This window comes from Spea bombifrons, chromosome 2, assembly GCF_027358695.1.
Source record: "Spea bombifrons isolate aSpeBom1 chromosome 2, aSpeBom1.2.pri, whole genome shotgun sequence".
NCBI lineage: Eukaryota > Metazoa > Chordata > Amphibia > Anura > Pelobatidae > Spea > Spea bombifrons.
In genome coordinates, this window is record NC_071088.1 from 89,987,207 (window position 1) to 90,059,295 (window position 72,089).

Here is a 72,089-nt window from a genome sequence, read left to right on the forward strand (position 1 = left end):
AGGTCTGAGCTGGCCCCATATATAATGCATAGTTAAACCAGTGAAGGACATCTTGTAAAGTACATGAGGTGACTTTCAAGTAAAGTGAAGTCAAGTCAGTGAGATGAAACTGCAACTATACTGAGAACTTCCTATTTATTGAATAAACCCCTCTGACATCATTGAGGATGTGCTTTGTAGATTTTTCCTCCAAGCTACGACCTAATTTCTCATCTAATACGTGTATTAAATCCTTAAAAATAATGGAATTTATACCAACGTGTATTTACTTTGTTGTTGTGGAAAGGACAACACTGACAAAAAAAATTTACTATCAAAATGTGAGTGAAAAAAATTAATTCATTATGCTTGTTTAGCAGCCAAACACATTTGGCAAGTATCTTTACTTCAAAATCCGCAGCAGCAGAGTTGACAGGAGGACAGCCAGTCCAAAGGACACAACCTCGTTCCCCTGCAGCGTTGAAACACTATGTAAAATATGTTGTATAGCTTATTTAAGAAAAATATTAAAAAGCTAAAAATAAAATATATAAATAAATAGGGTGTAAACAGAGATGACAATACATGTTTAAAATATTGTATTTTTGTCTTTGTATTTGACATCAAGCCCCTCATAAAAGAAAATAATTGGCCTTTCATGGAATAAAAGTTGTGGCAAATTGTTATATACAGTATATTTGGTCAAAACCTGCACATATGCAGAAATACAGAAAAAAGAATGCACATCTTAAAAAGTATACACACTCAGATTTCTTTTAATGATGTTCCCTGGGTATGGGCTCTGTTTTGTGTACATTATAATTTCAGCAGCAACTCGGGAATCTGAATGTGCATGGCTTTTATGCTCTTTATTATGTGTTCCCATTTCTGTGTATATATATATATATATATATATATATATATATATATATATATAGTGCTACAGAATTTGATGGCGCTATATAAAACAATAAATAATAATAATATATATATATATTTTTTTTTTTAATTAAAAGCTCAAGTTTAGTGAGCAGACCTCTCAGCACTTTGTCAGGACTTTTTTCAGAATACACACACACATAGATGTTAATAACTACCAATTAATCTCAAAATGTATCCTAATGACTACTCGTGTTTATTGGTTGCATTATTTGTTCAGCTTATGTCTCTGAGTTTATAGTAAGTGTTCACTAATGATATTTAAATGGCCATGAACCAATTATTATTCAAGGCAGTGATTTCAATGTGTGATTTGGCTGAAATGGTTATTTGGTGCTTTGTTCAAATACAGAATTGTTAAAACCAGAATTGTGCTCCAAACTTACAATGAAGTAAAATCAGTAAAGTACTAAATATGCCCCTGAGTTTTAGGATATCCTTAAATCAGCCCAGATGGGTCAATAAAAATGATTGATATACTTATTGACTCACAGAGGGGCCAGCAGAGATTTTTACAGTTCCTTGAAACTACAGCTTTTGATAAAAGATTTTATTCGGTGCCACATGATTGTGTATCACATTTAAAGAAAATGTTGTTTTAACATTATAAAAAGTACATATTTCAGCTGTTCCCCCCTAAAAAAAAAATATAAGTATATTTGGTACATTAATTATTGTAATCCTAAACCTTGCAATATAGAACATTGAAAAAAAAACACCAATAAGACCTACTAGGATGTACTATCAGGTTCCACATCCTGAGTTAATCATATAAAATCATATAATCATATAAAATATATTTTATTTATAATTTTTCAGGTGGCTTTACTGTCAGGTGGCACAAAACATTGATAGGTTTTTAAAGAGATAAATGGAAAAAGCTCTTGAAACATCCCTTTGTCTTTTTCATCTTTGAGCTCAATGTTTTGCTCAAGTGGGACAGCACCTTAGCAGTTGTTTTTCTTAACTTAAACATATATGGAATGAATATTTTTAATATGATTATTTTTTTATTCAACTGGCTTTAACAGCAAGAAGTTAATCTCCTTTATTGTAATATGCGGGATTATTTTTCAGTGCTTGCATATTTATATGTGTCATGTTTTAAATGTTTCCCTATACCTGAATTTCATTTAACACGATCCCCTGTCACTTTTTTGGCTATGGTCCAAAGCAAATTACGTGCTGTGTAATCAAATGTAAATCATTTTAGGACACAGGTCAGAGATAAAAGAACCTAAGCACACTGTACTTTTTGTGTTCACTACCAACATCTGTGCTAGATGGATGTTTTATAGACAAAAGTGGTCTTGCAATGCTGGTCACAATGCAAACAGTAATTAATTAAGCAATTATTTTAATTTATGTTCATATTTTTCTAGTGAACAGATGGCAAATTCAAAAATCATCACTGCGCATGTGTCATGTTATGCATACCCCATTAACAAGGACTGCCAGCTGACAAATGACACTGAATTTATGGTAGATGTTTCAAATTTTACCAAATTTTCTGTACGGTTTTTCACTGTATATACAATGCATCTGCTGTTGAAGGCTTTCAGGAATAAGCATTAAGTAGTTTTGTATGACCTCATAGACATACTAATCCACTAAATCAGGCCTATTACATTAGCAAAGGAAACAGCAGAGGACTTGCGAATTGCCACGGGGCAATTGTTCCTGGTCTGCTCTGATTTAAAGACTTAGCTGGTCGAAGGAATTTTTTGTGTGTTTTACTTACAATTTCAAATATTGCCACTAGGGTGTCAACAGTACAAGCATATTATGCAGAAAGTACACAACGACTGGATGCCTTCTGTTCTCCTTTTATGTCTTGTCTATGTATTCTTTCAGTACACTGTAGGTTTTTTTGGCAGGACTGGACACATTGACTATATTGTCTGTAAAATGTGTTTTGGACTGTTTTCTTAACAGACCAGGTTTCTTTGCCCACCCCAGGAAAAATGTTGATGGCTGTACCAATTCACAAAATGTCCCCATTAAACACAGTAGTAGCTGTGTATTGCATACATCCACTCAATTGTATGGAATCCTTAGATATGTGTTAAGGCTTCTTGTGAGTTGACATTTCGGTGCCCCAGTCCCAAATCTAGAAACAATTTAAAACTGTTTACCTCCCCTTGTAACTTATCCATGGTGCAGGAATGAAATAGGGGTACTTACATTTGCTGTGCGTCTTTACTAGCATCTCTATAATTTGCACTCTCCGAATTTCACCCAGAGTCTCAGGTAGAAGTACTGCTTCTCCCCTTCTCTGTGCTTTGTCTGTGCGTACTGCGAGTGGTGTTTAGACATGGTTAGTGGGTAGGCAAGTCAATCTCCTAACTATTTATAACGGATTGTAAATCGTCCATTTATAACCTTCTGGATAGGAAATCATGGAAACTACCCATCTATCCGTCATTTATGCTGATTTTATTTTACGAACAGGTGCCCAGACCTGCACTGCAAATTCAAGGTGAAGTCTTACCATTGACTTGTAAAAATTAAATTTTCCTCCTGTGAGTCAACACCTCTTTTTATACATGACAATATCATACTGGCCATTGGAGCAGCTCTTGGCATTAAACGTTGTCCTTTTCATGCATTGATTTCTCTAACATAACCCAATTTAAGGTATCATTTACACGTTTATTTATTTTCCCAAAAAGCATCGTTTTGCATTTGTTAATCTTATGTAAATCTCATCTGCTACTTGGTCGCCGAGTTATCCAATCTCTAAAACTGTATTCTGGTGCTTCACCTATTTTTGTGTCATCTGCAAACACTTACACATGGCTTTCGATACCCACTGAAAGATCATTAACAAAGACATTAAATAACAGTGGGCCCAGGACAGAACTTTTGCCCAGTTGGAGACTGTTCCTTTAACAACAACTTTCTGAACTCTACCTTTAAGCCAGTTTTCAATCCAGTTGCAAAAATGTTGCCTAAGCCAGTCTCTTTTAACAATTTATAGCAACCTTTTATGCAACTATATCAATAGCTTTAGCAACAGCCAACTAAGTCACATCTAGTGGTCTATAGTTTTGTTCACTTCTTCACAGAATCCGATAAAGTTTGTCTGACACAATCCGTCCTTCATAAAACCACATTGACTCTTACAAAAAAATGTTATTAAAAAGGTGCATTCCTGAATATGACTAATTTTAGGATTTAAAGGGGCCATCGGTCCCCTTCCTTGAGTTTTTGTCATTCATGTAATAAGTTTTTGTCTTGCTGGATCAAAAGTAGGACAGGTAGAAGGGTTGGACTTGATGGACTTGGGTTTTCTTTCAAACAAAATTACTATGTTACTATATCATTGGCTATCAATTTCACATTATCCACTTCAGCCATTCTAACGTTAAAACATATCCCCAAGGATATCACGCATTCTTCCAACCACACTATATCTATTTAGTCACACGGTAAGAACTACAACACCAGACGGTAAAGGGTCTAATCAAACAGCACCTCCTGCACTATGATTGGATGATGTATTTAAGCCCCACCCAGTATGATCACAAATCCTCATGTGACAAAACAAGAGAAATAGAAAGTAGGGAGTCTCACATTATTGCTGTATAAAGCAATTGCTGTGTAACAGCTCTATAGTTGAATAAAAAGAGTTTTCAAGAGCCTTATGGCTAATAAAGTGTACTACAGTTTGTGATTTTACACTTAAGATCCTTATACTCTCCTTGTACCCTAGTTAAGATCTTGTTGTGTCTGTTAAACTGTAAGCTTGAATGAGTCACATCAGATGGCAAGGAATTCTATTGGAGATTTGAGGATGTAATTAGAAGTGATTTATTCAATTTAACGTTCAAAATTCTTAATTGTTGAACAAAATATGTCTAGCGCATTTGCACAGTGTTAACAGAGAGGCAACTGCACATCATTTGACTTTTTAACATTATATTACGTTAATATGTCTTCCTGAGCTTAATAAGCTGATTTTCACACTTAATTTAATATTGAGCACATTTTTATTCATTGACTCAAGATGACATTCTCCACTAAACCAGCTCCATAAAAATCTAAGCTTTAACCACATACGTAGACAATTTAATTATTCTTGCGTACGTTAGGACTTCAGTCATTGTATTATAAGAATTGCATGGTATGACGTACTTATGCTACAATGTCATGAAATCTTTGTAATCATTTAAGGGAAAATGAGCACTTTGATAATGTTTATCACAACAAGCTAAAGGCATTTAATTCATATGTAATAGGAAGGGCTTTCGGGAGATTCCACAAGAAGATTTGTTACCCCGCTGTGGCTCAGCACTGACAGATGGACAGGACCAAAGTCTTGAACTGTGGCAATTATGATAGAGCCCTTTTAATACGAGGTATAGCAGCCCTGGCTAACTAGCACACATTTATACTTTAAATATAAGACTTCTCTCAGCTCCTAGGCCACATTGTTCCTACCACCACTCTACAGCCGGTCTCTGAAGAAGTTCTGCCTTCTTTTTCTGAAGTACCGTTAGTGAGGGCTTTCCCTGACATGTTCCCTGATTTTCTAAACCAGCTTCGTGGAATTGTCTCCTCCCCTTTGTGGCCACAATGCCTTCTATACCTTCCTTGGCACTTGTTGCATGCCACTTGGTACTGGTTACATTCTGGTTCAATCTACAACCTGTCTTTTAGCGCCTCTGTTTGCTCCTATGTTTGCTGGTTTCCCTTCTTGCAGCCTCCTTAATGGGATTTTAATAGGAGAGGTTAGCTACTCCTACAGCAGTATAATTAGCAAAACACCGAGCACTGCAGGTGTTTGCAGTCATATTTAGCAGTGATAGAAAAGTGTTTAACCCCAGATCTGCCACAGCTCAGATTAAAAATACATTTCCAAGTTTGCATCAAACAATATTCAGGCAGCTGCATTATTAGCTCTGTTATCTTAGACAATCTACTAGACAAACACCCTGATTTTTTTTATTCTGCCTATGGTAAACTGTGGAATTCTCATTGTTAATTCCCCAGCTGGACATTTTCTGACTTATGAAAGTCTATCAAACAAACGGATTCCATTAACATTGCCATAAAGAATAAGCTCAGTGTGGTGTTTGAGCAGGGAAAGTCACTCAAAATATCACATGACTGACAACAATGGCAGCCTCCGGGTCTGAAGGTAAACACCTTCAGGTTTATTTTCATTTACAGCACTGCATTTTATGCTCAAGGAATAAGTAATTTTGGGGGGGGGGCTTCCCCTTTTGGAAAATGATTACTGTGAGGAGCAGAGCTCACTTTTGGACACAGTTGGCTGAATAACAGACTTGTGCACTCAAAGGCAGGTGCACTGCTATCCTACTAGACCCTTTATATATATATATATATATATATATATATATATATATATATATATATATATATATATATATATATATACTTATAGATATATTTATATAAAATTGATGCTTTTAAAATAAATATAAATTGGACCTAAGTAACTCAAGTGAGGAAAACGTTTAAACTCACCTAACATTACCCAAAGGAAGAAGCCAAGTGACACCTTAATGGATGTTAAAATGGGAACTTTTTATATAAATTTTTCATACTATATTTCTTTTTTTTTATTAGCTAACATTTACTGCTCATCAGTCTCATAGTAAAGGCTGCGTTTTGGTCTAAGAGAAGAGAGTATAAAGGCTCTGAGGCCATTAGGGACTGCCTGTGCCTGACCCTGAGGGCCTTTCTGTCAATCACTGCTTTCCCATCTCTACTCCCTTTCACACCAGGCAGCTGTACTCATCGCTGTCAACCAGGTAACAACCAGCAAACAATAGAGGCTTGAATGCCTGGTCTAGACACTCTTTAGCCACTTATTTGCTGCTCTTGGCAGCTGTTGAAGCATAAATAAGCAGTTTGTAATCAGAAAGCTGACATCATCGCAGCTCAGCTGAGGGTGAGAATTGTTCCTGTGCACTGAGCTGCTTTTTTATGACTTTTTTGTGTCACATTGGATTCTGTATTGGGAGGGGGGGCCAGATCTGTGCCACGCTAAGCTGGTCTTTCTTTCAATGTACAATAAGGGGTAGGGATTGTCAGTCTCCTACAAGAACACAGAAAGATAAGAAAGTGCTCGTTCCTACGTTTTTTTTTTTGTTTTTTGTGGAGATCATCTAAAAATCAACGTAATATTCTATAAGACAATTCTGGGACATAGCCATCTGTGATATAGTTTTTTGAAAAAAAAAAAAAAAGGAATGCATTAAAATTTGCTGTGTCGGTTAATGAAACTCTGAAAAAGTTGAGCTGTCTAAGCCTAGTTCTTCAGGGCCTCCTGCACAATGTGTACACTTATTACAACAAAATCAAATTAATATAAAAACTAAGTTGTTAATTAAACGTGCTGAATTGCTGAATACATTGTTGGTTCTACATAAATAGTATATATTATATGTATATACATTTTTTATTAAGACATTGTTTAAAGGCAATGCAAATCAAAATGTATACTATGTGATATAATACAATATTAACCCCTTGAATACCACTCTGGCATGCATGCCTTCCATTGTCTACTATTTATCCCACAAGTTCTTTCCCCCATCACTTCCTCTTTAATTTATTCATTGTACCTATGACTACTCTTCTTGTCAAAGCAATAATTAAGAGGATAATCCATCTCCAATGCACCATACGGGCGTTTTGGGAATGGTTGTTGGAGGCTTAAGGTATGTGTGAAGTGACCTAATTAGCAGGGAGAGTGAAGTGTTAAGATTTAACAATTGTTTGTATTGTGTGTCTTTTACACAGAATGTGATAAAAAGAAAATGTGTACCTATATAATCCATATGAATATTTGATTCCATTATGTAGTAATGGAACATCCAATATATGTGTGACTTGAGTATGTATCTAATGGATTATAAGAACAGAGACCTCTTTGCCTTCTGTACCAATATGTCTTAACATGTGTTATTGGCAATTTAAAATTATCTGTTAAATATTATCACCGTGCCATATAACAACCGTACTTCAGAATCTGCTGCCGCTACAGAAGTAAATGTATGTAATGTAATTGATTAGGTAGGAACCTGTGCTAGGTTCAGGTCAAGTTCTGGCAATGATTCCCATGATATTCCAGAACCCATTTTGAACAGCTCCTATTTTGAGGTAGGCAAAGATGTTTGTTTTCTTTTCGCTTCCCCGTGGCCTTTACAAGATTATCACACCGTAGTGCAAATCGATTGGGATTTACAATACAAGACAACAGTTTCAGAGGCCATGTTTAACAAAATGGCTTCGCAGATAATTGAAATTTATTTGCAATTTTCAAACTACAATAAACACAATTCTCCTTTCCTTTCATTAATAACCACACGACTAATGCATAACAATCCCTCTGCTGCTTTTACAAGCAAACTTGAGCTGCTGTGTTGTAATAGCTGAAAAAGTTAATGTAGCTTGAACAAGGTTCCTAATTGTCCCTGTCTCTGTCATATTTGTCTACTTGAGTGGTCCTAAATACCACAGCGATTAATTACCACAGAGCAGGTATTACAAGATGTTATCATACTTCCCTGGCTGTCTGGGTGAATGAAGAGAAGCAGGAGATTGTTTCAGTGTTTCATCTTTGCACTTCCTGTAAGGCAGTTTAACCAGAAGATTTAATGTGTCAAAGTGAACTGTGTTCTCTAGTAGATTCACGTTCTAATTAAAGACTAAGCAACACAATGCATTATAACATGATTTGTCATACATGGCTTGCTAACTAGAAAGCCTATTGGGATTCTTCAACATCTCATAAACATTTTTCATGGCTTTATATTGTGTCATAAACGAAAGAATCACTGTACTTAATATATTATAATTGGCTACTGACCTATAACCTTCCTTCCAACACACAGAATTAGCTTATTAGAATATGCATTTTCAGAAGTTAAAACATAATTTGGATTGTATATATATAAAATTCAATGACCTTATATGTTTAGGCGCACAAGGGCAAAAGTAGAGGATGCTAGAATGCATACAGTCAATAAATTGATATGTGAAAAGATATTTGTATTCTAAAAAGTTCAAGTATTTTCCTATAGAGCCATGCTTGACGGTCCAGTGGTGGTTGACATGTCCACTCTCAAATTAGGCTACCAGGAAGTGATGTCATTTTCAAACTTATACTACCTCATACAGCCCCAACAGTGGTATCTTAATGGCATTCAAATGTCACTGACATGCAACTATGTATAAATACGTACCTATAGTAAACAAACAAAAAAAAAATTCAAGCTTTATGAATAATATAATAATATTTTAGGCTGAGGAGAGGTTCTTATTTTCAGGTAATTAGGCAGTATGATATCATCAGCTCTCAGGCTACCACAGGGAATTTAGGGGAAATTGTTCTTTCAAAGAGCTGTGTGTACTAACCCAAAGCTGACCAGAATACGTTTAACAGTTTAGACATCAGATTTGTACGAGTGACTTTTTTTGGGGGGGGTCATATTTTATGCCCTACTGTTTCTACATTGATGCAATGTTTGTGATTCAGAAGTGTCAATGAACGTCGCACAAAAGGCATGCATTAAAGTCTCTTTTTAATATGCTGGGATCCATATCTGTATAATGAACTCTACAAATGTTCTCTGATATACCTATCCCTTGCTGTGAGCCTAACAATAATTATAATTATTATTATTATCTTTTCTTTATATAGCGCCAACAATTTACGCAGCGCTTAATTATAATAAACTAAATATAATGCATCGCGCCACGCTTTGTACATATATTTATTATAATATCTCCTATTACAATTAACAATACTTATATATACTGCTACTAGACTGCTTTTTCTAAAGGTATCTTACCAAATGTTATGATGTAATGTTTAACAACGTCTGCATATTAGTAGCTTTGAATAATGTATTGCTAATAAGTAGATTTATTATCTAATTATTTAGGATAAATAGATTGTATCCTCATGCTTAATCTATATGTATATTAGTTTCATCTCTGCTCACTATACAGTAAAGCCTATTTGCCTGTCTCATAGTAACATATACACTCACACTGTTTCCAGCTCAGACGTTTTATGTATAGTTTTTTTTTTTTTTTTTTTTGTCACTGGCATTTCATATGCAAAGCATGCATCAGCCACAACGAGGCTATCTACAAGCGCAGTCATTCCGAAACCTGATCTAGGAGAAAGTGCAGACTAAATACAATTTCATTTTGACTTGGCCTCCCGCTGAGAATGGGACTGCTTTGTTTCAGCCAACAGAGGCAGCAAGCCATAAAGGTATGTCCTGTTTTGCATGGCCGATGTGTGACACTTAAGGATCACAATCATGCTGTTCTTGCTTTTCAGGACTCAGCATCAAATCCATATCCTGTGCTTTCATTTTCCTATCCTTTCCATTTGCTCGCCTTCTGTGCTGACTGCGGTCTACCTGCAGGGCAGATCTGTGACAGGCTCTAGCACAATTGTTTGCTTTGGCATATGTCTAATAACTGCATAATTGCTTGGGACGTTGTTTTTTTCTGCTACGGTACTCTCATTCCTTCTATTTACTCTGTTCTAGTCATCTCTTAATGTTTGACGAAATCAACTACTGACAATAATGAACACACCATACAGGGTCCAAAATACCCCTTTTTTAAACAATTATTATAGGTTTAGGCTTCATTATTATAAGACCTACATTATTTTTGGTCTAAGTTTCATTATCATGTAGGTCTCATTACTGCGCCCTTCCTAATTTTAGTTCTGAATCATGCGGAGCACACTATTATGAGAGGGACATGTCTACATTTGAAGAAATAGGAAAAAGATATACTACAGAGAAAGTATATACATTTTTAAATAGGATTTAAAGCAAAAAACATAATTATATTATTACTAATGAAATTTAAAAGGAAAACATAAAATGTATTAATATTTTCTTATTTTTTTCAGAGAAAATAAAGAAAATAGTTTAATATACAATATGGGATATCTATTGAAATCTGGTTTTTTGCATTCATTTAAAATAATTTATATATCTAAAAGAACAAACTATGCATTTCAAGAATAAAATAGAAAAGATGCGGTAAACACAAAAAAATAAAACAATAAAATATATTTTGCTAACAAAATAATGAAAACCTTGTACAAGTATAAAAATATGTAAATGTCTTTCTTTTGTGTTTGTTTTTTTTTGCCTGCAAATTCTACCTATACATTGTACTATGTCAACTTCATGAAAGGCTAGAAGCCGTTTAGTAACGAGGTTCTAAGCAAAACTGAGAAGTTTGACGCAGGTTTTCAATGTACAGGGATTTGATTCAACATGCAATAAATATAAATCAACTACATTAACCCTTTCATATCTCTGTATATTTATATTTTATAAAAGATATCAACACATTCATAGACATTTAAATGATATATATAATTTGTGTATGTATGTGTATGTATGTTTGAATATGCTTAAACTTCTTCCCCAGCACTCTGTAAGAAATACATTTCACTGATAAATCGAGGCTAAAAGCCATATCCCACTGTGTTTAGTATTTGTAGCTGACAGAATATGTTAAGGGATCCTAAATCCTAATATACCTATCAGTGCCAGAGATGTGCACAGACCAAGAAAATGAAAATGTTCTTCTTAATATTTTGAATTACTATATAATGGTCTAGATTAGCTTTTTATAAGCATTATAATAATAAACATAATACAACAGAAACGGTTTATGCAGGAACCTCAATATGAAACGCAAATTATGTTTTCAAACATATACAACAGAGAGGTTTAAGAGAGATATTTTTATCGAATAATGTGAACTAAAAGGAGAATAAACAAAAACAATTTAAAAATAACAATCGTAGTTCATTGTTTTGATAATTAACTTTTTTGAGCAAAATCCTGTGGCACCCAGAGGCTTTGTGGCTGTATAAAGACAAATTCAGAGATGTAGAAAAAAAAAGTTTGCTGGGAGGCCCAATAGAGAGAGTGTGAGTTTAATATTTAATTAAAAATGTTATTCTCTCTCTCAGTTTCCTTAAATCTTTACAGGTGCTGGGACGGCTGCACAGCAATACCATGTTGTTCTTTATGCATGCTGCATTTTTATAATAAATTGCTTTATTCATCACAAAAAAGAAAGTATGGGTGGAAAAGAACTGCATCTTGTAACTCATAAGTGCTTGACGCAAGTTAGATGTTCTACTTAGCTAGTCTTTATTTTGGTACTGATTAATCTGATTGCCACCTACTGCTATTGAATATCCATAAACAGGATTTACCTGTTTTTTTTTGCTCAGCAACGTCTTTGAAAATATTGGCAGTGGCCACCACATTTGGGGTCCTATAACAGCAGTAAACTCTGCAATCCCTTTACTGCCGGAGTTACCAGGAATAGTTTCATTCCAGCGAAACGTTAATGTTGAAAAAGGTTTCAAGTATATATATATATTTAGGTTAATTAAAGTTCAAAAGTTAACTCTATAATTTAATATTAAGGGTCAAAATAAAGTTGCATATATTTGGAATTATTGCAGAATATTAGTTGCTCATTATTCTCAGATCGTTCTCCTGTAAAGGGCATCTACTTAAGCATTCAAAATTATGTTAATTAGAATAGCATCAGTATATTCACAAACTGTAAGTTCCTTTGTCAAAATACCAACACAATCAGACTGGACTGGCCATATGGCAAACTGATGACACACCACACTTACCGTACCTTTATTGTATCTCAAGCGTCAGATGTGGTCCTTCTGTGGGGACTCACCAGCAGGATACATAACAGGTTCTTGCTCTACTCTTGCAATGTGCGGCCACAAATATGTTATTTAGCGACCACTTTTCATCAGCTGTCCAGAATACAATAAAGCTGAAACTCATTTGTGCGTTTGGTATACCTGTTTAAATTTCAGATGTGTTATGACATTCAGAGGTGTTTCAGACCAGACCCAAACTACAGTGAAAAAAAGTTGAAAGAAAGCTATCAATCATTTTATATTTTACCTGTACATTATTAAACATTTTCATGACATTTGCAAACCTTTTTTTTTGCTCAGATATACATATCTGTACGTATATATAATACATCTAAATAGATGTTTTAAATGAAAACTTCAGCCAAGTAAAAACTGCAGGGGAATACAATGGTATTTACTGTCTATATGAAACTCTTAATACTTACAAAACGTAATTCTTACTTATCTAAAGCAGATCTATTGCTATTGCTATACCCTCACCAACATGTCAGGTGTCCAAGTCAGGACACCTGTGTTGGGGACATGGAAAGAAGTAGGAGAGGACAGGATCAAAGGTTGTATTGAGGGGCCACAGCCAGGAGGGACAGGTTGGGACCACCCTCATCCATTACAAAGAGTCGCCTTGTCGGGCTCAGCTGCAGGGCATCACAAGGAGGCCACATGGGTGCTGCGAAGGAGATCTGTGCTACAACAACACAGACCTCCATTGACTTTACAAAGTACTAGGAGCCCGCTATGGTATATCAGAGGATTTCTCTAACCAGCCCAAAATGCCTTGTGCCCACAAAAGCAAGACACATGGGTGGTATGCATCACAGCTTTTAGCATAACTATCATAATCTACTATGCATAAACCTGAATTGATTGTTTGAACCATTAATCTAATTAATTTATTTGAATTCTGAATTTCTCTCTTTCGTTGCTCCCTATGCTTACAATGGCTACCAGTATTTAGTAGGTACATAGAAATTAAAGGCAAATAAGAATAACCTGGCCCGTCTAGTCTGTAAAAACGAAATCCCTTATCAATCCTTGGTCTAACCTTAGATTCAGGATAGCAACACACGTTTAAATTCCCTTACTGTATTAACTGTTAGAACTTCTGTTGGGAGACTGTTCCACTTATCTACCATTCTATTAGTAAAGTAAAACTTCCTTACATTACATCTAAGCCTCTGACCCTCTAGGTTTAGATTATGACCTTTTGTTCTAACACGTCTCCCTCTTTAACCCCTTCAATCCCAGGGGTTTTTGGTACCTCAAGTCCCGGAGCAATTTTGCCATTTTTGTGCTATTTTCCTGTGAATAGTGTACCCTATAATGTAAACTATATATTGTTTTTTCAGGGAGATATAGAGCTTTCTTTTGATACCATAGTTGGACGATTAGCTGAAAATTTTAAATGAGAAATTTAGTAAAAGCTTGCGAAAATTAGAAAAAAACCACCTATTTTTTATAAATTTTCCCTCTGAATCCTCACAAAATTAGGTAAAGTGATGGAAAATCCCCTCCAAGTTCTGATTTCAGAAATACCTAACTTATATAGATTTTCAATACTTTTCCAGCACATAGGAACATACTATAAGGTGTACATTATTCGTCTAATTTTTATGCTTATGGCTTAATGGGTTTGGGGGTTGTGAACGGGGGCAGGAGGGTTATACTGGGTAGATGTTTTGTTAGGGCAACGGGATGTAAGGGTGTTTTTCTTTTTTATTATTATTATTATTATTATCTTTTTTTATATATTTTTTTTACTTTATGTTTTGTATTTTTTAATATATATATATTTTTTTAAATGGTTAGAGGTCCTCTTAGGGACCTCTTGAACATGTTATTAATGCCAGTGATGTCACAATTTTCAGCATGGAAGGAAGGTGAGAAACATGGTTTCTTACTCTCCTCCCTGCGACCCCCCTGCACCAATTACACTGTGATCTCTATGCAAGTCCCCACAGACTTGCAGAGATCACAGCGTCTGTGCCTCATAGGAGGACAGGATATCCCCTGCAGAGGATATCCTGTCCTCTGATGACCTTCCGGGTGACGTCAGCAGTGATCGCGCGATCAGCATTTAAAAATGTAACATTTTTCCGGCTTTCGTGGTGGAAGCTGTTACATCAGATCGGACAGCAGAAAGCCGGCGATGCTGGCTTCTGCTGTCGGGGAGTCCAGGCTGTCAAACTGCCGCTGCAAGAAGGGCAGGACGTACCGGTACGTCCATAGGGGATTATTGGGATGCTTTTTTTTCGACGTACTGGTACGTCCATAGGGGACTGAAAGGGTTAATAGGAAAAAAAACCCTACCTCTTGTTAAGTCCTTTTATATATTGAACTATTTATATCATATCTCAACTTTCTCTTCTGTCCTCCAAACTATACATATTGAGATTTGATTCTCTAGTTTTATCCTAAAAACCATTCATCATTTAGTAGTCCTCTTCAAATAAATTAACATCCTTCTGGATATGTGGTCTTCAGAGCTGTAGACAAAACTGTACAGAGATCTGCAACCTGGCACAACCACCTCCCTCGTTCTGCTAATAAGGCCCCCAGCCATACAACCAACAATAGGGGGCTGATACAGAAAATATAGAATTATTGACATATAACGTAAGGAAACTCGATACATGTGTGTGTTAATGTAAATACATTTTGGTGGCGAAGTGTAATAATCAGTGTTACACTTGCATAGGTCCTTTTCCCTCACCCTTTTAGATTTTTTTAGAAGATTTATCTTAAGAATAATAAAAGTATGAGGCAAACAATATCTATCATTACAAAATTATTTTAAATAAAAATACTGTGCAGTTATATGAACTATATAAAACTATATAAAATACTGGTCTCCAAATACGGTTGTTCAAATAGGTACAACAGAAGAATACAAAAAGACCATTAAGTATTGCTGTGGCTAAGTAGTGGTGAAAAATTGATGAATGTTAGCAATCGATTGATAAGATTGCCTGCCAAATTCCATTGTAAAACAAATTAAATCACACATTATTGTAAATGGCGGTCAAGTGGAATGTTAAGTTGAATAAAATCAGATGATGAATTAAGTACATATGCTAGCTATCAGATGAAGTCACTCATTTTCTTTGTAGCAGAGTGATATCTTCAGAACACATAATGATAGTTCTCGGATGAATTTATTTTTTTATATTTTAATAGCACTGCAAAATTGTTGCAGTTTGCCATCCTATTCTTTTAAATAGTAGTTTATACCGAGGCTCAGAAATTTTAGTGGTATATAATCATAACTTGTCATGAAGATTCTGCGTGGTCATTATTCTGAAATTGTTGGGACCAGGCAGACTCACGATAGCCTGAAGTAGTCTTTCTCAGCATGGAGCTAGTATCACTGGCTCCATGTTAACAGATACATTGTAATATGTCTCACCCTTCTGTGGAATTCGCACAGGGCATTTTAGGACTTAAAACCCTATTACCAGTCTGAACTTACTAAGACGTCACCTCCAAACTATGTTGACTGTTGGGGCTGTAAGGTAAGCTTGGGCCGAGGAGCAGCATTCCTTTTTAGTTCTGACTTAAAGACTGCCCTTAAATTAGAGCTCCAGGATATGGCAACATTACGGTATGTCTGGCAGGGTGCAGAACATGTATGTTATCACATAAGGTGCATTTAAATGAATCAATGGTTAATAGCCCCATAATCATTTCAAAAAGTTTGGCAGGTGGGAGGGCACCTAAAAGTACATTTTACAAAAAACAAGGCAAAATATATATTTTTTATAAATAAATCCTCAGGGTCGCAATCCACTTCTGCGTAGTAGTAACCTAGAAAAATATTCATGAAATGGCCCACATGTGTGAACCAGCTGCCTGACTACACAAAAACAGCATTGGCTTTAATACTCAGTCTGTGAGTCTTGCATTTAGTCCTTATTTTTCCATTTTTGAAGTCTGCCCTGTAAGTAGTATTTTTGAAACTCGTCACTTTGTAAATTACATCCATTATGCTCATAGGGAAGTAGTATCCTTCCCTTTATCTATGTAGATGATAACGGAAGTCTTAATTTATGTACAATTTGACTTATACCTATCAAGAATAAACAGATGTTAAGTAGTATTCTGGATTAGCCTTATGCCTTATTGTGAGATGTTTAAATCCTTGTAAAGATAGTGGATGTTTGGTCCAAAAGGTTTATATAAAAAACAATATTTATAGTCAACATGTAAGTGTAGTTTAGTATCGTTTTAAAGATTATTCCAAATATAATTTCTACAATTCCACCCCATATGTTGTTTTTCTTCTGTTTAAGTACATTTCTTGGGCGTACATATTCTATGTATTTAAAGAAAACAATGCATTGTTTTTGCATTACTAATTTTCATTATGTCCTTATGTTGATTCTGGGTTTCTAAAAATGTAATAAAACCTGTATAGGCAAAAATAATTCTAAAATATGCATCCCTTTATAAAATCAAACATATTTATGCTCATTATATAATTAATGATAAAAAAGATTGCACTAAAAAGGAAATCTTTTTTTAGATTTCTTAACTTGGCGCAACCCTTAAATGTCTATAGTGGGAGATTTCCTGTTCCAGTGTGATCAGTGGTGGAGCAGAAGCCTCTGGAATCGGTTGCGCTTCTCCATATCCAGGATTTTCACACCTCATAATCACACTAGTTTAGCAGGCTATATGTGTACTTTGTGAAGGATTTATGGGACGCTACCATCACAATAAATTCTAGGTTTGTATTAATTTTGTAAACTCTTGGATTGCAGGAGATTTTTTCCTTCTCTTAGCAGAAGATGAACAGCCCGTCTTTATGGCATGTTTCTGGTGATTTTATATGGGGAATGATCTATTTGCAGAGCAATAGATTAATGTGGCTATTGTATAAATGCACTAGAGTCATAGATAGAAACAGGTTGAGACAAACACTCATGCTCTGTTGAATTGCTTTCTGTTTATCATAGGCTTGGATCTTAGTTGATTAGTAATTAGGAAAACAGCTCATTTTGTCATTTTAACTTACTAAGCAGAACTTAATATATTAATTGTGTTATTTCTGTTACTGATGTTATCAAACCATCAGCCTACACTGGGTTACTATACCAAACTCTACCTTGAACTGTATATGGCTCACATATGTCTACAACTTAAAAACCAAAAACATTTAATGGTGGATCAACAATATGTTTATTGTAAATTAATAGCTGATGTGTTATATGTGATTTTTTTCGGTTTCCATGAAATCTCCAGTTCATAACATGGATCATATAATATAATTCAAACCTATATTAACCCCTTAATGACAAAGCCCGTACATGTACAGGCTCAAAATGCATTGTTTTCAATGGGTTTAGGGACCGCCCATTGTCCTTAAGGGGTTAATAAACAATCATAGAATGTTTTGATAATATATCTTCTATTTTGTGTTGCAAATTCGACAAAAAAAGTTTATACCTTCTGAGTTTGTAGTCTTTTTTACTGATAGTTAGTGGGGCCAATGCTTAAAAGCAACTTTACTTCCTGAGGGGTTTGAAGCCGCTCTCTCCACTGGGGGCCTTGAAACAACTATACCTAAAATCTTTTTTTCTTAAGGGGTTACTTTAAATAGAATAAAGTGTCAGGTAAGTTTACTGTATTTTAACAAAGCTTACTTTGTTTTATTAAACAATTAGGGTCTGTAACAGCCCATGCTTTAAATTGTGCCCTTTTGATAATGGCTGTTTGTATCATGGGTGCTATCATTTTTTTCCCATTTTAGTACTTACAGTTTTCACTACGTCTTTTTCAATCCCTTGAAAGCTATAACCCTAAAGATTTTGAAACCACTATCTGTGTTTATATCCTATGAGATCCTATCTGTGTTTATATTATACCCAAGCATGGACTGAGTAGCAGGCACCCAATGCACTTCTACATCTAGGCTGGTTTAAAAATGAAGCATGTGGCTGATTGTGACCTGCAGGTAACTGGCCAGTATCTTTTTAACTGGGATTTTTATTTCAGCCTTGCTGGTAATTTGTCCACTTTGTTGCTTTTCTGATCTTTGAGATTCCATTTGACTCACTCAAATGTTCAGTTCTTTTATATCATATAATATGAAATGTTTCTACCTGCAACTCATGTTTCTGCTTTATGCAATGAATATGTCCTCTACTATAGTCAAAACTACTTGTCCTGAAAATGTTTGCTTGTTCTTACAAGCAAATGCGCAATGTACGTAAACAACCTCCACTGTCGGCACTTCCGCCAGGGCTTCTATAACGGAGCACTGGCGTGACATCCGGTGCTCCATCACAGAAGCCCCGGCGGAAGTGCCGGCAGCAGTGGTTGTCTATGCGCATCGCGCAGATGTTCACCAGCTGCCAGAGAGGAGGATTGCCCACAGCTCTGCAGGGGATCTGTATCCTCCTCTCTGACGGACGGTGAACGCCTGTGCGATGCGGGCAGACAACCCCCCCTGCTGTCGGCACTTCGGAAGTGGCGAGCAGCGGCAGAGGTTGTCTAGACGCATTGCGCAGATGTCCACCGGCTGGCCCCGCTAGACACCAGAGAGTCTGGGGATGCATTGGTAAGTCGGGGGGGGGCAGAGTGGCATTTCTAGGGGGCAGAGGGGCATAAAATGTATCTGGGGGGCAGAGTGGCAAATCTGTGGGGGGCAGAGATGCATATCAGGGGAGCAGAGTGGTGTATCTATAAGTAAGGTGCATTATGAATTAAGGGGGGACCTTAAAATGGCTATTGATTTTCCAAGTTTATGTTTGTATATAACCTATGCTGACTAACTGCATAATAGATACCAATTTTTTAAAAATACATGTATTCCTGTTTATTAGGTAAAGTACTGTTTTACCATTCCACTAATGTTTATTTTTTCTTAGCACCAAACTTTAAGGGTGCGGCCTATATTCGAGTCAATACGGTACAATACATAGAAAATACTCTTCCTTTTGAGCTACATTAGCAACAAGAACAGCACGTTTCAATGGATCCTGAGAAATGTAGGCCCATGCATTTTGAAGCTTATTGTGAAAGAGCTCCTTTAAGCTGGGAGTAATATAAATGGAAACTGTATAGATCAGAAAAAAAAGAATAAAAAGAGCATGTGTGTTTTGCAGATCTGTGTTGTGTGATTTGAACACAGACACTAACGCAAACCAGATGCACTTCTATGTTTTAACCTAAATTTGCATTAAGCCAACCATGCAAATGTCAGATTTACTCGAGTTTCTAATAACCAGAACAAAGTAGAAAGAGACCTTGTATAGCATATTGATATAAGCTTTCTTGTAACCATGATATTAGTTACAATGTTTTTACTAACAAACATATAAGCAAAGTTAATTGAAAAGAAAATAAAGTTAAATGCAATGTTCGGGACCATCTGTATAGTGCAATGCGTGTTACAATCTTGGATGCTTACAAATTGGCTTGAATTCCAATCGGATCAAATGAGCTCTTATTATTAAAATATTCACATTACAGTGTAAGACATAATTCACTAATGAATTCTAAATCGTAAATTTACTACATCTAATTTTCATTCATTTTTAAATTATATTGTCTGTCCTTTTGGGCATGTAAAGATTACGTTAGGAAAAAAGAAGAACACAAGCTGGGTTTATGAATATGCTCATAGAGGTTCACGTATTTTCTAAACGTATACAAGAAAGAACTTTCAAGTACTGTTCGGAATACATAAGTCAACTGCAGTGTGTCACTTATCAGATGCTAAAAAGGTAAACAGAAATTGATGTTGAGTACTCGAGGAATCCACTTTGAACTAGGACTAGAAGGGCTGAAAGAGCCCAGCAGGCATATCCACTGCTCATGACTGAGGCAGATCCAAACAGCTCAGGCTCCCCTAGCAGCTGCTTTTGAAATGTAATATTTCCGAAGCCGGAAGGAAAGAAGGAAGTTAGGAATCAGCAGAGGGAAGGTGGCAAGAAACAGTGACTAGTGATGGAGAAATCACTTTTTGTTTAACAGTACGCAACTGTGCATAATAAATAAAGAAGAACATAATACATCTAAGTTTAAAAAAGTGACATTTTCTGTGTGTTTTTATAAGAATTCCTCTTAGTTAAATATTTGCACTGTAGAAACATTTTAAAGTCTTCCAGGTTGGGTTTTTTACTTAATCATTTGTTTTTCTTTCTCCAGCAATGGTCGTGTAGGACCAGAGGATTCATGTAGTTAGGATCGTTTATATAATCAATTTCTGAAATAGTTAACTGCTTTTTGTAGTTTAGACAGTGGTGTAATCTAAACTCTGTAACCCTTTAGTATGCTGATTTGGTAAGGAACGCTTTTGGCAGTCAAATGTTTAAAGGAATTCTCCAGTGCTCCTTATAGCCCCAACGAAGACTATATATTAAAATAATTTCTAAACTTTCTACTTTAGCTAACAGGAAAGTGTTCCGGTTGAAATCAATGGGAACACTTTCTGTGAGTGTACACTGGGTTTCGTTAGACCCTCTGGAACTTGCAAACATGCCAGTGGCAAAATGCAGGGAGCTGGGGTGGGTCGGTGGGAAAAGAGAGCAAATGCATGGATCAGATTCTGATGAATCAGGAGGGGCTTTAATTTAAAGCAGATATTGAGCTACCATATGCATTAAGGTTCAAATGATGGCTGAGGTGCTCCTGTTATGCTTTCAATGTTATAAAAATCTTGATCTCCTTAAGATTTAAAATAAAAACACATTTTAGACTTTTAGAATGGAAAGCAATGGGGTAGAACCATTTATGGTGTGCAGGAATTATCATACATATCTACTTTTTTAAACAACATTCCTGTAAAACGTTCCGCTCACAGCAATGATAATTCCTGCAAACCATAAACTGTTCTACCAAAACTGATTCAAAAAGCTCTGGAGTTGCAGCTTCTACTAAATGAAAGTGTTTAATTTATTTTATTGTTAATATATATATATATATATATATATATATATATATATATATATTATGGACATGTTGTGCTAAAATGTGTAACCGTATCGTGGCTGGGTGCTGCACTCGGTCTAATCGAGGGCAGCGTCCCAGGCCACCCTTCACCACTTACCTTTACAGCTGTTGTCTACCATGTTGAGCGGCAGGTCTGAGGTCATATCCTGGCGCAATGCAAGTATGGTATAGAGAAGGTCACTATGGAAGATAGGCACAGTGAGGAGATCTGACCTTCTTTCTTATCGGCTGAATAAACCAAACAGGCCAAGCATAAGTGGCATGTCAGGAGCCTAATTGTCCAAGAAGACAACCAGGCACCTGGATATGCAGAATAGGAGCTGCACTGGAATTTCAGCCTTATGCCTAGGGAAGATTATACCACTGTAGAGATGCACAAATAAATATGCAAACATTTCCCTTGCTTACTAATAAAACTGTGTTAAATTAACATTGTGAGAACTTGGAGGCTCTCATTCACAAAAGAGTGTTCTGACTGCCAAAAATGCTTATCTAAAAATACTCAGTGAATAGTGAATGTGTAGCCCAGATTAACAAAATAATGTGTAGACCAATAAAAAGAATCAAATGTTTTAAAACGGACTGCCTTTCTTATTAATTAACTACATATTCCAAAAACGTTAATGTAACAGTCTTATATATAAAGATACAGAGGCAACCAGTGTTCTATACATTAGTAATCTAATCAAGTGTATGTACAGTTCAGACCTATATAGTAACCTATATGTCATTTCTACAGTGTAAATATTTTCATCATCTTCTTGCAGATACCTCCCTTATGCATCTTTACATCAATTAAGCGTAACCACAAGAATATACAGAAATTTAACCTTTTCAAGATGTGGCAATGTACAGGACTAAACTAGGGCACTGTGTTTGAGCCTCTTATTTATGGAAGTGAGATGCTGAGGAATTCCAAGGCTGCTGATGGGTACCTCTGGACATTAACTGGATCACCCTGCAGAACAGACTCACTCCTCGGACTGGAAGGGATAGTACCTACTTTCTGAGGTTAAGGTTGAGTTTCATAAAGGTACTGTTAGATTATGTGAAGTCAGCTGTGTATTATGCCTCATTAGGTCAGTTGAGGCCTCGATGTCCTTCATAGGATCTCTTCCCTGATATGACCTTCTGAGGTCATGTCCTGGAACTTTGCTCAGAGGAAACAAAGCACTAGGAAGGGAGCCATCTAAAAATATTTAGCTGTTTTCTTTTTTTTTGTTTTTTTCATAGTTCCAATATTTGCATAATATAATGTTTGTATAGTCCAACAATCTACTAGACAAACACGCGGACTTCTTACCATACTGCCTGTGGTAAACAATATAATCGCTCATTGTTTATCACCTAGTCAGATATTTTGACTAATGAAAGTCCAAGGAAGAACAGACTTCATTAGCATTGCCATAAAGAATCAGCTCAGTGTAGTGATTATGCAAAGTCACCCAAAATGTCGCTGACAGTAATCTCAGCCTTCAGATAAAAGTTTATTGGAACAAAAGGATAAAACAGCACAGGATGTTGTCAGTGCTTACCTACAATACTGTATACACAACTGCATTTTATGCTCAAATTAAAACACACCTTTCACAGGAATTCCCTTTACAGGTTGCTGCTCATTGTCTAGCAGGGTATTGATAACCAAGGCTGATCCTTGTGGATGCCAGTACTCCAAACAATGTTTTACTTACCTACATTGCAGATGTTTTAATATACAGGATATTGTGTGAGCAGGTTTGGACCTCACAGACATCCTGAAAACTGTGATTTTCTCTATATATCTTGAACATGAAAATTTAACATAATAAAAATGGAGGACTATTAACTATCCCCTTAACTAAAAATATTCCAAATTCCACGCACTCATTTTATTTCTTCATCCAACCTAGCAAATAATTATCATTTGCACTTTTTGCTTCTTCAACAGCTAAAGACAAAGAAAGTATTCTTAGAGCTACTGCCATGAAAACGGAATTCAATGGCCTGCTCAAAAGCAGCCTGTAATGGTCTCCAAAATTATCTTGACAAAATATTTGTCAAGATAAAAAAGTAGGAAAGGTTTCTTTATACCTATAGCACAATTACTTTTGAAGTGTAGGTTCTTAGATATGGGGCATAGTTGGTTGAAATAGAATTCAAAAGTTAAGCTTTTCCCAGATATCCTTAATTCAGATAAGGTAATTTTGTCAAGAAAGGGGGAAAATTACTTCAAGGACAGGCAGAACTACTTTTTAATTAAATACAATGTGCAGTAATAAATATCCTTACCTGCCAAAAATGAAACCATTCTGGTTTTAAAAGCATCCATGGGACCTGTGGTCACCACCTTCATTGGTAGTAAATACCAGATTCTTAAAGTCCTTACTTCGAAGGTTACTCTCTTTAAATTGGAACTCAAGGTCCCCTAATCCTAATGCGCTATAAATTAGGATTTTAGCACCTGGAGCAAGATTAGATGCTGGTCCCGGGATGATGTTTTATCGGCTTCCAGAAGCAGAGAGAAGTACAAGAAGGCCTGGGGATTGCCACTGGGCAGCACAAGTGCACCCCTCACATTGCAGTGACTGGGTAAATTGCAGCTCTTGTCCCAATTAAGTACGACCTTGGATCTGTTAGTTACACATAAAAGTGATGTGTCCCCATATACTAAATCACTCATCAGCAGGTGGACTACGACATTCTGAGTGTACACAAGAAGCAAGTATAACCAAAATACACAGTAATATGGCGTCTTTTAGTTCTTTTTTCCCCCAATACATATATACTGTAAATACACACATACATGTGTACTTGTGTATATACCGTATTGGCCTGAATATAGGCCGCAGTTTACACCCCCCCCCCGACTTACCAGAGCAGACTTCCGGGTGTCTTGCAGGGCCGGCGGAAGACATCTACGCAATACGCGTATACAACTTCCGGTGCCGGCACTTCCGCTTCTTTAAAAAAGCACCAAACTTTTAGGGTGCGGCCTATATACAGGGGCGGCCTATATCCGAGCCAATACGGTATATTGTACTGGCCATCTGACTGACATCATCGCATAAGTACCCAATCTGCACCCCTAAGCTAGATGTCTAGCGGCTGTGCATATCCAGCTGTCGACTGCATTGACATCATCATGCACCTGCCTTCCTTGAAATGCCAGGGCCGCCTTGCCACCGACAGCCTGGCCCTGACTGTAAATTTACCTTTGCACTTCAATTTGTGGATTCTTTTTGCATTACTAAGATTAGAGTATATTATTATATTACGTCTAATGAATAGGGTTAATTTTTGGCAGCTTGTGTCCATCCCGCACAATTATATTCGTTTTTAACAAGCAATTCGCTTCACGTGCACCACCAAGCTCAATTTGGGGAAAAAACTTGCCTCAGTATCGAAGGCTGTACCTTTTAACCCTGAAAGAGCCAAACAGATAGGCAATACACTTCCTGGGGTTACTTAGCCCCTCACTTTCACAGCTCTCGTTCAAAGAGTTAATACTTTGTCACATCCCCTTATGTTCTATATGTTAGCATGAATGTGTTCTGCTAAAAACATCAGTCTTAAAATATCAAAGCATATGGTTGTATTATCCCCAAACTGTCTTTTTTGATACAAATCTATTTTGTACAATTCCTGGCATCTTTTGGATAAGTGGAATCTATCAAGTTAGTACCACAGAAGCACAGGCTTATGAATAAAAATGCCAACTTTTGACTGTTTATTCTGGAAATATATTGCTGGCACCGGGAACTGTATCCTGGCAGGCCTTGGTTATGTGAAGAGCTTATGCAGCCACCTTATCCCCAGCCAATTCCAAATGCACTATTGAAAGTGGGAGCTTGAGAACATCTTGTTAGGGTTTCAGTGAGTAAAGAGTAAAAATATCTGTGCATCTTCAATCATCCAAATATTAAGCTAATTTGCATTTGCAAATTAAGAATTTCTTCTTCCTAAATGAGACCAGATTTTGCTTTACTGCAGGTTTTAGCAGATTGAACAGTGGTTGGAATGGTAATTTAACAGATGCTTGTGTATATCCTTCCGTTACCATTACAAGAAGCACTGTGCATATTAACTTACTGTTATCGACTAGAATGGCAGAAAGAGAAAACTGGTGTGTGATAGAGAACTTTTCATTATAGTATATTAACGTATTATCAAATATTTATATTTAAGTATCCCTCAATAAAATGTTTGTTTATGTAACACAAATTGCCCCAACAATTAAAGGAAAGGTGTAAAGGAGATTTATTTTTACATGGCTGATCCAAACTATTGCACTAACCAACAGAGCACTCTAAGCCTCTGTCTCTGGTTCATTAAATTTGTTATTGCCTGCATAACTATGCGTTGGTGCTATATAGAAAATATATATAATAATAATCAAGTCAATAAAATAATGAATCAATCATCATCACATATAAAATAAAAAATAAAAAAATAACATACTTTTTAATAGTTACATTTAAAAATAGTTATTTAATCAATGATATCAACTGATAAATCCATATACCCACATAATTGTTCATAATCTTGTTTGGTTCATTGGATTTAGGAACAGTTTCTCACTTTTCATTTCAGATGAATCACTGCTATTTCTGAATCTGAACCGGTAAACATGTTTTGCTTTATTTTTATATGCCTTCTTAATCATAAAATATAAAAGAATACAACAAATAGCCTCTAGCCATGAAAAATATACACTTCTGCACTGTGGTATTTACTACTAATACTGATTGAACTCCATCTTATGTCTGTGTCCTTCCACCATTCCAGCCTTTGGGATGGATGTGATAGTGAAAAAACCCCATGAAATATATTTAAAAATATAAAAAAGGTAGGAAGCTTGAGGTCTACTTTTGCAATTCATGGTTTAATGAATCTATGAGTTTCTTCCTTTTTTAACTTTCATCAACTTGATCCTCCTACAGTCGAGTGTATGTGAGACTGATTTTCTGAATTGGCTTTAGTGAATTTTCAAGCAAACTCACCTTTTTAGCTAACATGCATGCACTAGCGTCTTTGTAAATAAAAGCCTGTGTCTTTCTGATATCAATAACACTGTAATGTTCAGTTTCGTATACTTTCTTAAACTTTTATGCCTTTAACAAAGACAAAATTAAAATGAAACAATCCCAATTGGCCAAAAATTACCACACAGATACGATTCTCAGCTAATGCTGTTTTTTTTCATTATCCTTTACTTAATTATTTTATATACAGAACACAAACTAAATTCAATATTTGCCATATATTAGAAAAAAAACATCCATAAACATTGAATATGTCATTATTTGCCTGTGTTCAATATACCTTACACAAGTGTCTGTGGTTCCAGAAGACATACAAAACAAAAATGAAGTAGTTGTATTGCATATTATGATATTGTGGAATATTATGATAAAAGCCCTAAAGGATGGAGCATAAAGTCTAGAGTCATTTAGAGTTACACAGTTCTGAGTTGAAACCCTCACACCTTGGAAATAGGCAGCAAGGTACAAAGAAGAATGTGAATGTCTGCCATCTCTTAAATATATTGAATTGGGGAAATCACTGAAGAAGAAGCATTTGTTGCATGATTTTTCTATTAAAAAAGCAGCTATGCTAAAAAAAGACAGATTTTGTTAGATATATAGATAGATAGATAGATAGATAGATAGATAGATAGATAGATAGATAGATAAACATATATCGAAATGCCATAATCAGGTCCATTGCAGTACCTTGTGCTACTTTTTTCTTGAATTTGTTATACTTTGCATTATCTGTATTTCACTTTAAAAACTTAGAGAAAGGTAGAATTAATTGGATCAAATATACATATTTACATTTAAAGGAGCACTACAGACCTATTTTCCTGCTGGAAGTAGCTCAGTGTTATTCATCCAGCCAGATACTCAGACTGATGAAAATCTACACAAGAAAGAATTATGCAGGACTTCACTAGTTTTACCATTTTACTATGTGGAAAGTTACCTAAAATATCACAACTGACAACAAAAGTTCAAAGAAAAATATGTATTTTTTTTCCATGGATTTTACCTTTATGTGACACATAAGTCTAATTTTCTAATTCCAATAAATACCTAATGTAAGGTGTTTAAAAATAAAAAAGAACATAAAATTTAAGACTATAGCAAAAGTAATAAAATAATAAATCTAAATATATAATGTATCCTCTGAATAATAATACTATATATTTTTTACATTCATTTGAAAAGCGTTGGTAATTAGACATTATATTTATTAGTCAATGCAGAATCATATATATGCGTATGATGTGTGATAAAATGAATGCATATACTGTGCTTAGTTTGAAAAACCGGACACATGAATTTCCACATTAGATATTTCTTTTCAGTTTTTACCAACTGTGGGTATTCAGAACAATTGAATGATTTGGTCATCCAAGCCTGTAAAAAGATGTTCATTGTCATCTAGTTTCAATAGCTTTACGGTCTCTCTTAATTAGCAATTAACACCAGGGGATTTTGAGATTCTTACATCCAATAATCCAATTGTGAAGTCTTTTCAAATGAGAGTTTCTCCTCCAATGACCATTTCCTAGATTTCTTTAGACATAAACATCTCTAAAGCAGGAAAGATCCTATTTACTACTACCCTCCACTGGCTAAGAGCTAAGGCTCTTTCATACAAATAAAAAACACCACACCATCAATTCATTTAATACATATTTTATTCAGCTAAGAATGATGAATATGGCCACAATGCACTTACATATTCTATACATCGTGCCACTGATATTTTATTTATTTTATACTACACATAACACATTCTTCATCATACAATTTTAAAAACATAAACAAACTCAAATAACTTGTTGTTAGTTTACGAATAATAAAATCACCAAAGATCAACATGTAGAACCACTTGGCTGGCACAGGCATAAAGGACCCTCAATTTCTAGGGCCCTGGCGTTCCATGCCCAGTGGCGGGATGAAATGTCACCAACGGGTATCTTGCGCTTCAGCCCCCAGGCCTGCACACCGCAAGCCACCATACCACAAGATGATCAGCTTTACAGTACTGAAAATATAAAACCATAAACAAAGCATCAAATATATCACCTGCTACAGCGGCCAATTAATCCAAATAATCAAAATTGGGTAGAGCAGGAGGATATTTCTCTTCACCTTGTGGAAAATGGACCCTGATACCTGCCTATGCCACTTCTTTTATGTTTTCCCCTATCACTAACTTTAAGAAACCAATCAAACTATAACCTGGGAAATTTAGGGTGAAACTAGGTTCATGGCTTTTCAACCTTAGTCATGGGTGGCCTTGTGTCAAATTCTCTCTCCCAAGGCCTTATCTGTTTACTATTTAAAATGCATTTAAAAAACACCACAAGGTGTTACCTCATTAACAAATTACTCTTTGGCACTTTATTATTTAAAATGCTGTATGATTTATTTCATCATATCATTTATTCTTTTTTTCCACTGCTCATCAGTATGCATACCCTGTAATATATTTATATATTTATTATAATATATATATATATATGTATATATTTATATATATATTATTTGAGTTTGATTAAGGGTTAATGTTTGTGTCCCCTGCAGCGCTGCGGGGGATCTGTATCCTAACCCTGCTGCCTGCCCGGCGCCCGGAACTGCATGTCCTGGGCGTCGGGCGATACGAATTGCGCATTCCTGCGCTAAACCCCAAATATAGGCTGCACCTAACAGTTTGCTCATATAGTATGCATTTTTAGTGCCATTTTCCTTACATGTAGGGTGATTCTGAGATTGACATAGACCACAAACCAAAAACTTCTTGTCCACCAAGACCAAAGACAAGTAAATTGTTGATTTTTTGTTTCATTTTTTTATTTCTATTTTACAATGCCAATGTAGACATAAATACATGTTATAGGTGATTTGTCTTTGAGAGCATTTTATGCTGCTGTAAGAATAGCGCAATTATTACAAGTAACAATAGTAGATGTTAAGAGATCTAAACAATATTATACTACACTTTGCAAGTATCATTATGAGCTACTGTACTAGATAATAGCACTCAAGGTTGCTAAAGACAAAGTATTTTAAGAAGAAAAGAGGTTCATGTGAACAGCTTGTTTAAGTAACTTGGATACAAATATCATAAAAATGCATTTGAAAACAACCATTGTTGCCCTATTAACTGATACATGCTCCAGGTTTATAGAAAAACACATTTTGATTTCACAGTGAACAATGGCTTTGGTCTGTATTCGATCTGTATTGTTGTCTCTGCTACCTATTTAACAAACCAAGCCCCTTGATGTACTGTAGATGTTATATTATTATATACAGTACTATGCAAACATTTTAAGTAGGTTTGAAAAAATACTGTAAAGTAAGAATGCTTTCAAAATAGACATTAGTTTATTTTTATCATTTAACAAAATGCAAAGTGCACGAACAGAAGAAAAATCTAAATCAAATCAATATTTTGTGAGACCTCCCTTTGCCTTCAAGACAACATCAATTCTTCAAGGTACACTTGGATTTTATAGTTATACAGTTAGGTGCATATAATGAATTCCCTGGCTGTGCCCTAAAATTCTGGGTATAACAGCTTATTACCAGGCCCATGGGGCAGACCTGATCTCTAGGTTGGGGAGTGGAGTTTGACTCTACCCCATTTCTGCCTACTCAATGCCTCTTTCTCAGATATTGTAGCTGACTTTGCCAAGCTTGTGACCTATAGCCGCATTTCCCTTCCTACCTCCTCTACCGAGCATGAGGGATAGCGCTCTAGGGGACAAACTCCAGGAAATTCCTAGGCATGAAATGAAAGTGGTACTTAATTTATAATGTTTTCAAAGTTTTGATGTAAAAATATATTAAAGTTCATCTCATAAAATAATAAATATTTTAGCTATAAAGCCAAGGTATTTACTCTATATTGTCCAAAAGAAATATCAACAAAAGTATGGATACATTATATCATTAATATTAGTTATAAAATTTCAAAATCTTCTTTTTAGATTGCTGTTGGAATTTTCCGAAAGATGGGATGAATTGGAATGCTGATTGGAAGCCAGGTCTTCTCGACCAACATCAGTGCCTGAACAAATGCTCTTTCGGGTGAATGGGCATACATTTACACAGACACACAGAAGACTGGAGGTTTTTGCCACATAGGGAGAGGAAGGCAACTCCATAGTAATGCCCATGGATTTAGAATATGATGTCCAACAAGCTCATATAGGTGTGATGTTCAGATGTACAAATACTTTTGATAATATAGTGTATCTATAAATGTATTACCCTTTTTTGTTAACCTGGCAATTTTCTCCTGGCACATCAAATAATGTGTTTTGCCTTCATTAGCTTATTTTTATATTTGCTCATTTTAAGTCTGCTTATAGTTCCTAAAAGGTCCCTTCTTCTACTTCAGTATTTTTGTCACATCTCAGAGTAGAACAGTGTTTCCCTTTCTTTTATTCTTACTAAAAAGTTTAAAGCATTGTTTTGCTGCCTTTAGCAGAACGTCTCTTAAATAATTCAGTTTCTCCTGGACTCCATCTAGAGATGTCCAGACCATCAAAGGCTCACCTACATATCTTTCCATCTTAGAAAAAACAGCCTTCCTAAAACCTTAAAACCTAGCCTATTTAAAACCTTAGTTTTAGTGTGATGCAGCACAACCTCAGTCCTTATACTGTACTTGAAATTAAAAAAAGAAAGTTACTCTTGAACAAAGTTATATGAGAATGATCATTCTTAAAGTACCAATGGAGATGGATAATGAGACAGATCTCAAACAGGAAGTTGAAGTGGATAATCATATGAAATAAATACAAAGCTGGTTTCTAATACATGTAACACATTGCTTAATTTAATCTGTAAACATAATTATATAGGTTTACCATGTTCATTTAAGTGTAAAATTAGAGATTTTACTTTTCTACGTTTTACTTTAAATGTAAATATGAGTATTTCACATGGCAACAATATATTTTTCCTCTAAATAAAATCATAAACATCTGCTATCTATGTTTTGTTTTGAAACCTCAAAATGATGTACTCTAATAAGGTACCAAAATTATAATCGAGATTTTTTTTTCCTATGTGTGTATCTTATATATGAATGTAGATCAATGGAAAACCTTAAGTTAACTGCTATAAACTGTTCTAAGAAAAATGTGTCCAAAACATTTTTGTTTTGTTGCTTGCAGTCTAGGGTCACAAAAGGTTTTTTTATTCAGACTGGATTTCAGGAAATGGTGGTCTGGCTAAACATCACTGTGGTTTTGGGTCGTGCATAAAGAGTATGCACAGTGGCAATTGGTGCCCTGCGTAACCTCAACAATTAAAGCTTTTAAACCAAGATGATACGTCAGTATTTAGAAGCATTTGCATACTATATTCAGAATTTTGAGTCAGCATATTCAAAAGTGTGTATATATTTATATGTTTGAATCTGTTTGTTTTTTTTTTTTAGAAAAATACATTTTTTAATTTTACCATAAAAGAAATGTATTTTTTCCACCATAAATGCTGCTTTTAAAAAATTGGTGCATCTTAGTATATATTATACTTGAAACTCAGAAAGGAATGTGGAATTTTTCTATTAGGTTGGTTATTTTTGTACAATGGTAATACATGTTTTATTTATGCTTTATATTTAGTTTGAAAATTCATATTTTAAATTTTAGCTTTGCTTTCCCCAATACCCATCTTAGTGTTGGTATCCAGCCTTTAACTGAATTGCATAGGTATCCTTAACCATTAACTCATTCCATTATGTGAAACTGCAAAGCTGAAACGGCCTGGTCATCTTGAGCCTTGGTGAACCTTCTAAGTGCAGACTTCCAAGTGAAACTGGTAAGTGAGGAGTAATTGACAGGAAGAAGTTAATAGGCAGGAAGGAGGGGAAATAACCTTGTTTAAACGTATTACACTGGTGGTAGCATGTTGGGGAATGCCAATTGTATGCACTTCTGGAGCAGGTGCTTCAGGGGCTCTATTGCTGTAACAACTGTGAGCTGGTTGCCTACTTGTACTTGTGTGCTGCTTATGGTGGATACGGGGCGAAGCAGTTATCTAGGAAACAGAGCTTGGTTAGCCACAACAGGGAATGTAGTGAGAATAGGTTTAGGGAGGCTAGCTCTGGGCTTGCTAAACCCAACAGGAATGTGCTGTGCTCAATAAAACAAACAGGCACCCCAGACAATATATAGGGTGTTTCTCTTTTCCATTTTTTCAGTGTTTTTTTTTTGTTCTGTAAACACATGGGATTTTGGTACTTTCAGTTACGGGAGAGCAAATGTACTATTTTATATTAAACACGTCATTATTTGTAAGGAAATAATATCGATGGGTGATGACGCTTGAGATAGTGCTCACAAGTAGACTGACAGCATCTACTTCAAATTCTTTCCCACATCTGCCATTTAAAATTTCTCTTGTTCACAGAGCCTTACAGGGCTATTTGCATAAAATAGGTTCATATGTGTGCAGTAAGATGCAAAAACAGTTTTGAGCACCACTGGCTTCTATTGTAAACGCTGAACAGTCTGAAGATATGGTAACTTGATGAGAACATTTCTGAAAAGTTGATGCTGGGCTTTTTAACAAAAAGGACTTTATATATACATATATAATAAACATGTCTAAGACTACTTGTAAAATGTAGTTGTGTTTCAATAATAAAGCCTACCAGAACATGTGTCACTTTTGTCTATTTGTTTTCTCTTCTATCACAGAATGTGCCCAAAATTCTTAGTGTTTGTTTTTTTTTGGGGGGGGGGGCAAGTTTCTTCTTCCCACCATAATAAATACCTGGGAACTTCTGGGCTCTGAGCCTACTCTTGCGGGATGCGCACAGTACTGCCCACTGACGTCAATGGGCGGCCCTGCTGATGTTACCCCCATTTTAATGGGGAAATGGGTGAGAAGTGGGCATTTCAAGACCCCTCTCCCATGACCCAGAGGATTTGGGAGACGCGGTCAAACCTGGAGAGTTCGCAGGTATGACCATAATGTACAGACTGGTTCTATTTTAAAAATCCTTAGCATCATTGGTAGAATTATATACCAGTGCCTTATTCTGTGAAGCTTCTCAAGGATCTCCCAATGATAGACACTGGCTCCAGAAAAGCACTGACCTTTGTATTCTTTTCAAAGGAAAAGAGAGAAGGATTACAGGTGGAGATCAGAATGGTTGGAAAGGGCACTAGAGAAACTATAGACCATACATAGCCTAGAAAAAAACTTATGTCAAGACTGTGTCCACCTTCATGAGTATGGGAGTTAATAGACTATGTGTGACCAAAGGATAAGTTAATAGAGAGGATTTTTGAGCAATCAGGGTGTCATTGGGGATATTGAAGGCACCAGGGATGAGAAGTGTGGAAGCCATGCCTAGAGGTGATAAAAAAAAGATATTTGGAGGGCCGGGTGAATTGTATATGTCACCAATGTGTCGAGATAATGGATTCAATAACCAGGGGGCATGAGCCTCAAAGCAGGGAGAGAGGAAACAAAGCAGGAGAATTTGGTGGAAAATTGCAATTTGGGGAGTAGGAGTCCTTTATCAGGCACGAAAGTGTGAGTGAGATGTGAGCCACCATAAATGAGAGTAGAAGGAAAAACAGTGTCAAGGGAGGATAACCAAGTTTCAGTCTGGAGCCTAGACAAGCAGGGAACTAGAGAGCAGTATATCATTATATAATTAGTTAATTATAGGTAAATAATAAGTGGCATGTCTATTAAAATGCTTAGTTACAGATATGTAATTCTGCTTGAGCAACCATAGTTATTGTGCAAACAGGTTTGTAGTGGTATATTTTAAATGACTTTATTAATAGTATTAGCCAGTTTTACAATGACCTGAATGGTGATTTTAGAACTAAAACGATAAACAGAAAATAAATGGATATAGTCAAATGTCTCTGAAATAGCATGTCTCCGAAACTCATTTTTTGTTTCTCTATAGTTTAAAAAAACACTATTTTAAAATAAATTAAGAGTAAATCTGTATTAAGATGAAATGCTTATATTGATAACACTTAGTTATGTGTGCATGTTACCAAAGCTACCCCGAACAACTCCAAAGCATATTAAGTTATTCAACAAGGCATTACAAAACCATGTAAGGCTTAGAGAATCCAAGTATGAGGGTTGCATTTAAAGTAGATCTATATATTTCCCCTACAAAACATTCTGACATTACTTTTTCATTTTTCTATAATATTAGAATTTCTTTTTTTTGGGGGGGGGGTCAGTGCCATAAATTGAAATTGTGTCCTATATTCCAAATAATTGCAAATATTTAATGAATTAGTTGTGTTAACATGCTTAACATAAAAAGGCAAGCAGAAGAGATTTTATCTGCAGACTGGCTCTGCTATTTGTTGTTGTTAGTGTTGTCAGCCGATACCAGGTGAACATGTCAAAAGCATTTAAAATGTTTTATTGAATGTAAGCATTACCAACAGGGTGGAAGGGTTAAAGAGCTGCGTGTTGGTTAATCTCTGATCTGTCTTTTGTATGTAGGCCCTGTACCGAACCTTTAACAGCTGCTCCGCACAATACGGCAGAGGCATGCTGTGCAATTTCGTGTAGCGTGTAGATGGAGCTATGACCTCAAGTTGAGCTTATAAAATACAAATCGTGTGAAAGGACTGCATATTGTGTTTGTACATATGATCATCTGGCTCATAGTCAGGATAGATAGATAGATAGATAGATAGATAGATAGATAGATAGATAGATAGATGAGACAATGAGTGATGAGACCCGCCTATATATTGTACAATGTACAAAACATTTAAATGTACTTTTATACTATATTGTATTGTGTTGTGTTTTTTTATTGATTTAATGCTTTCAAGACTTTAAAGCTTGAGCATTTTTCTTGCATTAGTTTCACTTTTACTGTATGTCTTACAGCAGTAACCAAACCAGTTGAGGCCGAACATTGCATTGTGCACACAGGGCTTGCGCGTCCAATTAACCAACACTTTCTTTAAGCACGTGACCGCCTGCAGCTTACACATGTGCACACGGCAAAAGTGTTTACGTGTGATATAAAAGTGTAGTGTGTATTCAGCAGGTGATTTTAAATCCCACTCTAGTACTGTGTAAGTTCAGATAATGTATGCTATGTCTGATAAGTTTGAACACAGAAATATTCTTTAAATATTCAATAATAAAAATCCAAGTAGTGTTAAAAAGTTTTGGGGCATCATAGAAACATAGTATCTGACAGCAGATAAGAACCATTCGGCCCGTCTAGTCTGCCAATTGTTCCTGTCTTAAAGACTCAGCCCTACATGTTACCTTAGATTAAGGATAGCATTATGCCTGCCCCATACATGTTTAAATTCCCTCACTGTATTAGCCTCTATAGCTTCTGATGGGAGGCAATTTAAAGTATATACCACTTTCTCGGTATAGTAAAACTTTCTGTATATGTAACATATTACATCTAAATTTTTATCCTGCTATTTTGATAGCCCTCCTGTGAACTTTCTCCATTGCGTCAATATTCTTCTGGAGATGGGGTTTCTAGAACTGTGCACATTTCTCTAGGTGAGGTCTAGTCAAAGAGATCTGTAAAGTGGCAAACCCACCTCTCTGTTTCTGCTTGTTATTGCCCCATTCAACTGGACTTGCCCTGGAGATGCTTAGCAATAGTCTTCTATGCATTTAAGCTGGTATATGCAGGAAGTTAATATTGATATTATTATCTTGGGTTTTCTTCTACATCTTGAAGAACTTGAGCCAAAAAAACCCCTAAAAACTTGTCTTCTTACAAATCTTATTGAACAATGGAGGGGAAAGAACATGTCATTAAATTTCATTTACCACTATGTTGTATTAGAATGCCCACTCTTTTTACTACATATATTATACTATGAGTATATATACTGTATATGTAAAGGAAGCTATAGGGAGGGAATGTATAAACCAAACCACAGGGAGGCTTTTACATTACAAATTAGTAGCATATTTGACTGGCCACATAGAATCCAGTGTTATTTTTATTACTTTTTTTGTACTTTCCCCTTAGCTAAGCCATATGGTTTTTTCTGTGGAAAATTGCGTACCTAGGTTTCCTCAAAACCCAAGCTAATTTTAAATAGAGTTTACTCCTAATTATTATTTTTCCTGCCAGGCTGATTTTTTTTAAGGCCATAAATAACAACCTAATTAACATCATATTATAAACTAAACATTTACTATCACATTGACTCTCTCTTCAACAGTTACCTTGATGTATAAGAAATAAAAAATAAAAAAACTGATTAGACATAGTAGGATGGGGGGTGCAGCCTATTACAATGCCACCAAGCATTTTTTAATAGTTTACATGTGATACACGCTTTTTTTTTGGAAGGCCTCCTAATCACAAAAAAATCTGCACAAATACGCTGCTTGAACTACATGTTTAGTACTGAAAATTCTATTCCATACAAATGAAATCAGTCCTGAGGTTAAAAAATGTATAGCTACAATATTCTCTTCAATGCCTGGACAAGTTCTAAATAGGTTGTTTATCAAAGCGCATTTAAAAATGACTAGCAGGTAGGGGGTCTTAAAAACTGTTTGCTTTTTTTTTTTTACTTGCCATCATCTTACTGGTTTATTATTACTAATGGTTTAATATTATTATTATTATCAACAATAGGCAAAATAAATATATAAATAAATCATAAATATGCTATTTATGTAGAGATGGAAGAACCATTCTAAAGCTTTCCCTTGCAAGTTTTAACTATCTATAGTGTATTTATACAACTCTTTGAATAGCTCTTTGCACAAGGGATACATTATTTCAGATTCTCACAAGTTTTAGAATAGATGTTATGTCCCTATAACCTAATAAGTCACAGACATTTCAAGAGGCATTAGTGAACAAAGATGTCAGATTTAGTCACGCTTTGGCTGATATCATTTTGCTCGGTTTCAAAAGAGTTAGCACAGTAATTATTAATGTACAGTTTAGAAATGTTTCAATTGTAAAGTTCCACAAATTAAATGATTTTCAAAGAGGAAGTTAACTTTTTCTTTGATTAGAACACATTAATGCTCTATGTTACTGAGAAGATCTGGTTGGCTTTTGTGTTATTTCCAATCAATGCAAAAATGAATAAAAAGAACAAAGCTTTTTTTTTGCAAACCTAACCACCTGTATTTTAATTAGCAGAAATATGTGATAGCTACAATGAATATTCCATTTACTTTTTCTCTGTAGTCCAAAATGTTACAGAGAAGATAAAAATTGACATATAATTGAAAACAATTATGAGTGATTTTGTACCTGACCTTTAGAGTGCATGTTTATACAACCAAAAATATAACTCGCACTTTCATCTCAAATCATGCTGGTAAATGCACCATTAGTCAATTAGACAAATATCAGAACAGTGGAGCCCTGCTACAAGAGATGTCTTCTGAAATATATATATATATATATATATATATATATTGCAATATGCTTAGCCCATCAACCAATAATACAGTGGCATTATGAATCTGAATGAAAGGTCCATGCAAACAATCAGTGGAGAGGGCAGCTACATTTGTAATTGGTTAGATACAGTGGCATGTTTTGGACAGAATGTCCAAGGAACTTCACAAAACTTGCCCTGCACGATCCATAATAGATGGAGCACATGATATGACTGGAGATCAACAGATAGGATGATAGCACAGAGGTGAGTTATGGGGATGACTGGGATAGTATAAATCAGCCTAAATACACTACCGGTTATATTTTTTGTCAACTGTCATAGCAGTGACATCATCCATCTAAATGGGTGATTCATGATTGGTCAATTATGCTATCAATCAGTTATTATCAAGAATACCCGGCTCTGGCTCAGAGAGGGAACAATCAGCATTTGTTAATATCCAAGCAAACTCCACACATTTTTAGCTAAGACAGGTAGTGTATGTCATAAGCACTCACTGCTGGAGTACTTTGATGATACAGTAAGGTACTCTATTGTATAGTTGCCATTGAGTTGCCAGATACCTATATAGGTAAATGTCAAAACAAGTTCCACAGGATGCCAGGTGTGCAGAGCAGGTAGTTAGCCAGTGCTGGGTTCGGTACACTAAACGGGTATTTGGACAAAGCCAAGATCAGTACACAGAGCGAGTAGTCAGGCTAGCCAGGTATGGTCAGCAAGGTTACAAAATCATAAGGCAGAGAGTAGTCAGATAAGCCAGGCATCAAATCAAAACTTCAAGAACTGGAATAGTAACCACAAATAGCAGGACCACACAAGGATACCTCTGTATATTTTTTTAAATTGGTGCCTAATTTCCCTCGTCCCCTGGTGCACAGCCTGCGCCTCATAGGTTACCTGGTTTCTCCACAGGATCGCGTAGCAGGCGTCTGTCGGGTAAGTGCACGCCACATAGTAACCTCGCACTGGCTAGCATCTGCCTGTCTGACGGTAATGGATCTCAGTGACGTGACAGTGTAATGCCAACTGCCTTTTCTCATTGTTTGAGAAAGGACTGAAAGAGTGGATAATGCTGGTATTGTATCAACAATTCATTACAGGTATTTTTACTACATTTTTTGTGGAGAAGGCTAAACCTACATTTAGTTACTTCAATTGTCAACATTTAATAAGGTTGCCTAGATCCCTCCTGATCCACAAAGTAATCTAGTATAACAAAAGGCAGTGACTCCTGAATAACATATAGGCAAGGGATACTCTCACTGACCTACAGCGTAATCAGCCCTATTAAGAAACTAATTACATCATGCTGCAACTTTCCCCTGAGCCTCAATGTAATCTAATGTTTCAAATAAGGGAATAAAATATAGAGATTATGCTTGCCACCAGGCATAAACCTCAAAATTAAATCCCTGCTAAAAACTATAGTGACATTGTGTTGTGCTTTAAAGCATATACTTGTGTGCCTTCCTAAAATAAAGGTGTGGTTGCATAATCTATAGGAATAGTGTATCAAAACGGAATATACCGTATTTGCTCGATTATAAGACGACCCTGATTATAAGACGACCCCCCAAAATCTGAATATTAACTTAGGAAAAAAGAAAAAGCCTGAATATAAGACGACCCTAAAGGAAAAAAGTTTTACCAGTAGATGTTAATTCATGTAAACTATTTTTTTAAATAAAAGCTATGATTGGGAAAAATATTTTTTTTGTTTTTATTTCTTGTATTTTCCAACCTGTCCCCCAGTTACGCACATCTGCCCCCAGGCTTGCCACTCCAATATGGCACTGTGGCCCATGATATGCCTTTTAACCCTCTATATGCCACTGTGCCCCATGGTATGCCTCTTGACCCCCTATGTGCCACTCTGCCTCCAGAAATGCCTTATACCCCTATATCCCATTCTGGCATTTAGGGGGTTAAAATGCATATTATGGGGAAGAGTGGCATATAGGGAGGTATAAGGCATTTCAGGAGGCAGAGTGGCATTAAGGGAGTTAAAAGGCATTGTATAGAGCACTCTGCCTCCAGAAATGCCTTATACCCCTATATGCCACTCTGGCATTTAGGGGGTTAAAAGGCATATTATGGGGCAGAGTGCCATATAGGGAGGTATAAGGCATTTCAGTAGGCAGAGTGCTCTATTAAATGCCCCCTTAACGCCACTCCAAAAAAGCCCTATGTCCCCATTTAACACACACACACACCCTATACCCCCATTTAACTAACACACACACACACGCTCTCTCTCTCTCACCCCCCTCTCTCCCCTCTCAGCCCTTTCTTACCGGTGCTTCCAGCCGGGGCAGCGGGTTGACGTCGCCTTCCGCTGCAGCCGGAAGGAGGTGGAGTTGGCAGCGGGGGTTTGTATGCGTCCGTCGCGTATACTTTCCCCGGCTGTCAGAGATCAGAGTTCCCCGCACTGGTGCGGCACCGGTGCGGGGAGCTCTGATCTCTAAAAGTCAGGGAAGGTCTACGCGACGGATGCAGACAACCCCCGCTGCTAGCCACACCTCCTTCCGGCTGCAGCGGACGTTTTCTACGCGGATCGCGTAGACGTCAACCCGCTGCCCCGGCAACACAGCAGGAAGCACCGGTAAGTGTGTGTATGATGGGGGAGGGGGGGTGAGACAGGAGGATCCAGGTCCCCTGCAGCGGTGCGGGGGATCTGGATCTTAGTCTCCTAATCAGACCTCTATTTGAGGTCTGATTAGAAGACGACCCCGATTAGAAGACGAGGGGTATTTTTCAGAGCATTTGCTCTGAAAAAAACCTTGTCTTATAATCGAGCAAATACGGTATAACTTGGTGAGTACTCTAGGGTACCAAAAAGGAATACATAACTTGGTGAGTAAGTAAAGAGGTTGATGAATGCAACAAGAACCAACCTTTTAGGAAAGAAGTATACTTAAATAATTATAGTCTATTCACTAGAATACAAATGCGGGTTGGCAGAAACTACAAGATTGCATGAGTTGGATCTGAGCGTCTCTCTTACCCTCCATCCCATTCCCGGTCGAATTGAACAGCTAAAATGGTTTAACCAGTTGGGGAGGCATGCTCCTCTACCTTTATCTCCTATCCTGTGGGATATAACAGAACAAAAAAATTACAATCATAAGTCGCATCAACCTCTAGGTTTAACTGGTTTTGTTAGCTATCTTTTTTTTACGTTGCACCTATTGCAAATGGTTCATTGGATAGATGTTTGCATTTCTATTTAATTCTCTTAACCCCTTTTTTCACACAGCGCTAGAGACAGACAGAGGGGAGGCATGGTGACTCCTCAAAGGGTTAAATGGTTTTTAACGCCACCCATTCCAAGTGGTAGGGCCTGTGGTTTGGGAGACATAGATTGTGACGGACCCTGTGAAGACGGATGGTCTCTGCCGTCAATAGTTCCAGAGATCTCCTATGGTCCCCTCGGTATACTCCAGACTTCCTGTAACCAAGTAGTTACACTCCACGATGAAGTGTCCCTTGTCCCTAAATCACAGACACAGACACGGTCTTAGGCTTGAACAAGTAAGAATCTCCTTTATTGTACACCAAACACCAACTTTATACCTGAGACCATCTTGAAAAGAACAATACATAATTACATTAGCTTAAACACTTTAACTGGCACCAATCAGGAGAGCGCTAGAACAGGGAGCAACCAATCACAGTGTAGGGGGTGTGGTCAGGTGTGGCCCAAGTCCCATTAACTTAGGGACCAATCAAAAGGGGAGCTACTCTCCCTACCATATATGGATTTCCGGGGGTGTGGCTGTAGCGACCAATAGGGAAGGTGCCTACCTAGCAGACCCCTACAATCCTCCCTCAGATGCTCCTGTGACATAGATAAACTACTGTATTGGCTCGGATATAGGCCGCCCCCGTATATAGGCCGCACCCTAAAAGTTTGGTGCTTTTTTAAAGAAAAAGTTTTTTTCTTTAAAAAAAGCACCAAAAAACATGCTGCCACTCTGTCCTCTCCCCCCCCGAGATATGCTGCCACTCTGTTCTCCCCCTCCGAGATACGCTGCCACTCTGTCCTCTCCCCCTCCCCGAGATACGCTGCCACTCTGTCCTCTCCCCCTCCCCGAGATATGCTGCCACTCTGTCCTCTCCCCCTCCCCGAGATATGCTGCCACTCTGTCCTCCCCCCTTCGAGATACGCTGCCACTCTGTCCTCCCCCCCTTCGAGATACGCTGCCACTCTGTCCTCCCCCCCTTCGAGATACGCTGCCACTCTGTCCTCCCCCCCCTCGAGATATGCTGCCACTCTGTCCTCCCCCCCCCCCGACTTACCAGAGCAGACTCCCGGGTGTCTTACGGGGCCGGAGGGGGACATCTATGCACATCGTGTATACAACTCCCGGTACCGGCACTCAGCGCAAGTGCCGGCACCGGAAGTTGTATACGCGTATTGCGTAGATGTCTTCCGCCGGCCCTGCAAGACACCCGGGAGTCTGCCCTGGTAAGTCGGGGGGGGTAGAATGCATTGTGCGCACGTTCACCGGCAACGGCGCATCGCGCTTAGACAACCTCCCGTGGGAAGTGCTGGCACGGGAGGCTGTCTGAGCGTGTCAGACAGTAGGATACAGGTCCCCTGCACCGCTGCGGGGGATCTGTTTCCTAACCCCGCTGCCTGCCCTTCGCCCGGGACTGCATGTCCCGGGCGTCGGGCGCTAGACCCCGAATATAGGCCGCACCCCCACTTTAAAGACTTAAAGTGGGGGGAAAAAGTGCGGCCTATATTCGGGCCAATACGGTATATTCCCCTTAAGGTTATGATCACTTATTTACCCCCTCATAGCTCTAGGAATGGAAAAGGGGAAGGTTGGGAGTTATATGTACACCCATAGGATTATCTATGTTTTAAACCTCAGATTTACCTATGGGGATGACATAGGTGGGCTCTGTGCTCCCTGGTGGCTAATTATATCGCTTTCTACCCAACCCAGGGTGAGGGAATGGGGATACTTGTCAGTCCCATGCTTAACAAGGTGTTTGGGAGAATTATGGTATTATTTATTATTTTATTGTATCATTTTGGATATTTTTTTCCTCTGAAGATGAGGACATATAAGTCATCATTCCACTCTCATCACCTCACCTGCCACTCGCAAAATGTTGCATCACTCGCATGTACTTGCATGCAGCTTTTTATGTTAGTTGTGTAAGTTGCTATGCAAATTCATGGGTTAATGAATATGTGTGTTGCTTGCTTTTTATAACTAACTTCAACTCAATTTACCTGCTGCATTTTTTACCAACATGCTGTCTAATAACCCTGAATGTCTCTTATTAATTTCCTTAGAATCAATTAAGAAAAAAGTAAGAGTGTCATGGATGGAGACAGTGTTGATTACTTGAATTAGAATGCTGAGTTAGAGAATATATAAGTTGGCACCAAAGTGCATGGGATAATGTAGCATACCGTCAGACAAGCCAAGGTCAGGATACCAGTAGTTGAAGAACAACATGTGCCAATGGTCAGGATGCAAGGTATCAGAAACAACAAAGGCAGGGCAAAAAATGTAGTGAGACACACAGAAGGCAGAAAGTAAGAGTTAGTTAAAATAAGCACTGGGATAAAGGCATTTGTGTGGGACCTGTATGGGACGTTAGACTTTCCGTTTAATGCCGGTTTTGTTGAATGGTGTATTAACACATAAATATATACCAGGTATTTTAGCACTTTAGAATATGCAGTACCTTGGACAGCTGTCATGGACCATCTTAGCGTCACAACAGCGTGGATGCAAGATAGCTGCCAGCAAACTGCTGAATTTTGTTAACTCAGACTTCTGGTTGACAGGTGGGTCAATCACATGAAAGCTAAACCACATCGATAGCTAGAAGATAGCTCAGCTGTGACTTATGCCTCAAGCTGACCTAGAGGGCTTCACAAAGAGAGAGCCATGAAGATACAGAAATTGAAACAAAGGCCCTATTTGGAACTTCTGCAGACTTTAAAAAGTAAAACAATTTAGTTAAACAAAAGTGCAGAACATCACAAAAAATTCAAAGCACTTTTGCTCAAAATGTGCAAAATGAAAGAAACCATCTGTATTGGTTAAGGTATACAGCTTATTGTAGCTTAAGATGAACAGTTGGTAATATGTGTATATATATATATATATGGGTAGAACTATATAGCATTACTGAACTAACATTTTGGTTAAAGATATGTAGCTCTAAATATAAATATATATGATGGACAATTGGAAATTAACAGAATATAGGACAGTGATTAATTTATTGTGATGAAGGCTGTATGAGTGATAAACAACAACATATTAGAATGCAAAGCAAAAGCACATCAAGAGCAAATTGCCTAACTTGGGCCCCAGGATTGGGTTTGAATGAGAAAAAAATACATTTTTAATATATTACTTAAATATAGCTATTGTTCTATTTGCTACTATGGACTCTTATGATGGTTCTTATTTAATGCAATGGATTTTTATTAAACTAGTCTGGGAAAGAGTTAACCAAGTTACACCTTGCTAGTGTGCCAAAGGGTTGAGGCCCAAGGCCTTAGGGTCAATATGAACCCTCTTTTTACTTTGGCTTTAAGAGGTACTGAAGAATTGTTTTGCTTCAGGGCACCTGGGACATAAACCAAACACTGATTTGACGTTTTTTTTAATTTAATAAACATTGTTTCAAATCTTGGTTTACCAAGAACCATTCTACAACATCAGTAAGCAACATGAGATTTCTGGATATTACAGAAGACGAACTCCTACAATATTAGCTGAGCATGGTCAAAGATAAGAAGAGTGCCTATACCTAGGTAAGTATTATGTGAATTGAAGTTCCACACAGCAAATGATTACACACTATTTGACAATTTTTGACACACACTATTTTCATTTTGTATGAATTCAAATATGACTTATTTTGTGTCATGAACCACTGAATAGAAACAGCAGTATCCCCCTAATGATGTGTGCATGAAGAATGAACCAGTAGAGACATTACCATACAAACGTGACATTTTTTAATTTGTGATGCTGATCTGTGGCCATTTTCAACATTGCTAAAGTGTAAAATTTTAGTATTTATACAATATGTTATATAACAACTTACCCAATATATCCACTTAGTGCTTGCCAGGTTATAAGAATTTCTTGCAAAAAACGCATACAGTCATATTATCCTAAGAGAAAAGTCTAAGTGGAGGCTATCTTGAGGATCCCGAATTAATGTTGGGAATGAGGGGAATCCGAGGAAAATTGATGGCTGGATCAGCCAAAAAGGACATATAAAAACTAACTCCACTCTCGTCTGACTTGTTGGGTCCAGCCCTTAATGATTGCAACATCTATAGTTGAAGTGGAAGATAAAGCCTGCTCAGAGAGCTCAACATTTTTTGTAATGGGTCCGAGGACATCTAAGAACTGATCTTGGCAACTTTTTAATGAATGATCAATCCCTTTGCAGGGGTTCTTCATAGACTGGACGATCTTGAGGTCTACGTCTGAAGTCCGACAGGCCTTCCTCTTGAGTGAAGGTCTGGGGCATCCAGCCTTAAGCTTACTCCTGGAAACCCTATCCAAGTATCAGGGGCGTAACTAGAAACCTCAGGGCCCCGGTGCAAGAAACTGTTAAAGGCCCCCCCACCCTCAACCCATCTATCCCTTTCTCACAATCTACCCTCTCCCTCCCTACCCCCCTTCTCACGATCTACCCTCTCCCTCCCTACCCCCCTTCTCACGATCTACCCTCTCCCTCCCTACCCCTCCCTTCTCATGATCTACCCACTGCCTCCCTACCCCCCTTCTCACGATCTACCCACTCCCTCCCTACCCCTCCCCTTCTCACGATCTACCCACTCCCTCCCTACCCCCCCTTTGTAGGTCACTTACCGTCAACTCCTGTGTTGGGAGCGTGAGGCGTTTGTCTCGGGTGCCAGCGCTTCACTGCTGAGCGCCGGCATATGACGTCATATGCCGGCGCTCAGCGTGAAGTGCCGGCACCCGAGACAAACGCCTCACGCTCCCAACACTGCACTCTGGGCAGCGCTGAGGCAGGCAGCGGCGATGGCAGCAGTGATGGCGGCTGCGGCAGCGGCGGCGGGGAGCGGAGGCATCCTGGATTTCTGTCAGTCAGGCTGAAAACGACCGCTCGGCAACTCTTGGGCCCCCCTGACTGGCAGAACTCCAGTCGCGACCCCTGCGACCCCGGTAGTTCCGCCACTGCCAAGTATCTACAAAGCCAATATACATCATGATATGCTCCATAGGGAGCCATTGGGATGATCTTAGATGTTTAATTAGTCCTGAGTTAAAAAGAGGTTTACCTTGCTTGTCACGTAATTCTATCAAGGTCCTCTTGGTTTTACTTTAGCTGCCCCTGATTTTATTTCTTTTTGAAGGGAACAGAACAAGCTCTCAGCTAAACCTCCAACTCCAAGTAGAGAGCCAGTCTCTGCATCCTCCAGGATAACAGTGGGCACCAGAGTCCATATTTACAGAGAAATAATTGTATCAATAATCTGTTGAAAAAGAGTAATAAAGAAGCACACATACAGTTGTATATCTATAACGCCAGTGTAATTTAACACAGAAAACCTTTAATAAATAAAACTCCGAAACAGACTGAACTAAAAAGGTTTGAACCAGGGATGATATATTAGAAGCCAAACTGCTATAAAAAGTTATAGTAAAGTTGACAAACGTAACTATGAAGCAAAACAGTGAAAACCAAAAACATATCTCAACGCCGATAGCCTGTCAAGTCAGCACAGTGAAAGCAGGATGTGCAGGTGTTGGGCTCTCCAGAATGTTGCCTACTATGGCAACCAGACACATGCGCTGCAACAAGACGGAGAAAATGGAAGGTAGGAATGGCCATTAGAGGTGCATCCAAAAACAAAATGTGCTAGACACAAGAAAAGGGAGGAGAGGCAGAAAACACTTAGAAATAACCAGTTAACAGCCCAACAGGACAGCCAGAGTCTTAAAGAGAAGGCCTCAAAATGAAACTTGAAACGCTAGTGCCAGGTAAAAAGAGAAAAATACAGATACAGGGAAACAAGGAAAATAAAGGAAAACAAAAGGTAACAATTTATGGGTGTGAGAAAATACATTTAAATGCAAATATAAATTAGTATTAACAAGTACTCATCTGTGGAGCCAGCAAAGAAAGAAGAGGTTGTAAAGGGTGTTGGGGACTTTATAGTGAAGGATGGCATTTGATTTGCTGGGTACCTACCATTGTTTTGTTGGGAAAATGTTCCATTGCTGCTGGGAGTTTACTAAAGAAAGACACATGCACTAAATATGAAGCCTCCTGACTGCAATAACATCATAAGTGTCTGTTGTTATCATATACGTTCTATTGTTATTGCTGTTCCAATATATGTGGGTATCAATTCCTTTCTTTCCTATATTATCTGTGTGAACATTCTATTATCATAAGGGTCCTGGTTGGGGCATAGCCTATATCCTAGGTACTGAGTGAGATGGAGGCACTGCCCAAATGATCAGAATTTCCCAGTCTCTCAAATTGAGCAGAGGCTCAGGAATGTCATGTCAATGTTGATACCATAACCATTGAGGAGGTGGGTAAGCGGGTTACATATACGTAAGCAATTTTGGGTTTATTCTGGCAACTTCGTCATGAAAAAATGTGAAGAGGCCAGTAATGTAGACACGTTATCCAACTATACACTTCTGTTGGCTTTTTATTCATAGTGATCCATCATATACATATTGCAAATGTGTATATATATTTAGAACCTTTGAATCGTTAGCATTGATTTTTTTATTACAGTAACCCGATCCAACAAATTAGCCTTTGCTTGCTAATAAATTGTCGTGTACCTCAGAAACATTATTTGCTGCCATTTCCGATTATTTTTCTGTGTTGTGGATGTATACATTCTTGTATGGCATAATATTTCCACTTGCATTGGTTCCTGGCATGAAAATGTTTATTGCACTCATTAGCTAAGAGGATGTCGGCACTGGTCCAATGAACACAGATCTGCCTTCCGATTTCAGCCATTAAATTGCAAAGGGATTCACAGGCTTAACATTGTGGGTGTGAGAATAATAAAATACAACTCCATCTTTATCCCAGTTACCATGGATGCAGTTAAAGGTCATAGAGACAGCTGCTAACTAGTTGCCTTATAGCTGTTGTTTCCCCTACTATGTTTTTCATGCACCACATCTTCCGTGTTATTTTTTTTTTTACATTTATTCATGCACTCTCCGCATGTGGAAAGCAAACGCTTTTATTTTGCACTTTTCCCCCTCTTTTTTTCTTATTATTGTTTGCTCAGCACCGTGAATTATTTTCTCATTTAAATATTCTCTGTACCGCTTCTGAATTTAGTAATAAAAAAAAAGTCTATACAGTGAGTTCCCACCTCACTTAAATTCCTAATGGATTCAGGCATTGATGCATTTACCAAGAACTACATCAACTTCTTCTTTGCTTTTTAGTACAAAGTCTTCACTGCATGGTGTGTCAGGGTAATTACTAGTGATCTGCTGTATTTCTTTACATTCTCTCCTGCTTAAGACACAAGTAGTTTCATTTTTTATATATATTTTCTTTCTTTTTCTTTAAATTTTTATAGACATCCACCTTTTACGGTGCACTCATTTTATACATTAAATTCATACTTTTATAAATCTTCTAAATCAAAGCTTGAAAAAAATATATTATATATTACAATATAAAATGTAATCCTTTCCACTTCCAAAAAAACCAAAAAAAACCCCAAGCTTTCAGTATTAAACATTGTGATCATATATTATTACTATTTATAGGATATGTTCTTAAAATTACAACAGTAATTTTGTGCAATACTTTGTTTATGAACCTGAAATATGTTAAACATTTTAGGTTTCAATAAAAATCTATTATTTTACCATCCCAGACTCTTTTTTTAAACAGATATTTGTGGTAGGGGTAAAACAAGAGCGAACAATCAGTGGGTCTGAAATGTGCCTGGACCCCGAAAACAACCCATTAGTGGGTAGAATAGGGGCCTACTTCCCGGAAAGGAGAAGGAAGAGTCATAAGAAAGAGAGAATACAGAGAATAAAGACTGAGAGGAGCAGAAAGAGTGAACTGGGGGGGGTACGGGCGGGAAAAAGAGAGAGTCCTGAAGGGGGTATAAATACCCATCCCACAAATACAGGCTAAAATTAAGTGCTTACTTACGAATGTGTCTACACTAGTGATGTTTTGGTGAACTAGAAAAATGCAAAATAATAATAATGCCGAATAATGATTTCAGATAAATTATTGACCTTTTTTTCATAAAGTTTACAGATCTAATAGTCAGAAAGCAAAAGGCTCATTCAGCACAAAACATATAGCATGCCTTTATGAATAATTAATTATTAATTTTTTTCATCTATAGATTTTAAATTATAGGTAGCAATAACAAAAGGGCCCTTTTTTGATCCGGAAACCATATTTAGGGGCGTTCTCAAAGCATGAGGTTCCTGATGCCTTCTTGACTTACTTTTTACCTACAGCAGCACCAGCTCAAGGTTTAAGAAGAGATCCAGAATTGATTTTGTACTGCAGCACCACCACCATCAGCAACAGCAGCACTGCACCAATGGATACACACATCCAGAAGCATGCTATGGGACTGAATTTCTCCATAAATTTTACCATTTTGATGAATTCATTCCTCAGAGTAAGAAAAGTAATAAGGCAGCAGCACCAGTAGTAGTAAGGCACTGTGTAGGCACTGGCAAATACACACATCCAGCTTTCCCCAAAATTAGAAAATTATTTATAGACTTGATCCCTTTGAGTAAGGAAGGAGACTGAGCCGCAGAAGCAACAGAGGCAGGGCGAGCTTGGGCAGACACAGTCAGATACCTAATTTTGTCACCAAGATTTTGAATGATTTATTGTTTTTTTGAACCAGCGGTTTAATTTCAAGTTAATTTTTAAATTGAAAAAAAGAGCCCTAAAATAAATGAAAACAATGTCTACTGCATTCCCTGTATATCAATAATGAACTAATGCACAGCACACTACAGCTTGTGTGTGTACTTGGTGTGAGGATTGCATGCAGTTACTCGGCCTAGGAAACTCATTCCATGAAGCTCCTGCCGTGCCGTTTTTGTGCTGATATTAAAGCCCGTGGAAGTTTTCAACTCTTCAGCTATGGAATCAGCAGAGCGTTGGTGACTTTTATGCACCATGGTTGTGAGTTGCTGCTGTTCCTAAACTTTTCAATAATACCACTTACAGCTGACCGTGAAATATCTAGCAGGGATGACTTATTGCAAAGGTGGAAGTACCTCGCTTCAATTCACTGAACTCTTCAGAATGACCTATTTTTTCACAGATCTATCTATCTATCTATCTATCTATCTATCTATCTATCTATCTATCTATCTCTCGGGTAGAGAATCCTGCTGACTTCAGTATGGTGGTTCTACTGATGTTACGGGCAGTAAGGCTGACGTTGGCCACAGTGGGGGTTCCCGCTGACATCGCAGGAGGCGAAGTAGTTTAACTTGAAAATGAGGAGGAGTGGGGCGCCCCGAGGACCTAGAGAAGCGGCTCTCCTCCCAGAGTCTACAGGCCAAAGCCGGAGAGCTTCCCGGTATGGTTTTAAGATTATACAGTGCGGGGGTCACCTGTGATATCACTTGGAAGCAGGGATCAGGCATGTATTTCGTACCATGTGTACAAATTTAAAACATTATTATCCCTATATCAACAGAAATCATTTAAAACATTAAGTGGATTTAATGACGCATATACACAACAGAAAAGAAAGGGTATATTGCTTGCTGTGTTTTAGATTAGACAAACTGCTAGAACTGCATGAAGTCAATAGTATATTCAATATCCGCCTTTTTAGTTTAAAGTTACACATGGACATTTTTATCAAGCAAAACTGGAGCAGCTTTGGAGCCAAGTGCACTTTTTTGGTCGATTGCCCCATATTTTTGTTGACGCCACCACCACATACATAAAGAAAGAAAACCCCACTTAAAGGCACACTTAAAAGAGATCATAATTACTAGAGATCAATGAATCGAGCCTGATCCCTGGCTATACGTTTTCAAGCAGTAATGGAACTGAGCTGGACTCATTGCATTGCATAATAATTTTTACAAGATATAAATACTTAAGTTGAGCCTGACTCAACCTTCTGCCAGCTCATTCAGCTTTAACCATTAGGTGCTTGTTTTTTTTTTAGTTTTTTTAAAGCATTTTTGGTATTTCTCCCTAATCAATTATTTTTTAAGAAACAAATAAGTACCATACAGTAAGAACGTAGACATTGCTGTTTCCTTTTTTTCTACGTTCAGGGTTAAAAATGCAAAGGTTAACACGGATCCTACCAGGCTGACTCTCTTTCTTTTTGCTCTAGCCGCTTCATTCCAAGCATTTCTCCCTGAGCTCTGTTTACTGTTGATATTTTCTAGCTGATTGGAGAGGATTGACATTTTGACAGTTTACTGTAGCAGAAAGCACTGTACAAACAAAAGGTGCTGATGAAAGCTAGGAACTCATTATTATGTAAATTATGGCTGACTAACACAGATTCCATCTCCCAGTCTCCATCACTGAGACCAGTTTTATTCAATGATAATAATTTTCATGATTGCAGTCTTCAGAGTGATCAGAAATATGTTTTAGCTGTTGCATTTATGTACTGCCAGTACTTGACCCTTAATTAAATTCTGAAACTTTTCATAAAGTAAAGTAAAATATAGCTGACACCATTGTTCAAACACACCACGTTGTACATGGATCTATAAATTAAGGAGGATAGATTGAAGGTTTATCTTCATAGGTAGGTAGGAAGCATTCAAATTCTAGACAGCTATAAATTCATTACCATAGGAAAAAAAATGCAAACAAATCAATTTCCGCATTAATCTCTTCTCTGTTCAAAAAGAAAATTTGCTATATTTATATCCACCCTATGTTTACTTTACGAGATGAAAAAAAAAATAAGAAAGCCCTTTGCTAAAAAATATCTTTGCTAAAATAAATGCATTGTATTTATTATTGATTTGGTGATTTTGAATGCCACAGATATATAATTGGCTTTGGTATAAAACAGTAGGGATAGATAGACATATAGATATTGATCCTTTATAGATATGATAGATGATAATTAAAAATGTATGGAATACATTTTATATACTTTTCTCAAGAAATTCCATTCTTTATTGCTGTTTGGAAGAATGTCATCTTTTCAAACACACTATATGCGTGAATACATTAAATTATAATTTAGTGTCAGTCATATCATTAAAGCACTAAACAAATCCCAACCACACAATCCCCCCCCCCCATCACGTAAGGGGATCTAATAACAATACTATACTTTATTAAATTAAATATTGACCTGCACACCATATTTAGTATGAGGGTATAATGTTTTATTGTCTCTATTGTATGAGGGTGTAAAGTATTGTCCTGTGAGTGTATTATATAGGAGTTTTCACAAACCAAGGCATCTTTTACAAAAAAAGGTATTGCATTGACTAAAATATATGTAAGTGCACATTAATTAACCTTACGACCATACTCTAGTCAATAGAAAGAACAAACCATAAATACACCAGGTAAGCAAATACTAATACATTTGGAATAAAAAAAATTCTGAGTCCCACAGTTAAATATTCAGGAAATATTCCATGTATTGATGGCCTTTGTTTTTTACTGTGGGATCATGTTTGCCAGTCAGCGCCATGCTAGATATGACATCATATCCGGTGTGATGCTGACTGGCAGACCCATAGTCGAAGGCACTATGCATATGCCAGTCAGATCCTCACTGGATATGGAACCCATGGAGGCTGCTCACACATTGTGTGACACAAAGATCTGGTTATAATCCGATCTGGCTATAATTCTCTGATGATCACAAAAATAAACCTGGATAATGAGTATGTCATTGGAAAAATGCAGAGCGAACTGGGGGAGCTGCGGTTCGTTAACCAAGCATCATGGGTGGACCACTGAAAATTCTACAATTTCCATCTTTACCATGCTAAATACATACAATTTTCACAAAGGAGATGTACACTTTATAAAAATGTCCGCGGATTTTCCAATTGCCCTTAAATATTTCCTTAAAAAGATTCTTTACAAACTAATGTTTGACTAATTAGATGGCCAGAAAATGGCTACTCCTGGATATGTAAAACACTGGGAGAATTACAAGGTGAAAGAATGATGTTAACGGCTTATGACAGGGCTTAGTATGATAATGTCCCTCTAAATATGGGTTGTGCAGTTCTGCATCTGACATAGGACTATTATTCTAAGAAGCCTAATTAACGTATTAGGCTGTGAAAATGCGTTCCTCTCAACTCTCCCTTTGGTTCCTGACTGTTCAGTTTCAGTGTTGAATTTTGTCAGTGATAATCTAACACAATAGGGAAAAAGCTGCTATTAATGCCACTGCAATGAAAATTAATAATTTCAATGTTATTAATCATAAAAATGAGGAAATGTCCCTCACTCAGCTGCAGTCTGTTTTTTTGTACATGTCCAAATGATTCTTATTGGATATGTAATATAGGGATATGATTTTTTTCTTTCAGTACGCCCTATATAATGTACAAGATACAAACAACCTATAACTAGGCCATAACTAGACCAACAAGACTCTTCTTCATTCATATGGAGGGGCTGTGTGTGTGTATATGCAAGTGTATGGTGGTATAGTAGGTATTAGTGTGTATGTATGTATGTGTAATTTTCAAATATCTCTGCTATATGAAGGACCACACTAACAAATTTACAGGCATACAGAACTTGTATGCCTGTAAATTTATACTTTTTAATGGATATTTGTGACCAACGTGGAAAAGTTCTGTATGCCTGTAAATTTGTAAGTGTGGTCCTTCATATAGCAGAGATATTGGAAATTTACACATTGTTTTTAGCAAAACTAATCATCTTTTCTGAAATTAGACCTAATTATATCCTATATATTTTTTCTAATTTCTCTCTTATTTGCTTCGAGTAGAGTTCTAAAATGTAATCATTAATAAAAAAGAGATCCCTGCGTCTCCCCCACTCTCTGAAAACACACAGCATCTTTAATAATATAATAGCTGAGTGTCTTCTTTAAATCATTGGTTTTTTTTTGTCCCCTTTCAAACGTGCCAATCTGTTTGCCTATACATTGCAAGAAAGGGTTAATATCCCCCCCCCCAAAACTCTAATGTTGTTAAATGGCATGCACAAAACAACCTCCTGACCCAGTATTTTCTTGAAATTCTGCTACAAATGACAAGTTAAAGAGCAACATACATTTCAACTGGTAAAACATTTTTAGTAGCACTCAATTGACAGAGGCAATGAACTACAAAGCTAATTACTTAAGTGGATATCTCGAAGATCAGAAAGATGATTGTTCCACATTAAATAACAATTGGAGCCTTAATGATGTGTTGGACTATAATGCAAACATCCTTCTGCCATTATAGCATAGTGTGCTAATTATCCCAGCCTTCTTCATTCTTCTGTGAGGTTGTACATTCGTTATACAAACAGCTGTCTGGTCATTGATGAATTCCTGTAAGGTGTGTGTGTAGTGATCAGGATAAATAATAGGAAAATCTATTTGCAGCAAAGACTAATACATCTTACCTTTTCTTTCTCACTTACTTTCCTTTAAATGTTGGAAGTGGGTTCATCCTTGTCACGACCCTCAGGCTTAGGGCCAGCAACCCTAGGTATGGGAGAGCATTCTCTTACTCATGTCACCACCAGAAGGCTCTGTGGTAGCTGGGACTTGCGTCTCCTCATGCCCCTGCTATACTTGTTCAGGTTCCTGACAGACCTGTGACAAATCTTGTCATCAGTGGCCTTTATATATCAGTTTTCCTCCCAGCTTTGATCCCTGGCTCTAGACTCTTGTCTGTCACCTGATTTGTCAAATTGATTGGATTATTGATCATCTGGCTATTAGACTTTGGACTGTTCTTAGTTTATGCTAGACTTGTGCATTCGGATTTGTACAAATTGCAGATTTAATAAAATCTCTGTAAACTAGGCAAGACCCCCAACAAAACAAACGAAAACTAAGCAAAAAGCTAAAATTTTCAATGGAATTTTGCACTCCCAATCTCTAACACTCTCATTCATGTTTTCTCTCACACTCTCTGAATGTCTCCCTACCTTCTCAGCTGATTGCTTCCGTTTCTCCGAGAGCATGAGTGAAGAGAGAGTAAGTGAGATTGTTGGCGTTGGACAACATTTTCGTCTGAAATGAATGTGCAGGGAAAAGAAATTCAGAAAAAAAAATTCTGAATTGTTTTTGTCTCATGTGCACATGTCTAGTTTATGCCTCTGCCTCATCCCAGTGTACAGTAATTTGACCTTACTGTTTATGAGTTTGGCTTGCCTGACCTCGTCTGCTAGTCTCCTCAGACTCCACTGACAGTTTCCTCAGTGCTTCTGCCAGAGTCTTACGTCTGCCAGCTCCTCAGTCGGCCAGTCTTGTTCCTGTAGATGGCGCCCAGGAAGAAGCATAAAGCTGCAGCAGACAACTATCTGCAACCAGGCACATCTATACCTGCCTGCCTAACACAAGGTTCTGAGTTAAAACATGTCCCTGCCCATAGACTTACTTCCAATCCAGTACCTGCAGCCATTCCATTCTAGACTGAATTAATTTAATATGTCTGTTGTAGTTGCACTTTTTTCATACATTCAGAGGTGCATTTACCTTTGGTGCGCACTCAACGGCCACCTTCCTCACTACGGAGCACCAGGAGTGCAGCACCTTCAAAGGCAATCTATGAAGGGTGTGCCAACTTGGTACAGTCTTCCAAATATCTGAGATTTTCCCGTAACCAGTCCATTGAGGCCCTGGGGGCCTGATTGCCCAAGAGGTTGATCTTTCTGCCTTATTAAACCTAGGCCAGAACACATTCCTACAGATATTAAATATGTCCAATATTTTCTTTCGATTCTGAAAAACCAATAAAAGAGTGGCATATGTATGTCCAGTGACATATGGCAAAGTAGAGGACTTATTTTTTTTGCAATTTCATCATCGCTTATTACTTACCCCTTACTCACAAATCATTATAAACTCAGAACTGTTCTTGTGCTCTTTATTTAACATATAAAAGATATGGGAACTCCTATGCTATAGTAAAGCTCACACATATTATACAAAAAAATATCACTTTGCACTTCTTTTACACATTGTTTTAGCCAAATTGCTTAAAACATATGGACCCAAATTTATGTAAAGTTCTCCATTATAGTGAATGCGATTGGCAGGACTATGACCACCTACTGGGGAGTGGGTTGTGTACATATACAAGTCCAATCATGTATGACAAGGTAAAAATCATGATATAGCTCTCCATAGGGGGCATGATGTCCATCCAAAAACTTCAAAAGGGTGCTTACTTACTACCTAAATGATTTAGCGGTAGAGGGACTAGGTATGGCTTTATGTATTTATTACTTGTTCTCTTTTTCTTGACATTTTCCACTTCATCCTGCTTTGTAGGGATTGAGGAAAGGGATGGAGTCTATGCCTTCCATAGGCTTTTTTAAAAATACATTTAAACCCCCTTAGCAGACAATATTAACCACTACATACTTGTTCTGCATAGAGTCTTAAGTAAAGACTTAATTTATGGAAATGTTGTTTTTTTGTTTTTGTAACTCCCAAGATAAACCCTTCCTTATTATTCTCTTATTGTTAAGAAGAAATATCTCCTGTTTGCAAACAAAAGGTCAGAACATAAAATAATGTGCACTTTAAAAAAAAAATGTTATTTTCCCAGACAGCAAATAATGTTTGTTTTTGTTTGATAAAATTTTCCTAAAAAGTTGCTACTGCCAAAATGAAAGGTCTCTGTCCTTTTGGATGCGGTGTTTTGCTGAAGCCTAATGCTGTACTACACAGACAATGACACATGTAGTTATTTATACTAACGCAATGTCTCCAAGAACCAAAGCAGGTTATAGGCAGGGCAGTCAATATTTCCAATCCATACTACTGAACCAATCTATTTGTCCATTATCTATCTTCTAGATTGTAAACTTGTTTGGCCGGGGTCCTCCTCACCTGTTGTTTCTGTAAATCAAAAATTCTTAAATGATGCGCTGCTTGTTATGTCATGTTTACACATTGTACAGCCATGCAGAATATGGCAGTGCTATATAAAGTACAATCATTAAAAAGAATAGTTCTGCACAGATTAAGCGATATGATGACTATTATCACAATGTTGTTTTAAAGTGATTAACTATCTCTCTACCCAGATACCCATCTGATGGTAAGTTTCTGCATGTATGTGTGATCAAGGATCAAGATTTCCAGCTGGTGAGAACGATGGGTGTTATAGTCTTAGTCTTATTTTTTTGTGCACCTCTTATTAGCCTGCATGATGGCATTTTAGTCTAAGGGGACATCCAGACTGGTGCATCCTTCCCTGTAATGACATACCCGTTAACAGCCTCCATCTTTTTATGTTTCCTCGGTAGCTGTTGTGTTGAGATTAACTGCATAAATGGTCTGCAGCTGTCTGTTATGAATTAAGGGAGTTTAATCAAAGTATTTCTAATGTATCCCATAATGATAATACATGAGGGAAGTGCTGTTTAAGAGATAATGATGGCTTCAGAAGATCACTGTTGTAATGTTTAGTGCATATGCCTTCAGCATTGAATGTGTTGTTGTTCTGAATATGCTTAATGGATCTATGAAAAGCTGCCTAATGTGGGATTGTTTGATGTGGCTGACAGAGCTGAAATTAGCCCATTGCTGTTTACTGCATACAGCCATTAAGATTAATTGCTGCCAGATAATTTTGACTGTTTTTATCTTCTGCAAAACGCATCACTAATGGGTTTATAAATTGGTTCACTATTACTATTAGTCCTGCTACTATGGCAGGAGAGAAGATCAGTTGCGAATTCGATAGATAAAGGTAGAGGTAAGGAAACAAAGTATTATGCAAGTTGCTTGTTTTAGGACAGACTGATATATGATGCTCATTAAGCTTTTTTTCCCAGGGATTTAAGAGGAAACTAATAGATGATAATAAAGTCTTATTGGATGTATCATTAAAAGCTCAACATTTGCATTCAATAATAAACTGTTATATTCAGTGAATAACATGTTTTGAAACACTTTGTTCCTCTTGATTTTGTACAAGAAAATATTTGTTAAAAAAAGTGAATTTGCAGTCAAACTTTCTGTACATACAGTATTCCAAAATGAGTTAACCTTGGTCGGTTTATACATTGACAGGGTTCAGATTACCGTAATTGTAAATCTTATCATTAGGTAGACTTGGCTTTGTCCGTATTTTGATTGTAACAAAATGTGCCAATTTCAATTTGTATCAATGTCGAAAACGAGGAGAAGACCCCAATGAAACAAAAAAACAAAGCTTTAAATTGAATTTTGTTTTCTGCATTCACTCTCTGTCACCATCTGTTATGTTCTCTCACACTCTCTGCCATACTCTCTCTCAATGTCTCCCTAGATCTCCTTTTCCTCAAAGCTGCCTCTTGTTCTCCACTTATTCTCCTTCTTCGTGGTCTCTGTGTCTTCATTCTTCTTTTTTTCCGGTGATCTACTTCTCCTAGTGATCCGCTATGTTACCCTGGCCTCCTGGAGCACTTCCGCCTAGGGCGCCTACTTGGAGGGGGCGCCGGCAGCCGAGTAGCCTATAGCCGCGAACCGCCAGCGGCGGTCATTCATTAAAAGCGCAGCCGCGGCTCGTGGTCACTATGGGTGTGGCAAAAGGGGAGCGGTTTGTGGGGGTGGGGCCAGGGGGGTCGCAAAATTATGTTTTGTCTAGGGTGGAAAAATCCTTGCACCAGCCCTGCTTGTATAAAGTAATGTTAAAAGAGTGAGTTCTTCAGTCTCTTTACACATTGATGTATGCATTATACAAGGTCAGCTCAGACATTTTTGCTTAAGAAACATGCTGGCCTTTATAATAAATAAATGTATGTGGTGAATATACCTTTTTTGTAGTTTTCATTGAAGTGATATGCCCTTGCCTGAAATGTGCACAATGAATACCTTGCACATGACTGGTAATAAATAATTTAAAAATTAATAAGCAGCAGATGGCATTTGTGCCAGCATCAAAGCATCCAATTTGCTATGAAGAAGGCTTTGGGTTGTCCCTCAGGGCCTGGGACCCTTTGCAGCTTCTGGGGCCTTGGCATCACTATTAACATAAAGGAAAAACCTCTCAGTGCCTCACACTGCTCATTGGACACACAGTTTATTTAATTCATTGCATGCAGTACATGGTGGGTGTGTTTTCATGTAGCCTACACAACATATCCATAATTAAAATATATCAAGGTATGCACGATAATACGATTAATTTAGTTTTAAGTTTTAGCAAAATCAGTGAAAAGTATGAAATCTATTATGAAATCTCTGGTTTGTATAGCAATTTTCATATACAACCTGGTAGATAAATCACTATATATGAAAATATGAAGTAATATTTGTGATAAAGGAATAGTAAAATAACCTAACCGGTGCCTTCATTTGACACCTATTGATTCGATGTGACCTGAACATCAATATATGTTTATGTTTATGTACCTTTAAATGCCAAATATCAAGTTATGTAGACTGATGAAAAAGAATATACCTTTCGATTTTGCAATAGTCTATATGAATGCTTTACTGATTCGGGGATCTTGCTTGTATAAATGGCATTTTTAAATTAGTAGAGTTTGGATGCAAGTGGATGCTCTTTGAGATCTATACATAATAGAGTGCCATGTCCCTCTTTCCTATAAAGCCAGCGAGAAAACCACTAGGATAAACTAATGTACCTTTTTATGTCAATTGCATTAGGTGAAGCATTTGCATTTTCACGAAGGTGCAAAATCATTACTAAAAATTGCTGATTTATAAAAATTAGTACAGAATGTTTACATATCTACATTATGTAAAATATGATTTTAGCTGGAAAAACACAAATGATGCTGATACTCATTCTGATCTTAACGCTTATATCTAAGTGATACAAATGTTAAAAAATGCCTGCCTTATTTCATATGATTAGCTTCAAGATTTGCTACCTTTAATGCACCTTCTGATTTATTTTCTTAATAACTATTCAATTGGATTATTCTATCATGCATATCTAGTCCCAATTTGTAAGGGATGTGGCCTTTAGTTTTTATTTAAATCTATAAATGGTTGGAAATTGAAATTGTAGTGTGATGCAAAAAAAAGCCTTTAATTTAACATTTTCTATCTGCAAATGTTAGTAGATGTAGGTGCTTTAATTCATTTCAAATTAAACATTAGGGGCAGCCTTGTGTAGCTAGAGACCATTCAATTATTCTGTTAGGATAAAAAAAAAAAAAAAAGTAAAAACATGCCTTTGGGCATCTTTTACAATTTATTAGAGAATCATCTTATCCAAACCTAGGGCAAGTATTTATCAGTGGTTATAAAATTGAAATATACACACAAATTATTTCCCAATGATACAATGAATTTTAATAAGGTGCCATATAACCATATGTAAGATATGCAAATGCATTGCCAACTATGCCAACTATCTGCTTTGATGAGGACGTGATCAGGGAATGTTTTGAAAAGTATGCAGATATAGGGATGGTATATGCATATTTAGCATGAGGGTACAGATATAAAACTAGGTGAAAATTATTTTTATTTGACAGTGGACATTTAATGTACAAGCAGTCTGTCTTTTCGAAGAAGAAAATGAAGGTGTGAATTTAAAGCATACCAAACCTAAAGTATGCAATCACAACATCCAAAGTTGCAGACAGATGGATGATGCAATTAAAATTCCAAATCAATGTAATCAACATCATCCAGAAACAAATAGATTTTGTCAGCATGGTAAATGCAATAGCTATGGAAGGTGTTTTGACATTGGGTATTTTAAGATGATTTCCTTAAAATTCAAATATGGATCTGTGCATTCTTAGCGGAGCGTTATTTTCTGAAGCTCAAATGGGATTAAGGTAGTTGGCATCTACAAAAATAATACTTTTTTTATGCGATAATAGGGAGGCTGTATAAAAGGAGACACTGAAGACAAAAATAAAATGTATATTCAACTGTTCTTACTCAAGAGAGGAAATGATTTTCTTGACCTTGTCACTTGTCAGCAAAATGTGCAAATGCACAGGGATGCAAATGACATCTATTTAATGTTGAAGGGATTGTTACACCTCTGTTTATAAATTAACTAGAAGATTCAGACATATTACACCAGATTTCATTAATATGTTGAGTGCCAACAGAGCCATGACATAAAGGCTGTACAAGAAGGGTCTATATACTAGAGAGCTACAAGAAGGACTGATTTAGCAATGTATTAAACATGAATAATAGCGCATATCATGACAATGCAGAGTTAAAAACACCAAAAATCCCCTGATTATTTGGTTGCATGCCAGAGATTTAACAAGTTTGATTTAATGAATTATATTAGATCTCGTGGAATCGAGCATTTTGTAAAACATACTGTAAATGTTTAATTACAACAAAAAAACGTGGAATACATCGTATTAATTCAATAGCAGAGTTTGAAATATAATCTCTTAAGGCAACAAGACAAATGTAAACTTAATTATACTAAGCAGATAAAGTGTTACAAAATCATATAATGGTTCAAATACAATAGTCAAATAATTATCTATCTGTCTATCTCTAGATTGTAAGCCCGTTTGAGCAGGGCCCTCCTCACCTGTTGTCTCTGTAAATCAATTTGTTATGTTACATGCTACTTGTTATGTCCTGTCTACCCATTGTACAGCGCTGCGGAATTTGATGGCACTATATAAAACAATAAATAATAATAATAATGAGGAGATCCCAAAAGCCATCACTGCTTTGGCACAAAAAGGCAAATTTGGAAGATTAGGTTGTCCAATGAAAACATGTTACATTTACATTTTACTAAATCCATAAGTATCTCTAAGGTTACAAATGATAAAAAGAAAATAGGTAGAGACAGAGATTACCTATTTTCTTTTTATCATTTGTAACCTTAGAGATACTTGTGGATTTGTGTGCATCCATATCTGGACGATATATACTTTGTAAAAATATCAATGCTTATTTTTGAACATTGCTTGTTGACTCAAGGGAGCAGTTGGAGAGCTGTAAAAAAAATCAATTCTGTGTAACAACTTGGCAGGTATCCAGCCCTATGTCTAATCTAGACTGTTAATCGGCCTCTTTCATTTCAGTAGCTGTTTATTGAGGATAGAAGGGTGTCTAAGGGTGTTAAGTGTTTTAAATAATGTTTTTTTTAAATGTTAAAATATGTATTGTACATTATTACCCTATTTTCTTCACTGCAGAAACAAAGAATCTAACAGTGATAAATGCTCATCATTCCTAGATTCTACTATTTAACAAAACTGTCCCATTAATAGAAGAAAAAAAGGGGCTTTTCTTAAAGGGGCACTCCAGTGTCCCAGGGAGCCCTGGAACTATTAATGCATTCTTCAAACCTGCACAAAAAAATATTACTTAAAGGAAAAGCTACAGAGCTGCAGCAGAACACTCTGTCTCATCAGCCTTTTCTCTAAACACTTGCCAGGGTAGGGCTGACTGGCGAAACGCATCTGCACACCAAAGAGCTGGGGTGGGTAGAGAAAGACGCAAATAAATATGGGGTGATTCTGCAGAATCCCACCATGCATTTACAAGAGGGACATCATGACAATTGTAAGGGATCTCCTAAATATTATTTGCATTAAAGTGCATTTGATGGCGGAAGTGTCCCTTTAAGATGTATGAACCAAAAACACCTTCTACACCTTCCCCTTCATGGCTCAACTCATACTGCTAGAACTACCTTTTCTAACTCACCATATTATTTTAACCCCTGCTTCATACTGCATTTGGTATTCTGCCAAGACCCACTAAGCTGAGTTCCTGCATATTCCCCACATTTCCTGCGGTTAACAGCTTGCATTTAAATGAGTGCCATTAACATACCTGGAAACCTGGTTTTAACCTGAGTCTCATTCGTTTATTCCAATATAATGGAGGATGGTGGGATTCTCAGGGTCATGTAATCAAGAGACCGCATCTTCGCTGATATCTGCAATCATTCCAGTTAGTGCTTTCTAAATAATATATTAGTCAAAAATGTTGCTGCAGGATAGGTGGCATCTGTATTGTAAAATACTTAATAGTTAGGGATACCTGTGGAAATATTTTGTATATTTGGCAGCACTCGTTTAAGCCCATATGTGAGGCATATGCATACCACCAAGTAAACAGACTTCGGCAAGAAAAGGTTAATTAATCTCACACTAAGGATATGTTACCTTCCAGAATCTTCACTTAACTGCAACATGCATCTCAATCTAATTTGCATTATTATCCCCTTTTAAGTTGTTCCCTCCCCATGAAAGAAGTTGACATGTCATGTTAGCTGGGTCTACCATTAGTTACAAAAACAAGGTGGAGGATTTACAGAGGTAATGTAACATTAATATATCAAAAATTATTATACTATCACTTCGAATTGGTGGGTATTTCACTCTCTTTTTGTCCGGTTTATTAATATTTCAGTCTACTACATGCTCAATAGACAACTTATTGAGGATTTGGCTTAAACAGGCAGGCTTAAGTAAGAGAACAATATTGCAATCCTGGTAGATATATGTGTATTTTTATGCTATTTTTGTATGCCAAACTTTCAGCATACAGCTGTTTTTAGGAAATACCAGCTCCTGGATAAATTACTGCAAAAAGCTTGCTTTTGTACCTGCTACCTCTGGAAGGATTAACAGGGGCTCATATTGATGGAATGGGCAGCACTTACTTCACTATGAACATATTTCCTGAAACAGTGCACACGTGGAAACTCGACCCTCCACTTTTTTAGGTCAGTTTTGGACCAGTATACAATTAAGTCATAATATTTTATGACAATAGTCCAGAATATAAGTAGGTCCTTGATTTTTTTCTAATGGTGACCCAGCATACAATGTTAAGCTATAACATTAAGACTACCTGCCTAATATTGCATAGGCCCCCCTTTTGCCGCCAAAATAGCCCTGACTCGTCAAGGCATCGACTCCACTAGACCTTTGAAGATGTGCTGTGGTATCTGGCACCAAGAAGTTAGCAGCAGGTCCTTAATGTCCTGTATGTTCCGAGGTGGGGCCTACGTGGATGCATCCAGGTGCCATGTGTTTTCCAGGTAAGTGAGGCACATACACCCGGCCATCCATATGATGTAAAAGAGAATATGATTCATCAGACCAGGCTAACTTGTTCCATTGCTCCGTTGTCCAGTTCTTATGCTCATGTGCCCATTGTAGGCGGTTTTGGCAGTGGACTGGGGTTAGCATTGTCACCGTGACTGATCTGCAGCTATGCAGCTATGCAGCCCTATGCACAACAAACTGTAATGCACCGTGTGTTCTGACACCTTTCCACCAGAATCAGCATTAACTTCAGAAATTTGAGCTACAGTGACTCGTCTGTTGGATTAGACCACATGTGCATCAATGACCCTTTTGTCGGTTCACCGCTTTTCCTTCCTTGGACCACTCTTGATAGGTACTGACCGATGCAGACTGGGAACACCCCGCAAGAGCTGTAGTTTTGGAGATGCTTTGGCCCAGTCATCGAGCCATCACAATTTGGCCCCACTTTTTCCTGCTTCTTAGACATCAACTTTGAGGATGAAATGTTCACTTGTCTTATATATCCCACCCACTTACATGATACCAAGATTATCAGTGTTATTCTCTTCATCTTCATCTGATCATAATGTTATGGCTGATCAGTGTATAGCAAGGTATAGTTTTTTGATGAAAATGGTCAAGCATGCACCCAGCTCGAGTGTTTGAGGATAGGTCATGTGGTTAGTTGTATGTACAAAGTAAAAAAGGAAGCCTCTCCTATGACTAAGTTTGTTTAGATCACTTTGCCAAAGCTGAGGGGCTCCAATCCTCCCCTGATAATGGACCCTATAAAAATAATGCTCAATCTCACTTGAGTTACTGTAATGTTTAGTCCCGATGACTTTTGACTCCAAAAGCAGCTTCTGGTGTACTACAATATGTCTCTTTCTTAAGGTAAATTGTATTTAAAACTGATCTCATTTAGCCCCAATGTATTGTTCCCCAAGCAAATGTGTTAACTCAACATAGTTGCATCATAAAAAAAATCCCAGACAGCATATTATCTAATATCAAAGTTTTTTCGTTTTGGTGGATAAATCTTATTTCAATAATGAATCATAACAAGGATCGTACCCTTTATAATTTGTGACAAATCTCACTTTTATGTCAGGAATCTTTTTAGTAGCAAAAGTCTTCTAGGGTAAATGAAGCCCAGGAGACTTCCAGTTCAGTTTCACTGTTTATTTGGTGAGAATAAACAGCAGTGGATATAAGTCAGTACAAAATAAGTCATAAGTCTTTGCTCTTATTTGAGTGCGTGCCATACACATCAACAGCTTCTCTCCAAATCAAAGTTCAACAACAAAACACAGAGAAACCACTCCTCAAACAATGGCTTCTCTCTCTGCTGCATCAGGCTGATCCCCTTTTATACACTGCCTGTGGCTTCATCAGCCAGTCCACACCTGTGGAGTTCTTGTCTAGAATGTGACAATATGTAACAGTAATGTACAAAGAACAAAAGGTAACTATGTAACAGAAATGTACAAAGAACAAGAGGTCACCCTCTGAGACTGGAAAAGCATAGATTTCATAGACTACAAAGGAAGAGATTCTTTACAGTAAGGGCAATAAGGTATGGAATTCACTGCCAAGGGAGGTAGTGTTTTCAAATACATTAGATACCTTCAAAAAGGATCTGGATATTTTTTTTTTTTAGAAAGGAATAACATACAGGGCTATAAATAGAATCAATATTTTAGAGCTTCTTGATCCAAGAAGGAATTTTTCCTCCTTATGGCAAATCTTGAAGTAGCTCACTTAGTGTTGCCTTCTTCTGGATCAAGAGTAGAAAGGTTAGGTAGAACTGTTGAACTTGATGGATTTAGGTCTTTTTTCAACCTTATGTATTATGTAGACTGAATTTTTAACAGCAATTAGTGGTGATTGAGCACTGGCCTATCCTGCTCTCCAGAAGCTCTGCACCAGGGACCCTTACTACGGTTGCAAATTACCAACAATATAGTTTTTATGCATACCCAACATATGGGACATTTTTTAATTGCCAAAAAGCAGACTACTGTTGACCAACGCAGGTCTAATATACCTTCCCACAATGACTGTGCCACATATTCAGTCACAAATAGTTTTTTTACTAATAAAATATACATGATATGTTGTAGCTGGAGGCTACTATAAATCTAAGCAGATATTTTGTGAATACGTTTATATTTTGTATCTTTCTCACCTAGTTATTAACTCTACAATTTGCTTCATTTGGTTTAGAAGAATTGAATTTGTATAGCATTTTCCTCCCCTACAGCTTTTCATTCCTCAAGTTACCTAATGAAGTACACATGTCCGAGTTAATTACGGATATTGACAAGAAGCTGTACACTGTTTATCATCATTCCCAGCCAGATTCAATTAACACTATGCATACCAGTGTACACAAACTTTTTTAAAGCATTATAAAGCATGTTACATTAGAAAAATATGGGTCTGCCTTAAATTTAAACACAAAAAAAGGGGTTTTATCTTCCAGACGCTGTGTCAGGGTCCTGCAGGAAGGATTCGCCGCAGCGACTCACCGGAGTACCCGCTGCCCGCGGGTACGGGTTCCATCGCCGTGACATCCATCTTCTGTTCTTCCTCCAGCGTGTGTAGCTAGGGGCGAGCGCGCGCCCTCTAGCTTAACTTTATTGTTCCCATTCTGGGAACACTGTGTGCACGCTCGGAGACTGTCCCGCCCCTAGGGGTGGGGCGTAGCCGAGCGGCAGGTTTAAAACCAAGCACTGAGCTTTGCTTGCCTTGACTCCTCTACTTACCTATCCTTTGTGTACCAGACCCGGCTTGCCTTGATTCCTCTATTGATTGACCCTTCGTGTACCAGACCCGGCTTGCCTTGATTCCTCTATTGATTGACCCTTCGTGTACCAGACCCGGCTTGCCTTGATTCCTCTATTGATCGACCCTTCGTGTACCAGACCCGGCTGGCCTACGTTTTTCCTTGCGGTTCCTCCTTGGCCTTGGCGTCTAAACGGCTGCTTCACCCGTGTACCGATTTTTGGCTTCTCCTTGACTTCGGTTTTGGAACTTATTATGTATTCCGGGCCTGTTTCTCCTGCATACTGGTCTCCGCTCCATTACTGTCGTTGCAGTCCAGTATCCCTGATATAATAACTGAGCCAAATGGAGGCCGCAGGAGTCTCAGATGCTATCGCTGCACTGACGCAACAGGTAGCAGCGATTCACCAGACCCTTCAAGAATTGCAGAGCAATCAAAACCATGTGAGACAGCAGATTCACCAAATTCAGCTGCAACTTCAACAAAATCCTGTTCCGGCTCAAGCAAATCCTGCTCCAGTTCCCGAGGGGGCCTCCGCCCCTGAACCCCCAATTCCACTCCCTGAACGCTTCACAGGTGACCGCACTAAATATCGTGCTTTTATCACCTCCTGCCAGATTTTGTTTACACTTAAACCCAGAACTTTTCCTACTGATTACATCCGGGTTCATACCGTGATTGCTCTCCTGTCTGATGAACCGCAAGCATGGGCCCACAATCTCATCCACTCCGGCAGTCCTCTCCTGGATTCATGGCCATCATTTCGTCAAGCCTTTGATGCTCTCTACGATGATCCTTTTCGTACTTCCTCTGCTACTACCTCCTTGAGAACACTTAAACAAGGGAAACGGCAAGTTGAAGAATACATCACAGATTTCAGGCGTTTGGCTCTTGACTCCTCCTGGAATGAGGCAGCGCTTCATGATCAGTTCCGTTGGGGGCTTTCGGAGGCTGTGAAGGATGAACTGGCTCGCACCACCACTCCTACTGGCTTGGAAGATCTTATCACCTTGGCCACTCAAATTGATCGCCGACTCCGTGAGAGACGTAAAGAACGGTTATCCACCTCTCCCTCCTGGACTCCGGCCAGATCCTCGTCAACTTCCCTGGTGTCTCTACCTCAGGAGGAACCAATGCAGATTGGGATTGTTCGAGGTCCCTTAACTGCGGCGGAGAAAGAACGTCGTCGCTCCCTAGGACTTTGTCTCTATTGCGGCAAAGCTGGCCACGCGTTCCAGGACTGTAGAGCTCGACCCCGTTCCAACAAGGGTAAGCGATCTTTAGCTCACCTGCACATTCGCTCTGATCCTGCTACAAGTAACCCTTCTCACCTATCCCTCTCCGTATCTTTACAGTGGAGGAAGGGCTTCGCTAACCTTTCTGCAATGATTGACTCCGGAGATAGTGGAAACTTTATTGATCAAAAATATGTTCAGTCCCTCTCTATTCCTACTCATCGCAAGAGACACCCTATTTCCATCCTGCTCGTGGACGGTAGTCCTCTAAAGACTGGGCCTATCATCCAAGAAACCTGCACCCTGCATCTCAAGATCGGCGACAAGCATGTGGAAACTCTCCGCTTTGACGTCGTTCCATCCCCTATTTCTCCCCTCATTCTCGGTCTCCCATGGCTGCGCCTACACAATCCCTCCATTAACTGGGAGACGGGGGTTTTTCGTTTTACCTCGCATCATTGTAACCAGAACTGTTTACAGCTTACTACGGTCTGTCTCACCCAGTCCACTGCCGGTTTACCAGACCAATACAGACAGTACGCGGACGTCTTTGAAAAGAAGGCCGCTGAGGAACTTCCACCTTCTAGGTCATATGATTGTCCTATTGAACTTTATCCTGGGGCACCCATTCCATTCGGCAGAATCTACCCATTGTCTGAACCTGAATTGACTACCTTAAAGGAATACGTTGACGACAATCTCGCTAGAGGCTTTATTCGTCACTCCACATCTCCAGCCGGTGCAGGCATCTTCTTCGTACACAAAAAAGACGGAGGCTTACGTCCCTGCATTGACTACAGAGATCTTAACAACATTACTGTAAAAAATAGATATCCCCTTCCGTTGATCCCTGAACTACTCGAGCATGCTCGTTCTGCGAATTTCTTCACCAAGATCGATTTACGAGGAGCTTATAACCTAGTGAGGATCCGCAAAGGAGATGAATGGAAGACAGCGTTCCGATGTCGCTACGGTCATTATGAGTACCTTGTAATGCCATTTGGGCTATGCAACGCCCCCGCCACATTCCAACATTTTATTAACGACGTCTTCCGCGACATCTTGGATCACTTTGTTATAGTGTATCTGGACGATATTTTAATTTTTTCTCCATCTCTAGAGCTTCATCGATCACATGTTAACCAAGTACTCGCTAGACTACGAACCCATGGACTGTATGCAAAACTTGAAAAGTGTATGTTCGAAGTCCAAAGCATCGAGTTTTTAGGGTATATCTTGTCCCCCACAAACATCCAGATGGATCCCAAAAAGGTGGAGGCGATTCTTAATTGGCCGCCACCCATTGACCGGAAGGGGGTGCAACGATTCATTGGCTTCGCTAATTATTATCGTAAATTTATCAGAGACTTTTCAAAGCACATACAGCCTCTCTCAGCTCTCACATCTACAAGCAATAAGTTTGTCTGGACAGAGGGTGCTCAAAAGACTTTCCAATTTCTAAAGGACAAATTCGTTTCTGCTCCTATCCTCCAGCTACCTAATCCCCACAACCCATTTACCCTCGAGGTTGACGCCTCGGATACCGCGGTAGGTGCAGTACTATCACAGAGGCAGGAGACTGATGGTCAACTGCACCCCGTGGCTTACTTCTCTCGGACCCTTTCTCCTGCTGAGAGGAATTATTGTGTAGGAGAGAGAGAATTGCTGGCTATTAAGCTGGCCTTAGAAGAATGGAGGCACCATCTCGAGGGGGCATTACATCCTGTCACGGTCTATACCGACCATAAGAACTTGGAGTACCTACGCTCGGCTAAACGCCTGCAACCCCGCCTGGCTAGGTGGGCACTGTTTTTTACACGATTTCAGCTGCACATCACGTATCGCCCAGGGTCCCGCAACACTAAAGCTGACTCCCTGTCACGTATGTTTGATGGAGCACCTGTCTCCCCTCCTGATCAAGATACCGTTTTAGCTCCCTCACACTTCCTTGCTTTGACCCACTCTATTTGGGAGTCAGTTCGGAGATACTCCACTCATGCTGACTCCTCCAAAATCCCAGGATTACAGAAACGACAGGGGTTTTATTACCACCAAGACCGGGTATACGTGCCTCCTGCAGCCCGGCTCCAAATCCTACGAGCACACCATGACTCACCTGTTGCAGGTCACGGGGGTCTTCATCAGACTTTGGACTTAATAAAACGTTCCTTCTGGTGGCCCACTCTGAAAGATGACGTGACCAAGTACGTTTTTTCATGTGACACTTGTGCCCGTTCTAAGGGGATGCCTCAACGTCCAGCAGGTCTTCTTCAACCCCTTCCCGCTCCGGCTAGACCATGGACGGAGATTTCTCTGGATTTTGTTACGGATCTACCAACCTCTGATCGTTTTACTACTTTATTGGTGATTGTGGACAGATTTACCAAGATGGCTCACTTTATTCCGTATAATCATCTCCCATCTGCCACAGAGACTGCCACTTTATTTATCCGGAATATCTTTCGCTTACACGGTTTACCTGAGACAGTGGTGTCCGACAGGGGGTCTCAATTCACCTCGCGATTCTGGAGGGCGTTTTGTGAACAACTTCATGTATGTCGTTTCCTATCGTCAGCATATCATCCTCAAAGCAATGGCCAAACGGAACGTACGAACCAAACACTGGAACAATACCTCAGATGTTATACTACATACTTACAGGATGATTGGAGTTCCTATTTACCCCTTGCAGAGTTCGCTTATAATAATCACTTACACCGCTCCATCCAGATGTCACCGTTTTTTGCTAATTATGGATATCATCCGACTATGTTACCCGGTGCACCCATTCACAGTACTGTTCCTTCTGTTACTGACCACGTCACTCATCTATCGAAAAACTTCCAGTTACTCCGTTCCACGTTACTCGATGCTCAACGTTCCTATAAGGCATTTGCAGATCGTCATAGACGAGAGGCTCCAACCTATCAGCTTGGAGAGAAGGTCTGGCTCTCTACCAAACATCTTAGATTGACATGCCCCACAACAAAACTAGGCCCTAGATATATCGGGCCTTTCTCCATCTCACCCCTCGGCTGTAGCACTACAATTACCAAGCTCCATGTCTGTACACCCAGTGTTTCATGTATCACTACTTAAACCTTGGCACGACAATCCATTCCCGGGCCGGCATCCCACTCCTCCCCCTCCTGTTTTAATCAATGACACTCCGGAATATGAGATAGAAGAAATTCTGGATTCCCGTTACCACCGCAACCAATTGCAGTATCTTATACGCTGGAAGGGCTATGACCCAGATGAGGACTCTTGGGAACCGGCCGCCACAGTTCATGCACCTGACCTAGTCTCTTCTTTTTATGACCTCCATCCTGGACGCCCCGGTTCTGTGAGAGGCCGGAGGCCTCTCGTTAGGGGGGGGGTCTGTCAGGGTCCTGCAGGAAGGATTCGCCGCAGCGACTCACCGGAGTACCCGCTGCCCGCGGGTACGGGTTCCATCGCCGTGACATCCATCTTCTGTTCTTCCTCCAGCGTGTGTAGCTAGGGGCGAGCGCGCGCCCTCTAGCTTAACTTTATTGTTCCCATTCTGGGAACACTGTGTGCACGCTCGGAGACTGTCCCGCCCCTAGGGGTGGGGCGTAGCCGAGCGGCAGGTTTAAAACCAAGCACTGAGCTTTGCTCAGTGCTCAGTTATTGTGCTTCCTATACGTACCTTCTGAGTGCTCTCTCCTGCTGATTGACCCTTCGTATACCAGACCCGGCTTGCCTTGACTCCTCTACTTACCTATCCTTTGTGTACCAGACCCGGCTTGCCTTGATTCCTCTATTGATTGACCCTTCGTGTACCAGACCCGGCTTGCCTTGATTCCTCTATTGATTGACCCTTCGTGTACCAGACCCGGCTTGCCTTGATTCCTCTAT

General features: G+C 38.0%; 1 long non-coding RNA gene across 1 annotated transcript; it reads left to right on the forward strand.

Moving 5' to 3' along the window:
• Positions 1 to 10,035: 10,035 nt before the first annotated feature.
• On the forward strand, positions 10,036 to 30,866 carry LOC128473071 (uncharacterized). The gene is made up of 2 exons (XR_008346246.1): positions 10,036 to 10,177; positions 30,579 to 30,866. It is a non-coding gene; the product is annotated as an uncharacterized LOC128473071 (long non-coding RNA).
• The last annotated feature ends 41,223 nt before the right edge of the window (positions 30,867 to 72,089 follow it).